Genomic DNA, 52,487 nt, shown 5'->3' with positions numbered 1-52,487 from the left:
CCGTATCCTACAAAAAATAGGAAGCATTACTGTTTTGAAGTCAGAGAATCAGACTGCTGTAACACAGACACACAGCTCACCTTTGACCTTTAACCTTTCAACTGAAAATCCACATCACCAACATTAGTTGTAAAATTCACAGATTCATGTGTGAAACAACTGTAGAGGAATCTTTGATTCTGAATTTTGAACATTTTACTATTTTATATTTTTTTTCTGTCTCGGTAAAAAAAACAAACGGTAAATTAGGGAAGCTCCGCAAGCGCGATTGTTGAGTTTATGGGGTTTTTCCTAGATGTGAAGGACATAATCGTGTATCACTTGTCATAATTAATGTTACACCACACAGGATCTGCCCCATGTTTTGGTGTGGATGGTTGAGTATTTGTCAAATTTTGGTAATAAAAATGTGCAATGAACACAATAAATCATATTCCAAGTTATACACACAGACCTGGCTTGAGGTAAAATTACAGAGACCTGCTGGCGCCAGTACAAGACCTCTTACATGTTTGCATGATTGCATGAGAAGAATAAGGGAAGGAAGATCTAACCGTCACTTTTAAATTCATCCAGCTAATTCCCACCTACAGGTCCAACAATAAAAAAAAACATATCTGTCTCAAAGACATGGACATGGATGCCTGGGAGACCTTTTCTTTCCATTAATGTGCATTTTCACTGAAATTATTACATTTTTCATGGACGTCTTTCAGAAAGTTGTGTTATTGCAGTTGACATGTGATATTTTTTTTTGACTGACTACATTAGAGCACATTTGAGTGCACAACTGAACTTTGTATAAAAAAAAAATCTAACAACATCTGCAATCCATATCTAGCCTCAAACTGTAGCTAGAAATTTGGACTGGTAGCAACTGTTTTATGCATTTAAAGAACCAGGGAGTTCTACTTTTATCAAGAATTCTGTTAATACTTCTGTTTTTTGTTAATTAGGTTGCAGCTAGCTGCTGTGCTTGTCACATTGTTCTTATGGCGCATGTGCTCAGTTACACTGCTAATGTTACAAGTGCAAAAAGCTAAAAACTTATTTCGCCATATTGCATTAACAAAAGAAATTGCTGTTGTAGAAAACAGGCAAATAATAAACTTTAACCATGTTTTGTGACATTTCTTTGCTATTAGGGCAATTTATGCTGAAACAGGTGTTAGAGTGGCTTATGTGTTATCTGTTGAATCCAGCAGAGGGCAGTGTCTGACTTTCTAATGATAAAACTGACGGTTCAGCTAGTATCTCTTCCCAGGTTAGACTGTATTATTTAGTATCATCTACAGTTTTTGGCTTATAATTACAATTTCGGTGTTTATGATAATATTAATGCCGAGATTTGTCGAGATATGCATTCTCTGGACCTACAGAGATATTTGAATATTCTACTTACACCTGTATGTATACAGCATATATGATGAATGTGCAGGAGGGAAAGTGTTCAGGACTACACTGACATGAACCTTTGTGTGTAATTAGACAGCATCACAGTGTGACAACATTCAAACCACTCCAGGAATAGTGGGGAGCAGCATAATCCACCATAACACTCAGTTTGAAAATATATGTGTTTCTGAAATGAAAGCCACCCTACCTATGAGTATCCAGGATGGTCAGAGGCCCAAAATAGCTTAACTGTGTGGTGGAGCTCTACACTGAGGCCCTCTGTTCCTGTTCAATTTACACTAATCTTTATTACAAATTCTGTCTGCTACAGTATACATCACTATGCTGCTTTAATCAATTTTAGGTAATAAGTCAAAACATTTTCATCATAAAACATCTTGACCAAACACAGTGGCTGTAATGGAGAAAACCACTCAGTTACAACTACAGCACATTTTTGCTTTCTGTCATGTTAGCAGTTTCAGCTGTGAACATGTGAGCTAATTTTAACTGACCGAGAGAGAATGTCAGCAGTGTGAGGAAACTCTGCAGTCTTTCAGAGTCGTATTTTAGCACATTTAAGTGAGAATGGGAAGTTGTCAGACGCTGTGTGTACAGTGATGCCACATATGTATATATGTGTATAAATATTTATAGACATCATCACAAAAGACAAACGTCCATGTACTGGAATAGAGACATATGTTTCTTAATTTGCAACAATTTATGCACTTCTGTAACAGAAGTTGTATCTTTTCATACATGGATGCATGAATATAAGATTACATGTGTGGGCTTCTACAATGTATATACTCAACTGTCAATACAGACTTTGTAAAAATAAAATTAATATTTAAGTATACTTTACATGCAACATCTGTATTGCATCTAACATGAAATGTCATTGTTCATACTTTACCAAGCTGATATATGTTTAATAATGCAGTCAGTGCAGTACGAGCAGTCTTTATTTTTCATAAACTGCTGAGTTAATGAGAATCGCTACATGACATCGATAATGGAATCAGAGTCTGACTGCTACAGCAGCATCATCAATGATCTCACCAAGTCAGACATTTGGCAGAATTTTCTGATACTTTTCCAACAAAGGACTAAAAATGACTAAAAATATCTGCTTATCGATTAATGATGAAAATGCTTTCCAGATGGTCTCAGTGTAGACACTGTTCAGCACAGCTTGTGCGTCATATCCACACGTTATCACACTTATCACCAACTTCTGAGCACTAGTTTTCTTACTTGAGATTATAACGATTTCTGGCTATGAACTGTATGTTTAATATTTCACAGACTGCAAGATTAAGACCTCCCATATCCAACAATTCAGTTTTCTTAATCCCAGTCTATAAGACTGTTCTGTCTATGAAACTTTATGAAAACTATTATAAAAAGAAGCTAGGACCTATTTAGTCACCCCAGACTTTGCTTAATTGCTTGATGATTTACACAGATATTATTTGATATTATTCTTTGAAACTAAGGCTACATGTTAACCCAAAACAGGCCCAGTATCTTTTTAAACTTGCCTCTATAATGAAAGCTGTAAGACATGATGGGATTTTACATGCAAAGCTGGATTACAGATGATGTTTTTTCTGCCATTTCTGTTTCCTTCTGAGACATAAACAGTTGGATGTCGACTCTTTAAATGATATCACTTGTTTCTATCAAGTATGACTCAGCAGGTTAAGGCCAATAATACTGCCTCAGCTATCAGTACTTGAGCTCCATTAGGCTCTTTCATCTTGTCTGTACTCAAGTTTTCACAGAATTATATATTTAAATGCTCAGACCACTCTGCTAAGTTAAGCTTACGCTTTAATGCAAGATTCAAATTCAGAAGAAAATCAGTTTGTTGACCTGCATGAGACCAAAAAGCTATTTTCAAATGCAAAAAAAAAAGACTGCGTTATTTTTAATCCACATAATGTTGGCGATCTGTGGATCCAGCTTTGTAGAGTCACCGTTAACAAACTGCTGCATGATTCATAGGTTAAAATCTTGCATGTTCTCTGTTTTCATAAATACAGAGAACTCAGACATGTCTTATTCAGTGTTAAAATAAGATAAGTTTGTCTGATAACAGAAGTGTTATCAGACAAACTGTTGAAATACTGAGACGACTTGTCTTTCGAGTTCTGTAAGCTCTTTAATGCATTTAATTTAAATGAAATTAAACTTAATGTAATCTTTGTCGAGTAAAGTATTAGTAATGTTGGAGTAATGTAAAAACAGCCTAAATGTCATATACATGTCAGGTTTTCACTCTAATATTCTGGTCATTAACTTGCTGTGTAAAGAGCACTATATAAATAAAACAGAGCGGAGTGTAAGAAACTTTATTTCGTACCACTACGGGGGTCTCATTTTCTTAAGATGGCAAGATTTTTGAGGAATCAAAATATCCACTGACTGACATTTTGTGATAAAAATATAAAACATACATTGTGTGATATAAGATAATAATTGTATCTGTTGTAGTGCTTATGGGGGTGGTGACAAACTTTCTGAAATGTTGTTGCAAGAAAAAGGAAGAAACAGAAAAGAGAGGAAGAGAAACTTCAGCTCCAAAAAGGCAGCAGATATCAGTGTGGAGAGAAGACTGACGAAGAACAAGACGAAACACGTAAACTGTTTAATATATTTCAAAATATCTTTTTAAAAATTTAAATCTGAATATAAAGGTTTTCATATTTATAGCAGTGCTGGCAAAATTAAGAGATCTTATGCATTCATTAAATATGGTTGACAATATACATATATTTATGATATGAGTGGTATTTGTACTCTGTAAGGATAATTTTTTTTCATTAATTAACCTCCTAGGACCTGGTGTCCACATATGTGGACATCACATTTTGGGTTATTTAGACCAAAATACTCAATTTTTCTCTACAAGGGCCTGATATCCACTTACGATGACATTATACTGCTACTGTTCTATCAACATTTTAAACGAATATCCTCATATGTGGATCTTATTTTTCTTAAAAACAAAAATAAGGTAAAAAAATCAGGTAATTCTTTGTTTTTATATTCATCGGGCCCCAATATGCCCAAATATCAAAGAGAAATTAAAAATGCATGCCGTGGAAGAGTTCGGGTCTTAGAAGGTTAATGTTTCAGAAATAGATATCACAAAGATTTTTACCATAAAGATCTTTATGGTTAATTTCTACATAACTAAGCATGTGACATCATTTACTAAGTTGTGAGAAGATGACTTTTCTTGTGTTTTAAATATTGTTTTAATTCCTTTATACTTCTTTAATTTGCTTTATCATCTTGATTAGTTATTCTGTGGAAGGAGAGACTGAACGTGTTGAGCATCGAATATCAAGGATGTTTGTCCTCATCTGGTCAACTCTGTTTTTCTCTGTAAGAGGCAGCAGTGCTGACAAAGGTTTGCATCTGCTAATTTGTAAACCTGTATTTCTGCAAATATGATTTTTAGTATATATCTCTATGTGAAACTATTTTCATGACATGAATCTAGATAATAAGCATTTATTCACACTCACACATAGTTTAACAGCGCCATTGCTATCTGTTGACTTGTATGTCATAAATAAATCTTTTGTTAACTGCACATATAATAGGATAAGAAATGTGAAACCTTTCATCTTTCCTTTTGCATTAACAGGTGCCTCAGTCTGGAGACGACAACACTGTAGAGGCAAAGGATACTGTGTGACTCTCAGTGAGCGAGAACTAACAGCAGAGGCTGGACTCTGTGTTGTGATCCCGTGTTCTTTCACTACTGCTGCTAACTTTACACCCAAACATACAGTTTGGTACAAATGCGAATCATCTAAAAAGTGTAGTGATGCTCACATAACATTTCACAGCAACAAAAACAACAAAAATGTTCAGTCTGGGTTTAAAGGACGAGTGTCACGTTTGGAGCCTGATGTGAGGCAGAAAAACTGCAGCATCATCATTAATGATCTCAAAGAGTCTGATTCTGGATTTTATCAGCTCAGAGTTAATGGTGAACTGAATGGAACACACGATGGAGTCACATTCAGTCAAAAAGTAACTGTTTCTGTTAAAGGTATGAAAAGTTATTCCAAGAACAATCATGTAGAAAAACGATATTAAGTCATGTACAACAACATATTTTGTATATTTTTTGGTCTTAATGAAGTATTCATTCATTTTAGGAAATTGTTAACCTCTAGCTGGTAGCTAGTAGGAACTGCAGCAGTTCCTGGTAAAACCTGTGTTTGCCATTAACCATTTTACCAAATATTTTATTATCTGAGCCCAAATCCAAGTAGTTAAACTTCAGACAGTTTATGTGATTTCATTAATGCCCAGTATTTCCATTAGGTATTGAACAGAAGCCCACAGTAATGATTCCCACACTGACAGAGGGACAGCAGGCCACACTGACCTGCACTGCTCCTGGTCTCTGCTCTGGATCTGTTCCTCAAATCACCTGGACATGGAGAGGAGCAGGAGGGACTGAATCTTACATTACAGGAAACAGCACTGCGTTTAAGACTGAGAGTCTGACTCCTTTCACACAAAGACATGTGTCAACTTTGACCTTTAACCCTTCAGCTGAACACCACAACACCAATGTCACCTGTAAAATCCTATTCACAGGTGACGCGACTGCACAAAAGACTTCAGGTTTGAATGTAAACTGTGAGTACTTTTACAACCTTAAGTTGACTTTTCCCCCCTAAAATCTATTTTATTTTACAGGATCATCTTTTCACTTGCAAGAATTTTGGAGTTATGGAAACTACATGATTGTGATTTATGTGTATTTGTTTCATAGATGTGAAGGAGGTTAACATCACTGGTGTTACAACTGTCAGGGACAGTGAGGCTCTGAATCTGACCTGCAATGTTCACAGTTTCCCTCCATCTCTGATTATTTGGTCTAAACTTGGTTCCAATGAAAAGCTTCACGCTGACACTGGATCAGCCAATCTTGTCATCACCAATGTAACAGCAGGAGATGCTGGACAGTACGTCTGCACAGCTAAATATATGAACAATACCCTGAAGGACAAAGTCAACGTCACAGTAATATGTGAGTACACAGCTTTATGCTTTTGGACAGAATATATTTCTAGCAGAAACACAAGCCTACATCTGGATTTTGTAAGTATACTAAAATATATCCATTACAAAAAAGTGAGCTGAATAAAAAGGTTGATTAGCGTTAATATCTACAGGTAGGATTAAAATTAGGAATGAAAAATGTAGGTGGAATGTTGGCAAAAAAGCTGTTTAAACATAACATTCAGACATTTTCATAGATGCTGATCTGAAAGTGTTGGCTAAGCCTGCAACTGATCAACTTGCCTGTTTTATGTTACTGGAAGTCGGCACAGCTGCCGTCCCCTCACCATCATCGTCACAGCTTTCATTTTTAATGTACTAAAGGAGTTATTAATGACTTTTCATACTGTTTCCTCTGCATCTAACATGTTGGGAAAGAGGAAGGTCATCTAGTACAGTGCTAAGCTTGTTTACTTACTGATTGTAGTGAAAGGTGAGTCAGTAGTAGCTTGCCTCACACAGTGGTCTCCCGGTTTACAGTGAAAGACCAGAGTTTTAGACCACAATACGTGTGTGAAAATCACCAGAATAAAGGCTTTTACATGCTGGATGTGCAAAATCTGGTTTCAATGGACTCAAATATTCTTAAAGCGGCCATGCACACCCACTGCATACTTATGTAGGATGAATTTGCACAACAATTTAGGATGAGGATAGCTGTGGAGCTTCAGTGCGACAATGGGTGGGTTGATTGCAGTGTTTTTAAACTTGTGCTAATGCTAATGCTGCTCCTTGTTGTTTATAATGTGACAAAAGATTATTCTGTACAGTTCGTCTGTATAGCAAAATATTTGAACACGACTCTTACATTATATCTGAATGTGTCTGTGTCTTGTAAGTACGTTAACCTTAATTCTGAGGTTTATATGCACAGTAAAGATTACGTCTGTATTTCTTTTGAAACAAAGTTTACTTATATCTAATCATTCTTTGAGTTATTTTCTAATTTCTTATCTTAAACAAAATATTGTCATTTCTTCAACAGATAAAAGGATACCTCAAATCATTGGAAACACAACTATCAAGGAGGGAGATGTCCTGAATCTGACCTGCAGTGTTGAAAGTTTCCCTCCATCTCTTATTATGTGGTCTAAATTAAGTTCCAAGGCAAACCATCATAACGACACTGGATCTGCTACACTAGTCATCCCAAATGCAACAGCAGAACATTCTGGACAGTACATCTGTACAGCAAAATACATGGACAGTGTCCTGAAGAAAGACACCAATGTAACCGTGATATGTAAGTACACAACATCGTGCTTTCCAGCAGAAAAAGTATTCTTGGCACAGTTTCCCCCATCTGACAACCGAAACTGCCAGTTTAGAGAAGCCCAGGTCTTTTGAATAACTTCTACAGTCTCACTCTTTCAAATATGTCATGTCATCTCAACATTGTGCATTGTGCAGTCAAATTTGTAGACATTTTTAGATTGTTGGCCTTCACTGCTAGCACTAAAAAGCAAACAAAAAAATACATATTGAATAAAATGCAGACAATGTAAAATATACAATAAAATGAACATTCCTGACAAACTACTTTAATAAAAAAAAATTACAAATGTGCATTTAAGAACCATTTGAATTTACTGATCACATTCTACAATAAACATTTTAAAAGCTGTTGATATTTGTGGCACTTGACAGTAGGTATATAGTGTTACAAACAAAGATGGGCAGTAACACGTTAAAAGTAACACATTACTGTAAAGCTATTATTTTTTCAAGTAACGAGTAAAGTAAGGGATTAATATTCCAAAAAAAGCTGAATTGGTTTACTGTATCTCATGACAATGACGTGCGAGCGTGCAACATCCATAGCAGCAACAGACGTGTGTAGATGAACAATGGATTATATGGAGGGTGGGAGAGAGTACGACCATGCAGCATTTAAAGCTTGGAAGTACTGAGATTACTTTGTTTAATTCTGTAAAAAGTGACAGAAACATTAGTGTCCACTCAGCGTGGGAAAAAAAACTTTCTACAGTGAAAAATTAAACTTCAAATCTGAGCAAGCACCCTGCCACAGTGTAACGTTGAATTGTGTTCACTGGTTGAGAGGAGGCAGTAGAAACCTTAGCAGGATAGTAGGAAAAATACGCAATCACACTGGTACTGGGAATTCCACAGCATATCCTTTAATGCACCTTTTCTTCATCAACCATACAAGGCCCGGTTGAACGGCTGTTGCCTACGAAACATGACACACAGTGTTCATACAACCCGTAACATTGCAAAAGTTCCTGAAGAGGTAAAATATATAAAGTCTGTCTCTTTCCATGCACTCGCGTGCAAACATGTTGTTCATGTCACTACCCGATCTGTACCAGAAACCCGGTCAGTACCACACATGCGCAAATCATACGTCACTTCCTCTCTTTGCCAACATTGCGACATTTAATATATTTGAATGACACGGTTAGCGCCCAGTTAGCTCCTAGCATTTCTCGACAGCTCTGCCTCTTTTTCGACTGCCTGGGATATTTAAACAATGGATACCTCCATATACAAAAAAATTTATGCATTTCTCCTCAACGGAAAGCGTCCCCCGATTGAACAGCGCCGTAAAATAAGAATGGTGCCTAATTACAGACTTAATAATACAGACTTAGTTATGTGTCATGTGAAGATTCATCAGCCAGATTAAGTGTTTACTGACAAATGACAGTGATAGGGGACATCATCATCACTATTCCAACAATCCTCTCCACACAGACAAGCAGAAACACACTCGACTATCACTAAATCAAATTTAACATGCATACATTAACATGATTTGTAATGATGCAAGTTCAGTTTACAATAGGGCTCATTTGCTCGGTCAGCAAGTGACAGTATCCTCGTACACTGGGGAGTAAACTGCCATTAAACGAAACAGAAGAAGAAGAGAACATCTGCACATGCGCGGTACGGATCGGGGAGCCCTGATCCGTAACTATCTTTTGATTTTTTGTTTTTGTCTACATTATATTGAAATGTTTCATTATTGCCGACATTTTCCCTTGTGGGACAATTAAAGGATTATTCTATTCTATTATTCTATTCTATTCTAACATTTTAAGAGATACGTATTATTGTTAACATCTTAACAGATACTCTGACCTGTAACTATCGTAAAATGCTTCGAGCGGAAGTAGACGCCTTTCGCACATGCGTGGTACTGATCGGGTTTCCGGTACGGATCGGGTAGTGACAGTTCACAGATAGGGCAGTGGCTCATACTAATGACATCATAAACCCCTGACTTAGGTTGCCTTAAAGAAACACCACACAATTGTGACTGTTACAACGGGAATGCAAAATTCACAGAGAAACCCCCGGATTATTTTGTGCTTCTTATTATTGTTCTAGCATCAACACACTACTTTTCTTACATGTTCATGTCTACACAGCTGTGCAGGGTATCATTACACATTTCCATAGTATTATGTTTGTATGACAGTGTTCTTTGAATGAACCACTTAAATGTGGTTTTTAGATACAAGGAACCTTCACATCATTGGAAATACAACTGTGAAGGAGGGAGATGTTCTGAGTCTGACCTGCACGTTTGAAAGTTTCACCCCAGCTCTTATTGTGTGGAAAAAAACGTAGTTCCAACACAGACATTCATAGTGGAACCTACATTGAATTGCACAGTGACACTGGATCTGCTACACTTGTTGTTTATAATTCTGTTTATAACATGTTTATAACATTCTGGACAGTACATCTGTACAGCAGAATATTTATACATGACTCTTACATCTTATCTCAATGTCACTGTGTCTTGTGAGTAGTTTAACCTTGAATCTGAAGTTTATATTTTGGGTTAACTTTCCCTTGTTTTATGATTCTGATCATGTGTTTACAGGGTTTTCAAAGATACAAAATGGCTCTGGATGTGTGCTTCAGTCAGAGGTTTTGACCTGTGTGTGTATCAGTGAAGGGTTTCCTTTACCTACTATCAATTGGCCGCTACTGAAGAACCACACTGAGTACTCTGTCATTACTACTGTGTCAAACCACACAGTCAACTGCACTATCAGTCTAACTGTAAAAAGCAATGGCAACAGCACTGTTGAATGTGTGAGTAACAATGGAAATGGAGAAGAAAGAGAAATCCTCCTTATCCATCAAAACTTGTCTGAAAAACATGGTATGTGCTTTTTCAAATTATCACCACTACCACTTTCAATTTCTATATCAAATAATATCAATATCTTTGTAATCAGACATTGATTAGTTAGTTTTTTCCATTTACTCTATGTAATATAAAGAAAATATATTAAGCTTTTTTTATGTTTCCTTTGGTTATAGAGCAATCATCTGCTGTCAGGCTGGCATACCTGAAAGTCACAATTGCCTTTTTGACTGGGGTACTTTTTTCAGCAGTCCGTTGCTGTTTGGCCAAACATTGCTACAGGTACATCATTTATTTTTATAACTATTATTAGGATGGATGGATGGATGGATGGATGGATAGATGGATAGGTAATTACTTTTTTACTATAAAATTACTCTTTTCTCCAGAAACAAACAAAAGACTTCCAGAAGTTTGGAGATGAGGACACATCAAGATGATAAACTGGTATTTATGTTCATTTGGCTTTTTTTTTTTTTTTTTTTTTTTTTTATATACTTGCTTTTTAGTTAGTTAATATGTATGCTCTCATTTGTCATCAGTCAAGATTTTATTTTGTAAAGACACTTCCTGTTATGTTGCTGAGAATAAGCGAGAGTTTATTAAAAGTTTCCTTCATGCTCTCCATTCATGCAGTTTCTGCTGGAAGACCTGTCTGCTAATGTAGACACTAAAATTCAACAGGAATAGATGAACAAAGTTTTAACAAAACAAATATTCTTTGTACACTAAAATATCACCCAGTCCCGCGATGCAACTGTCCCACAACCCAGGACCAATGTTCCTTATGTGTTTACAACCAGGAGAGAAATTGCCCTTCCACAGTGGGGACCACGTCCCAGGTGGATGAGGAGATCCCTCCTATCCTCATCTTGCCCCTCCACTAAGCTAGTCACACCACAGCTCAGCTCGCACTCTGCACTTGAGTCTGTCACTCGATTCCACTGCGGCTTCCCTCGTGGCATTGCTCTTAAAAACAGACAAATCAGAATGAAATCATGCAAATAAAAACCACACACAAATAAACAATAAAAATCAATTATAAAAGACAAATACAAATTTCCACTGTGTGACACTAACACCTGTTAAAATATGTTTTTCACATCCTGATCCAAGGTTCTACAATGTTACAGTAAAAGAATTGGGTCAGATTCATGCCACAATTATTTGGTTCCATTTATAAGATCAGCCTTCATTTTTTTTGTTGCATTTAATTCAATTGAGAGAGCGAGGTTTTGGATAATCTCGCTAAAAGACAAAATCTACTGAAAACTGTTGTTTTAGTAGGAGAATAAAAGTATGAGCATAAGTCCATGTATCTTACTTGATGTTTGAATTTTTTTTATACTTTAGTCAGTTTCAATATATACTATTGGAGAATGTTGCTGTGTTTTAGGTATGATGATATAGTTTTGTTTGTTTACCAATTCCATTGGAAGCTGGGAATTCACCACAATACAAAATGCAAATATAATTAACTGGCACAAAACGATCTGCTCTTTGGAGGGGCTTCCAGTGTCTGAGAAGGAATAACTCTGCTAAAGAATCATTCCCTTTTAAACACACCGCAGGCATATATAGACATTTAAGCTCTGTTTAATCAACAATACCAAAAAGACACAAAAAGAACAAAACAAGCAAACATAAAATGCTGAGTACACTGTGAAAGATTACAACCAGTAACTGTCAGTAACTAAAGGTTAAATTCTTACACCAAACTGATAAAGAAAAAGAAGAATTTTGTTCTGTATGTAGCAAAATGTAAAAATACCAGACAGACGCAAGTGACTGACTCTTTACTTTGTACCTAACAGGTCTATGACAGCCAAGCATTACAGGACAATCTGACTCTTAACTCAAACAGCGGGCCAAAAGAAGTGGAGTATGCTGACATTAATTTTTCCTTGTTGAAAAGAAATGGTGCCAGAGAGGCAGCAAGGAGGCAAGAGAGCACAAAGACAATATATGCTGAAATTAAGAAAGCAGTCGAAGAACGGGAAGATGATGCTGAAGAGGAAGGTGAAATGCTGGAGGCCAAAGAGGACGAAATGGTAGTGGAGATGGAGATGAAATGGGTTACATCTCTGTTTTGACATCAGAGAATCTGACTAGTGTAACTTAGATATACAACTCAGCTTTGACCTTTAACCTTTAAGCTGAAAACCACATCACCAACATTACCTGTACAATCAGCTTCACAGATGAACCATCTGGAGAGATATCTTCAAATTTCAATTTCTGAAAATCTTACTGATCTCATTTTTCTGTCCATGTGAAAAATCAGTTAGAGAAGATATTAGATTGGTGAATTTTTCAGTTTTTTTTCCGTAAAACTGCTGACGATACAAGTGTGAGCGACGGTGAGAATGGCTGCAGTTTCAAAGTTTCACTGCATTTCTGATTGTTCTAACACAAACCTGCACAATGAGACTGGGTCACGGACAGTTGTCATGATTAATGCTACATCAGCCATAATTAACACTTTGTTTGCCATGGCAGCACACGTATTCATCACAAAAGGCTGTTTTTAAAGATGGACAGTCTTCAATCTTAACAGTCAGTCTTAACTAATGACTAAAACTGATTAAAATGATTAAAATAATCATTTTATTACATAATGATAAAAATGCTTATTAATTGAAGGTCTCGTTTAGCACAGGTTGTTCAGTCAAAAAGTCAATCTTCACATTTATTACCAACTTCAGAGCACATCAAGAGTACTATTTTCCATACTTAAGATCTTTATCCTTTGCAATCTGTAACCGACTATTAGCAATATGTTAAAGGTTATTTTTGGTCACACATAATGTTTCTGATCACAGCCTTTCTCTCTCTCTCTCTCTCTCTCTCTCTCACACACGCACACACACACACACACACACACACACACACACACACACACACACACACACACACAGCGATATATCCTTACCGTTCTTAGGTTAAAATGTTGCACCTCATTTGCAAACACTTGGTTTGCACAATACAGAGAGAACAGATGTGCTTTACACAATGTTAAAATAATATTTCTCAACAATTGCTAATAACAGTGCAGATATTGCACAATATAAATAGAAACAAAACAGCTTAAATATGCAGAAGTATTTGTAGAGAGGCTGTATGCTGACGTGGGGAAATTCTGAGGGAAAAAGAAAATTTTGTTTTAATTTTAGAAATGTGCATTGGTTTAGTGCCCCTCGCTCATGTATATGTTGCGTACTTCATATCTATTGTGTTCACAGTGAACTGTCATATTATTTGTACTTTATCAACCTATTATATGTCTAACAATGCAAAAAATGCAGTCTGAGTAGTCTTACTTGATCAACAATCTTTTTACAAACTCAACATCATTTGTCCTTTTTTAGTTCTTTCCTTTTTCTAGTTTTAGGTGTGAAGATGAGTGATCCATTCTGTGCAAAGAACACATACAATATCACTCTAAATAAAAGACATATAACAGCTGAGTCTGGAGTATGTGTTTTTTTTACCATGTTATTTTACTACAGAAGCTAGTTTAATATCAAAAGTAAAAAAATGACCTTTAACCCACTGCTAGAGTCTGACCTGAAAATGAGGAATGGTATCATCATCCTCAATGACCTCATCAAGTCAGACTGGATCATATCAAATCAGAGTTTCTGTTACCAAGAAGAGGAACTAATAACTAAAGGACTTATGACAGCTGTTAACCTGTTAAAGCCTGGACCATGAAATAAATGGCAGAAAAATAAAAACAGTAAAATTATTCATATATATATAAAAAATATAAATATAAATAAAATTCCCGGCAGTCTATCCTTCAAGCTCGGGTTCGCTACCAGAGGCCTGGAGCTTGAGGGTCCTGTGCAGTATCTTAGCTGTTCCTAGGACTGCGCTCTTCTGGACAGAGATCTCTGATGTTGTTCCTGCACTGCACCGTGCTCCGATTACCCCTGGGACCACTGTTATCTTCACCCTCCACATTTTCTCGAGCTCTTCTCTGAGCCCTTGGTATTTCTCGGTAATGGTGGCTGTAGGTATCGTCCGTAGTGCTGCGTTAACATCATCTAGTTGACCTTCTGAGGGTACTTCACGTAGTCTTGATAACCGGCTATGGGAGATACAGGTTTCAAGCTTGGCCATGATCCTATCTTTAAGGTCAGTTTCTAATGCACTCAACGATCCTTCTATCGCACTTGGGGCTTGGTACCCAATCTCGGGTGGGAATGATATATGTATTTAATTTGACTTGACCTTTTCATGTTGGGTTCAGTTTTCCTCTCCTGAAATTGTTGCTTAATATCTGTTGCGCTTCTTCTTCCTATTGACCTCTCACTTCCTGAACGTGATGACCTCTCATCACGTTCAGGAAGTGAGATATCCTTCAGCATCGTTCAGTGAGATACATTTCCTGGTCCCTATTCCAGGAAGCATGTTCATCAAACTGAGTGTAAAAATAAACTATGAGTTTATTAACTCTGAGATCAGCAACTCAGAGTTTCAGAGTTTCGTTTCAGATTAGAGTTTTGTGTTCAAGAACAGTTCATCATCGTAAGTTCAATAAAGTTCAGTTCAGTTTAAAAAATAAAAATAAAAACAGTTTTTGTTACAGACTGGTTGAGACTGGTTCCTGGCCCAAGCCATGTGTTGAGGTGCACCTGACTTTATCTAGCGGTCATATCTTAAACCTCACACTCAAACATCAGCTCCTTCTCCACCAGAGAAGTGATGTTTCATATCCCAGTTGTCAGCCTTGATATTCAGAGATTAGTCCACCAAGGACTACGGCATTTGCTGGCCTTGATACACACTGCATCCAACCTCTATAGCATCTCCTTTGGGTGGTGACAGAGAGAGAAAATTTAATTTCGTTTTTTTCACTACTGGCTAAAAATGCTTCATGAGATTTGTAGAATGTAATCTAATCTCAGCCTTCACTGATAGATAATAGCAACCTTACAGCTATACCAGGAATGTTTTGCTGACTGATTGGTAATCCTTACACTGTGTTTCACAAGCCAGCTTTCCAAATTTATAATGACTCTGAAGTTTTATTGGTAACGGTAAACATTTTATAGGAAATGCCACAGCGTTTATAGATTTTAAAGATTTGAGTCTATTTTTTGGAGAATGAGTTACTTTAAATAAAGAATACAGGTTGTGCTTGGGAAAAAGTAAGGCGTTATGAATGAATCTGGACAGGATGAACTCCAACCTGGACCTGGGCATCTATGGACTAAATCTGTGATCCTGATCTATTTTGGATCCATCCAGTCAAAGAAAGAAAAAGAAAAGTATAATCCCCTGTTTGAGATTTTTTTTTTTAATGGCGGCCAGTATTCTATCATCACCGTCATTATTTTGTAGAATTTTGTAGAAGAGCACTTGTTTTCTCACTTGAGATTTTTCTGTAATCTGTAGCTGGCTATTAACAATATGTTAGATGTTTCACAAACTGCAAGATTAAAACCTGTATCTAATGATTCAGTTTTCTTCATCTCAATCTGTCTGAAGGACCGAAAAAAGGTATTTTTAAAAAATTATTATTTGTATGACACAAACAACTTTATTGTAAATGTACAAACGACTGAGGTTGCTGTTGATGCAAATAATGTTGCTGATCACGCGAAAATTATATTGCTGTATTATGACTCACTATGTATTATGAGTCACTTCCTCTATCTCTGTCTTTCTCTCTCTTTCTTTCTTGCAAAAAATTGTTACACAGTAAAAATTAACCAATGGTTAAATTAAGGATAGATTAAAATTATGCACCTCAAGTGAAGAGCTTTGCATGATACAGAGAGCACACCAGTGCCTTACACAATATTAAAGTAATATTGCAACACTTTCCAATAACAGTACAGATATTGCACAATATAAATAGAAACAAAAAACCCCTAATACTTCCTATGCAGAAGTATTTGCAGAGAATGGGAATAAAATGGAGAAATGCTAAGAGAGAAAGTTAATTTCTTTTAAATTATTTAAGTTCTTTAATGCACTTAACCTTTCTCAAGGAACTTTTTTTTCAAATATCATTGTTCACTCTTTTAATATATGCAGATATGAGGCAGTAGGAAAGCCCTTGAATGGCATTCCAATTATGCTGTACATGTTTTGGGGGTGTTGGAATGATGTAATGATGCTTAATGACATGCACAGCTCATATTTTCTCTTTAATATTGTACAGTCTCTACAGTGTAAAGACAACAAAATTTAAAAAATGAATGGAATGTCTGGAATGTCAATTTCCCAAGATAATAATAAGATTTTTCAGGGAATAAAAATTAGTCAGTGATTAACATTTTGTGTTAAAATATACAACATACACTGTGTGATATGAGATGAGAGATAACTTTATTGGGCAAAGAATAGTATTTGGTCACTTAAATGGACATCAAAACTGGCCTCCCTGTGACTCACTGTGAGGTTGTTGAACCACATGAATTTCTCCAAGCTAATCAGCAAAGATCAGATTATATGAAGGGTAAAGTGACATTATTGCGTCTGCCCGGTAATGACCCACAGGATGTCAAAATTCAGTATTCTTCCTGAATTCAAGAAATCTGGCTTTTCATACCCCCACACTTGTGGTCATAACATCAAAACTAACAGTGATAAGATGATGAAACCCACAGATTGTGTAGTTTAATAACTGTTTAATATTTTCTGAAAATATACACTAGTATGAATCTAGAACAACAATTAATACAATGTTGGATGCTGTCACAGCTTTTCATATCACTATGCAATGATCCAGCAAGAAAATAAAACTTTTATAGACATTTTCAAAGTAGAAATACTGAAATATATGATTTAATTATTTTTTTCTTTTGTCCTTGTGGCAGATTTTTATATAACTAAATTGCATATATTTGTTTAGATTTTTACTGTCTTTTTCTGGTAAAAATGAATTTAGTAATGCAATGTTGGTCATTACTTAATGTGATCAAATAACATATATATATATATATATATATATATATATATATATATATATATATATATATATAATATAATATAAGGGGTTAAAAAGTTGTTATAATGCTGTTTCTGTTTTCAGTAGATTTAAACTTTTCCTTCAAATTGGGCTACATGCTGACCAATGAGTGTACTCACTGTTTTTTTTTTTTCTGGATCAATCTATTTGGTGTCATGGTGAAAAACGCCGGTGTGTTTATGAAATGGACCCAAAACGCAGACACAGGAGAAATGAACTGGTGTTTAAACAAAAAGTGAACCTTTACTGCGGGTGATACAAAAAACGGAAAACAAGGGAGAAAGAAAACTGAAACCTAAACTGGGAAAAACTATGACTATCTATCAAACCTAAGACATGGGACATGAAGATGGAACTAAACAGGAACATGCAAACATAGCAAGAAAAAGTCTAAACATGAACATGAACCTGGTAACAGGTAACAGGCGACTTAAAGAAACAGAAGGGTAATGAGGGAAGTGGAAACACCTGGGGAAACACAGGTGACACAAATGAACATGTCGACACAGGGGGAATTAAAACAAAACACAGTGAACATGGAAACACTACAATCTTCAAAATAAAACAGAAAATATGGAGAGACGTAGACATGACACTCGAGCTTGACAACGTGGACACAACACAGACATGAAACACATGACAGACTGGACAGGAAACATGACACATAACCAAGGAGACATGGATTAAAAAACAAAATCCAGAATAAAGCTCAGCTAAATCCTAACTAATAATAAGACAAGAACTTATTATCACCAACTTAACATGAGAAAATCAAAAATACAAAATAATCTGAAAACACTGGGTCACAGACCCCGCCCCTGACATTTGGTTGCTTAATGGAAGACAGCCCATCAATTATCCTACCACAGGATAGCACAACACACAGTAGATTGTATACACATGCTAAATATGGTGAATTAACTTAAGTGAATTTATTCTGTGAAAAAAGTTTAAATGCTTTCTCACATTATCTTACTTACCATCATTAACAACTTACAGGAGCAAGTACTGCATTTGTGTAGTATTTGTGAAGTGTGTATCAAGAAAAATGTTCATAAAAATGTTCCTTTAAGTTTGTGTGTGCTTTTCCCATAGTTTTTATATACTGTACATACTATATGTAAAAATGTATACTTCAGTGACATTGATTGACATCCTAAAAATAAAACATTTTGAAATATCACACAAGTAAAAAAAAAAAGTCCTTTCACACACTCTAGTTAGTTTGAATGTCTGTGTTTTGCAATGATTGCCCTGTAAAAGGTTGGAAAGCCAGTCGGTAAAGTTCATTGGTGTGACGAGAAACTTCCTGAAATTGTGCTACAAAACGAGGGAAAAAAACAGAAAAGAGAGAGGCGAGAAACAGAAACTTACATTTAAGTAGTCAGCGGACATCAGTGAGGAGACAGAAGAAGGCAAAACCGGTAAGAAAAAATTTAATGTGTTTTAAAATATCTTTTTAAATACAAAAAAGAAAATCTATTTTTTTTTTTTACATCAATAGCAGTTCTGGTAAAATAAAAATACCATTATGCATAGATCATATGGATGATATAATGCTGCTCTGTTATATGGCAGGTATTTTACATTTATTGTATAAGTGTTGCTGAACCACTGTAAGAACATTTTTATTCATCAAGTAATGTTTCAGGATGGATGACACAAAGATTATTACTTTTTAAGGTAGTGGTGAGTGGTGTAATCACAGGTGTGGGTAACATATAGACAAACAGGAGCAAATAACTGATCACGTTTAATCGATCTGAATTGTTGAATTTGATTTTTGTTTTTATTCCTGCATATTTACGGCATCATCTATATTAGTTATTCTAAGAAGACAGAGACTGAATCTGTTGAGCATCGGGCATCAAGGATGTTTGTTCTCATCTGGGCAACTCTGCTTTTCAGCAGTGCTGAAACAGGTTTGTGTCTACTTTGTTATCAACCTGTAATTCAGCCAACATATATATTTCTTTCATAAATTTTCAAGTGAAACTGTTTTTCTAACATACAAATCATTATTTATTCTACCAAGACTTTATCATAAGTTAGTAGTGTTACTGTTATCTGTCTACCTTATCTGTCTACCTATCTACCTTTATGCCATTTTATATAAATCTTTGTAACAAAACTTACTACAGGCTAAGAAATATGTAAAATTCTGATTGTTGTATATACTACACACAAACAAGCAACATATGTAAAACAGGAAAGCTATTGAAGTATATTTATTAAAAATCGTATTTATTGCTATAAACAAAATATTCTCTGTCACTATGTGTATCTCCCTGTTTGTGCCTCAGCCTGGGGACGACAACACTGTGTTGGAAGATACTGTGTGACTCTCAGTGAGCAAGAACTAACAGCAGAGGCTGGACTCTGTGTTGTGATCCCATGTTCTTTCACTACTGCTGATGAGTTTACACCCAAACATACAGTTTGGTACAAATGTGAAGCATCTCAACACAGCTGCAGCGATGCTGACATAATATTTCACAGCAACAAAAACACAGACAAAAAAGCTCAGGCTGCGTTTGAAGGACGAGTCTCACGTTTGGAGCCTGATGTGACTCAAAAAAACTGCAGCATCATCATTAATGATCTCAAAGAGTCTGATTCAGGATCATATCAGCTCAGAGTTACTGGTGTACTGAATGGAAAACAAGATGGATTCACATTCATTCCTAGAGTAACTGTCTCTGTTAAAGGTATGAAAGCTATTCCAAGAAGAATAATGCTGATTTTAGATACTGTCTTGTGAAACCTCATATTTAGTATTTTTACAATCTTAAATGAAGTATTATTTAATTTCGGGAATTGGTTGATCCTCTGTGGAAATCTAATAGGAGCTGCAGTAGATCCAACTAGTGGCCAGCAAAATATTCCTTTCATCAAGGCTAAATTTGATTCCACTAATGCCCAATACTTCTATTAGGTCTTAATCAGAAGCCCACAGTAATGATTCCCACACTGACAGAGGGACAGCAGGCCACACTGACCTGCACTGCTCCTGGTCTCTGCTCTGGATCTGTTCCTCAAATCACCTGGACATGGAGAGGAGCAGGAGGGACTGAATCTTACATTAAAGGAAACAGCACTGCGTTTAAGACTGAGAGTCTGACTCCTTTCACACAAAGACATGTGTCAACTTTGACCTTTAACCCTTCATCTGAAAACCACAACACCAATGTGACCTGTAAAGTACACTTCATTGGCAAAATAATGAAAGAAGAGACTTCGAGTTTGAATGTGAACTGTAAGTACTTTTATAGTATTAAACTAGCTTTTTTTTTTCCTTTTTTCTGAAATCTGTTGAGTTTTGCAGTGTCAGCTGCATTCTTCTAGCAAGAAAGTCAGAAAGTTAGGGAAACTACATGATTGTGTAATTTATATTTTTTGTCTCATAGATATGAAAAAAGTTCAAATTACTGGCATCACAACTGTTAAAGAGGGAGACAATCTGAATCTGACCTGCAGTGCTGAAAGTTTCCCTCCATCTCTGATTTTATGGTCTAAACTTGGTTCTGTCACAAACCTGCACAATGACACTGGATCAGCCAAACTTGCCATCCAGAATGTGACAACAGAACATTCTGGACAGTACATCTGTACAGCAACACATCTGGACACAACTATGACTTCTTATGTCAATGTGACTGTGACTTGTAAGTAGGCATTGTCGTTTTTTATTAATGTCTTGATGCATGCTCAATCATGAATTGTTCACTGAAGGAACGATGGGCTGGGAGGTCAGTTCCTTGATCAAAAATGCAAATTCTCATTAATTATCAAGGAACTGACCTCCCAGCCCATTGTTCCTTCAGTGGTGCTAGTTTCAGTCATTATGCAAATGTACTGTTTATAAAATTGGGGAAACCTGAATCCAGCTGAGACTGAAGAAGTCACTTGGATGAGTGATGAAACGTTTCTCCCACTGAAAACGCTACATCCAAATGAACAAAATCAACTTTTGGGGAGTCTTTATTAATCTTGTATTTGACAGCCATTCTAAACTTCTTTTGACATTCTACAGAAACCAATTTGCTGAATTTTGGCACTTTGCTCAGGGAATATATATAATGTTACACATGTAACACATCAACCTACTTTAGCAGCTTTTACTGCAGAACTGCATATTGTGTGTCATCACCATGATCTATGCAGTGTTAATTTCTCCATATTTAAAAGATTTAAATACACTCCACAGATAAAAGGAAACCTCGGATCATTGGGAATACAACAATCAGGGAGGGAGATGTTCTGAATTTGACCTGCAGTGTTGAAAGTTTCCCTCCATCTCTGGTCATGTGGTCTAAACCTACTTCTAACCCAAGCCGACACAATGAAATCTACACTGACGCGCACAGTGACACTGGATCAGCTACAGTTGTCATCCCAAATGTGACAGTAGAACAGTCTGGACAGTACATCTGTACAGCAACACATCTGGACACAACTGTGACCTCTTATGTCAATGTGACTGTGACTTGTAAGTAGACATTACCAGTCTCATTAATCTCAAGATATATGAATATGATATAAAATGTCTTATTATGAGGCTGGATCACTACAGGCTACCATAACAGCTACATTCCATTTTAATATTGATTCTTAAAATGAATTAAACATCATGGAGATGAAACATCATTCTTCCTTCTCTGGTGATTTGATGATTAGAGTGGTGAGCACTGGTGGGGGAAATAAAAGCAAAACATGCCAACCAGTTAAATACCTGCACAACATGTAGAATCCCTGACTGTTCTGTGTGGACCAGGTTTCCTTTATTTTCTTATGGTTTTTTTGTGTTTGGTTCGTTCTTAATAATTCTTTGAGCTGTTTCCTCTCCTGAATAAAATGCTGGCATGCTCCACAGACACAAGAAAACCACAGATCATTGGAAACGCAACTGTGAAGGAGGCAGATATCCTGAATCTGACCTGCAGTGTTGAAAGTTTCCCTCCATCTGTGATTGTGTGGTCTAAACTTGGTTCCAACACAAACCTGCACAGTGACACTGGATCAGCCAAACTTGCCATCCTGAATGTGACAACAGAAGATTCTGGACAGTACATCTGTACAGCTAAATATATGAACACTACCCTTAAGGATAAATTCAACATAACAGTGATATGTAAGTACAAAACCTTGTGTTTTTGGACAGAATATTTATAGTACTGTTCATTTCTTTCTTCCTATCAGGTAACTTTGTGAATCACAAGGAGAACAACAAAGCAAACAATGCAGTCACTATGCAAATGTGCATCTTGTTTCTTTCAGTTTAATGAAGCACAACAATTGTTGCATGTGTATTTGAGAGACATTCTAAATTTCCTTTAACATTCTACAGTAACTAATTGTATTTCAAGTGCAGCTAAAGTTTGGCACTTTGCTCAGTGAATATACATAATGTTACACATGTCAAACATTAACCTATTTTAGCAGCTTTCACTGCAAAACTGCAGTAGCAGTTTCTCATCACCATGATCTATGGCAGTGTTAATTTCTCCCTCTTTAAAAGATTTAAATACACTTGACAGATAAAAGGAAACCTCAGATCATCGGGAATACAACAATCAGGGAGGGAGATGTTCTGAATTTGACCTGCAGTGTTGAAAGTTTCCCTCCATCTCTGGTCATGTGGTCTAAACCTACTTCTAACCCAAGCCGACACAATGCAACCTACACTGACGCGCACAATGACACTGGATCAGCTACACTTGTTATCGCAAATGTAACAACAGAACAGTCTGGACAGTACATCTGTACAGCAACACATCTGGACACAACTGTGACTTCTAATGTCAATGTGACTGTGACTTGTAAGTAGACATTGCCAGTTTTATTAATCTCAAGATGTATGTATATGATGTAAAAAGCTAATTGTGGAAAAAAAAATAAAATGTCTTATTATGAGGCTGGGTCACTACAGCTACAGTCCATTTTAATATTGATTCTTAAAAAAAACAACACAAACATGGCAGCCAGTTAAATGCCTGCACAGCATCACAGAATTATTATTATTGTTCTGTGTGATCAAAGAACATAAGGACTTTATTTTCTTATGTTTTTGTTTGTTTGGTTGGTTGGTTGGTTCATTCTTAATAATTCTTTTAGTTGTTTTCTCTCTCCTTATCCTGAATAAAATGCTGGTGTGCTCCACAGATACAAGAAAACCTCAGATCATTGGAAACACAACTGTGAAGGAGGGAGATGTCCTGAATCTGACCTGCAGTGTTGAAAGTGTCCCTCCATCCCTGGTTGTGTGGTCTAAACTTGGTTCCAACACAAACCTGCACAATGACACTGGATCAGCTACATTTATCATCTCAAATGCAACAGCAGAACATTCTGGACAGTACATCTGTACAACTAACTATATGGACTATGCCCTGAAGGACAAAGTCAATGTAACAGTGATTTGTAAGTACACAACTTTTTGCTATAAGACAGAACATTTATAATACAGCACAGTTATATTTCCCCCGATCTGGTAACTGAAATTGTGACTGCTAGCATAAAAAATACATAAAGAATAACATGCAGATGATGTGTACATGTGTTCTTTGTAGGTACAGAGTAACAAAAAACAAACAAATGAAAACACAATGCTATGAAATAACATGCAGAACACAAGGAATATTGTGGGGAAAACAACTTTGCAGAGTTTAGAAAACCACAGCAAATGTTGCACGTGTATTTGAGAGCCAGTTGAAACCGCAAATGACATCTGCAAAAATCAAGATGTATTTTCAATGCTGCTGAAATCTGTTTCACTTTGCACTGTCCATGTAATATTATACACGCAGTGTCAGATCAGTTTGTGAATAATATTATCAGTGCCAGTATCAAAAATCGTATTTCTTTTCTTTTCAAAATCTCATTACAAATTTTCACAGAAGGGTTATCTGCCAGTGTTCCTTTCATGGTGCTTATTTAAGTTACTGAAATGTGCTCTGCAGATAAAAGGAAACCTCAGATCATTGGGAATACAACAGTCAAGGAGGGAGATATTCTGAATTTGACCTGCAGTGTTCAAAGTTTCCCTCCATCACTTATTATGTGGAAAAAAATTAATTCCACCACAATTCTTCAGACCAGTGACACTGGATCAGCCAAACTTGCCATCCAGAATGTGACAACAGAAGATTCTGGACAGTACATCTGTACAGCAACACATCTGGACACAACTATGACTTCTTACGTCAATGTGGCTGTAACTTGTAAGTAAACTTTGCCAGTTTCCAGATGTCTGTAATGTATATAAATAATGCTTTTACATCATTGCTAGTCAGATATTTTGGTCTTTGCATTTTACTAGCCATTTTAAAGGATGCAGTATAAATGGTTATCAAATTTCATTACATGAAGATAAAAACTGCTGGTTAAAGTAAAGCAAAAATTAAAAACCAAAAAGTGTTGTATTCTCACAGTGGTCCAACACATGATGTGGTAATAGGCATTGATTCTGCAAGTCTCTTAAAATCTGCTTGAGGGATCAAATATCATTTTTCGTGTTATGATGATTTGGTGACTGTAGTGGGGAGCACTACAGCAGTGATGGGTAAAACCCTGGAATACTGTTGTCACCCTCCATATCTTAAATAAGCAACTGAGCTGTGCTCCACAGATACAAGAAAACCTCAGATCACTGGGAACACAATTATCAAGGAGGGAGACGATCTGAATCTGACCTGCAGTGTTGAAAGTTTCCCTCCATCTCTCATTATGTGGTCTAAATTGACTTCTGTCACAAACCTGCACAACGACACTGGATCAGCTACGCTTGTCATCCCTAATGCAACAGCAGAAGATTCTGGACAGTACATCTGTACAGCTAAATATATGAGTAACACTCTAAAAGAGGAAGTCCATGTAACAGTGATATGTATGTATGCAACTTTTTGCTTTTACTATATGTTTAAATCTGTGATGCCATCTAAACATCTTTGCATATTGACTATTTAGGCAGATTCTCTTGTTGGTGATCATAAAAAAAAAAAAATGTTGTCCCACAGATAAAAGAAAACCTCAGATTATCGGGACTACAACTGTTAAGAAGGGAGATGTTCTGAATTTGACCTGCAGTGCGGAGAGTTTCCCTCCAGCTCTCATCATGTGGAAAAAACGTAGCTCCAACACAAACCTTCTGAGTGGAAATTACACTGACCAGCACAATGGCACTGGATCATCTACACTTGTCATTCATAATGTGACAGCAGAGTATTCTGGACAATATGTCTGCACAGCTAAATATCTGGACACGGCCATTGCTATACATGCCAGTGTGACCGTGACTTGTAAGTGGAACACAATGATCTTGAATCTGAAGTTTATGTACACCTTCCTTTGTTTTATGATTCTAATCATGTGCTTACAGGGTTTTCAGAGACTCAGGATGGCTCTGGATGTGTGCTTCAGTCAGAGGTTTTGACCTGTGTGTGTATCAGTGAAGGGTTTCCTTTACCTACCATCAAATGGCCGCTCCTAAAGAACCACACTGAATATTCTGTCATTACTACGGTCTCTAAACACACAGTCAACAGCACTGTCAGTGTAACTGTAAACAAACATAGCAACAGCACTGTCGAATGTGTGAGTAACAATGGAAATGGAGAGAATAGAGAAAACCTACTGATCCACCTAAACTTGCCTGAAAAATATGGTATGTGTTTTCCATCTAAACACCTTTCACTGCCACTTTCACTTTTTATGTACCACATTTTCTTAATGCAACCTCATTTATAGTTTGTATTTGCTTTATCTAATTCAAAACAACCAGGACCATAATTTTTTATGTTGTTATTTTTTGGAGTGCAGAGCAATCGTCTAATTTAAGGGTGGGATACATGAAAGTCATCATTGGCATTTTGGCTGCAGTACTTCTTTCAGCAATCGTTTGCTGTTTTACCAAAAATTGGTACAGGTAAAGCACTTGCTTTTATAATTATTATTAATATTAGTTAGTTAGTTGTTGTTTTTTTTTCTGTAGATAAATTTGAACATAAATGTACTTCTCTAAAAACATCCCTTTCTATAGAAAAAATCAGAAGACCTCAAGAAATTCAGATGAAACTTTGGAGATGGAGAAACATCAAGATGATAAACTGGTATTTATGTTCATTTGACTTTTTTTTGGTATGATTTTCTACACAAATGCTCAGAATACTCAAGTGTCCATACTCTTACTATACATTCACATATAAAGGGGCCATCCTGCTCCAAGTTTGTACAATGATAAAGTAATTCGGTCTGAGTCAAAACACAATTAGTTGGATCTTTTTACATACACACCCTTTATTTTTAGCGCAATTCAGAGAAGTTGGTTTTGTATAATTGTCCTGAAACACAGACTAACTGCACAATGATGTGTTAGAAAAGGAGTAAGTTATCATGATGCAATTTTGGAGTAAATTTGACTCTTGCTGAGTCTGAGAAGAAATGACTCTGTTTAGGCATCAATGCCCTCTAAACACCAAACAGACAGAATACACAGACATTTAGTTGCTGTTCAATCAATGATACTAAAAAGACACAAAAAGAAGTAGGTTGGTATAAGAGTGACAAAAGTGACACAGCACTATACACAATAAACACAATGATATGAATGAACAACATAGGTTATTAGTTTTGCCATAAACAGTTGATGAACAGGTCACTGATGTTTAAGCATGAATGTAGCTTCTAAGTTGGTTAACTCAGTGCAAATACTTGCAACATGCTGACAGTTAATTTTTCCCTGTTGAAAAGCAGCAGTGCCAGGAAAGCAGCAAAGAGGCAAGAGAGGACAAAGACGGAGTTTGCTGAAATCAAAAAAGCAGTAAAAGCAGAACAGGTAGAAGATGCTCGAGAAGGAAAGTGAAATGTTGGAGGCCAAAGAAGAGAAGGAGATGGAGTTGGAGATGAAACATTGTCAACCAGAAAAAGAGGAAGGAGAAGATGAAGCTGTGTACTCCACTGTGAATGATCCCAGTTATTCTACTGTCACTGTGTCTTTTTTCTTTAAATAACCCAAATAAAGTTCTCTGCAGGTAGTTAGACACTTCATTAAGACACTGAAGTGTATATGTAAGATCCCAAGAACCACCTCAATGATCTGTGCCCTAAGATATAATGCGGTTTTCTTTTACATGTTTTATTTGACAAGAATAAATCTATACTTAAAATCTAGTCAGAAAAAAATAACTTTGTAGGGCTAATATGATTCCTTTTTAAAAATGTTATTTAAGACTTAGCCTACAGTAAACATTTAGATTTTTTTAATATTACAAAATCTTGACATATATGTTGGTGACAATACAGTGTCCAGACAAAGACCATATACTTAAGATTGTAAGTGTCTTTATCCAAAAAAAAAGAAAAAAAGAAAAATCAATTAAACATTCTAGAAAAGTGTGACCTATACTTTTGGTGGTTTGAGTTGATTTTTAATGGTCTCTGCTCATTTTCATTTATTATTCTTTGTTGTTTTGCTAACAAAATAAGACCTTTTTGCTTTCTTTGGCCATTCATTGTGCTCACCAGAAAGTGGCAGAGTAAACCCATTACCACTGTGAAATTCAAGTAGATGGTGTGGTCTGTTATCACTGGTGCTGCCTGGCTGCAGATTTTGTATTTTGCCTGGTCTTGTATGATGCATTAATAAAAGTGAGTATTTTATACATCTCTAATTCTGCCCAATGCTCTGAATGGTGCATCACAAGCAGGTTTCTATATCATAACATGAAATAGAGCTTTAATTTCAACCTTGAAAATTTCAGTATATTTTCATCATTGTTTAGACACTGGGTTAAAATAAAATTCCCACTCATGGTATCTACAATTGTGAAATGTTAACACAACAAAAAATTATCACACTGTAAAGCAAATCTTAGCATGATCTGGTCAGATACAGTGTTTCAGATTTGTAATTAAGTTATAGAAATTGAATCATAATCAATAGCAGTACACTCACACACCAAAAATTAGGGCATTAGAGTACCTTACATTTTTGGCGATACTGGCCCTCTACTTACTTGGTCACACAACATGACAATGAGCAGTTGTTAAAATTGAAAAAATGTGATGCAAAAAGGAAGCAGAGAAAAAATCACATTCAAAGCAAAAGTTGTGGCTTACAGCAAAAACCAAGATGTAATGAATGGTCACCATTTCACCCTCTTCACAGTTTCAACACCTCTCAGCAAGTAGAAAGTGTTCACCTATAATTTGGTGTCTTCCATACAAGCTATGGCTGAAGTTGTCAACCTCTGCTAGCAACCAAAGTAACCACAGTGAGGTTATCAGAGCAGCAATATCTGTGAACAGTTTCACTTAGTGATGGAAATATCAACCATATCAGACAACATGACCCAGAGTCATAAAACTACAGTAAAGCAGGGGGAAAAGCCCCAAGAAGGAAAAGTGATGTTGTGTTACAGTTTTAAGGCAGAGGAGGGTGGGAATGGTAAAATGCAATAAAAAGCTCGCTTCGGACTTCCCACTGCGAGCACTTACATGAAACCTTGTATTGGATGAATTTGCTCCCTTGCAAGAATAAACACTCCAGTTCTTGACTGTTGTTCATTTTTCTTAATTTGTATTCTGACATAGCACAATGTTGATAATTTGTTGAGCTGACCCTTTGAAATAAGATAATAGTGTAACTTATACGTTATTATGAAACTTTGCACTTTCCTTTCCTTTATTCATACTTTTCATTAGACAACACAGCAGTAGCTGAACATACAAAGATACACTGTCAATTTGAATTGGAATCTTATGGCAAATGGAGTGCTTCTCTTGACCACTGCTAATGTATTTATGTGTGTGAATGTCATCTTTATATATTCCATCAATATTTTGTGTTTTAAAGGTTCTATAGTGGCTCCTTTGAAGACCCAGGCTTTCTTTTTCCTGCTCAAGAAACCCAAGGCCAAAGAGGGAACACAAGCATCTGTTGTAGCTGAAACAGAGTTTTATACCAGTTTGGAAAACTGAAACTGAGTTTAATCAAATTCAAATTAAATCAGATTTCTTTTTGGATTTTGATTCATTTGATTTTCGATGACAAGAAAAACACGTTTGCTGTCAGATGTGCTTCAGAGATGAGAGCCAGTTCACCCCGAGCACATCTGACAGACATGAAAGGGTCTAGAAAGCCGTGAAGAATGTTATATTGTACCTGTAACATTTTTCAGCGTGTCCGGTTTGGCAGTGGTTTCATGCAGTTAGATTATGCAGGAGGATGAAGGAATTGATACGTGCCCACCAAGCTCTCCTAACTTAAATCCAACAGAACACCGTCGGGACATTACATTTTGGTCCATCCAATTCCACCAAATTGTACCTCACACTGTGCAGGAAATCAGAGATGCCCTGCTCCAGATTTGGGAGGACACCCCCCAGCGTCATCTCATTAGGAGCATGCCCTGACATGGTCAGGTAAGCATACAAACATGTGAAGTCCATACAAACTACTAAGTACCATTTGAAGTTGCTCTAATGAAATGTTGTCAGATTAGCCTGTTGCATAATTTTTTCACTTTGATTTTCAGGTGTCTGTGAATTCAACCCTCCGTAAGTTAAAAATTTTCATTTCCATCAACTGATGTGGCATCCTTTCATTCCTAACATATTACCCTAGGATTACTACAGAAACTCATACAGGACACTAGCCTGTAAAAAGAATTTTCTGTCTATGGTCTCGGCAGATTGAGGGAGCCTTGACACTTTCTAGAAGGTGTCATTCTACCCCCCCCCCCCTATGAAAGACATCAGATCATTTGTTAATTTGACAGACTGCCCAGTCTTAAGGAATCTGTCTCAACTTACTGAACTGGCCATAACCAGGAATCCGTAAATCCAGGTCTGAAGTTATTTGAATCATGCTTATAACACAGATGTGCTGAAGAATGTTTCCGTGCCAGAATGTTTTGGGTGTTAATGTCGCCTTCAGACATGAGCATCTCTGTCTGATCTGTGGTAAATTAGTCAACCTTGTATGAATTTGGTTTTTGATAGTTACATTCAGTTATTATTGTGTCTGGTTTACTTCCTAGTTAGCTTCCTGCCATTCCTCCCACACTGCCTTAGAAACCCATGATTCCTTCTGGAGTCTAAGTGCTGTAGTAGCACATCAACAGCAGTCAGGTTTTGGGATTCTCTTTGGAAAAAAAAAACTTATTGGAAACTCACCTGCCTGCCTACTGTTTTTTGATTCATACGGTTTATGAGACATTTGAGTTTGCTAGACCTGAAAAATAAAAGACACTAAAAAAGAGAAAAAAAAAAGAGAAAGACTGATGCAGAATATGGAGGTTTATAGAAGACCTGAAAATTTAAGTATTTGTTCACTGAAGTAAGAGTTAAAGCACCACACACCACACAATGTTGCAACTCAAGTAGACTGCAAACGAGAGGTTTCCATAGAGACAGAAGGCACAACAGTGCCTTAGTAAGAATAGTAAAGATACCACAGAATATAAATAGATAAAGAAAAAAATCTAAATATGCAGAAGTGTTGCAGAGAGGCTGTATGTGGCTGAAAAACGGAAATGCTGTGAGAGTTTATTTTAAATCCTTTAAGCTGTTTAATGTCTTCAATGTGCCTCAAGAATCCTTTCTAATGTGACTTTTTAATTTTAATACATGCAGCCATTAACAAAGCTTGTTTATTGCTGTACGTGTTGTACTATGTTGAAGTGACGTAAAAATGAGCGAAATGTCTCATGAAAAACTGAATTAAGTACTTCTGCTGGTGTGTCAAATTCTCAAGTTAAGATACGGGTTTTTACCAAAAATAAATAAATAAATAATAATAATGAATATATATATAAGATATTTAGTGTAACAGAAGATGCTATATTTATGAAAGCCAGTTTGTAAAAATCAATAGTGTCTGAGAAGAATTTAGTTGCAAAATGAGGAAGAAATAGAGATGAGGAAGTGAAACCTGAGATTAAAAAGTCAGCAGAGATCATTGTGCAGAGAAGACTGATGAACAGCAAATACACTGAGGTAAAAAATGTGTAAAATATATTCAAAATGTCTTTTAAAACTCTTAATGAACACTGTTTCCAAATGTCTTTCACTGTTGATAAAAGTAGGAGCCGACTCAGTGCTGGGAAATGAAAAAAAAGGCTGGATGATTAAAGATCGTTATGCATTCATTATGCACTGTGAAATAAGTGAGCATGTGACATCCTTTAGAGACATTTCTGGACATTTACTTCATATGCTGTATGTTTGTCTGTGGAGGGAGAAACTGAATGTGCCAAGGATCAAATTAAGATGTTGGTTCTGATCTGGTCAGCTGTGCTTTTCTCTGTGACGGGCAGTGATGTTGACACAGGTTTGTAACCTCTTTACAATTTTATAATTCTGCATATAATAAATAATCTTCCAACATTTGAATGTAACACTGTTTTTTTTTTGGACATACATCCAGGTTATAAATATTTCTTCTTATCTGTTGACTCGTGGTGTCATTTAAAAAAAATTGTGCACACACAGTAAATGCTAATGTAAAAAAGCAACAACTTGCAAACAGATTGCAAACAAAACATAAAAACAGCAAAGGCCAATGCAGTCTCAAGAAACAAATTCATCTTTGCTTGCCTAAAACTAAAGTCTGTTTATTTTATCTTCTCCTTTACATTTGCAGGTGATTCAGAAATGAGAAATCCACACTGTGACAGAGAATACTGCGTCACTCTTAATGTGAGAAAGCTGACAGCAGAGGCTGGACTCTGTGTTGTGATCCTGTGTTCTTTCAAGACTGCTGAAGGCTTTGAAACCCAACATATAGTGTGGTATAAATGTGAAGCATCAGAAGCAGGATGTGATCGTCCTGTCATGATATTTCACACCAACAAAAGCACTGATGTTCAACCTGAGTTTGAAGGACGAGTGTCACTTATCGAGCATGTCATTCAGAACAACTGCAGCATCATCATCAATGATCTCAAAAAGTCTGATTCTGGATCATATCAGCTCAGAGTTATTGGTGAACTGAATAGGAAGACAGATGCATTTACATTTATTCCTAAAGTTAATGTCTCTGTTAAAGGTATGAAAAGCTAGATCAAAAACAATCGTGTAGGAAATTGAAATGTAGTTCAACATACTTGTGTTTTATTGTATCTGTGAAACATTTTGCACATTTGCTGACTCTTGTATGCAGCTTATAGGAAGTGCAACAATTCCCGATAAACATCTACTTAAATTTCTGGAGTTTTTTTCCTCTTTTAATTCAAGTTCATTTGATTCCACTAATGTACTGTGTTCCCATTACGTCTTAAACAAAAACCCACAGTAATGATTCCCACACTGACAGAGGGAGGGACAGCAGGCCACTCTGACCTGCACTGCTCCTGGTCTCTGCTCTGGATCTGTTCCTCAAATCACCTGGACATGGAGAGGAGCAGGAGGGACTGAATCTTACATAGCAGGGAACAGTACTGATTATAAGACAGAGAATCTGACAGCTTTCACACAGAGTCATGTCTCAACTTTGACCTTTAATGCTTTGGCTAAACACCACAACTCTAATATCACCTGCAAGATCAGCTTTACAGATAAAACAACTACAGAGGGGAGTTCAACTTTGACTGTGAACTGTGAGTATTTCTAAATCTAAATATTTCTATCTAAAATATTCAGAATGCTATTGAATGTTATAGTGCTTTTGAAAAAAACTCAGGAAGTTATATGGAATTTGTCCTTTGTCACATAGACGTGAAGAAAATTAAAATCACTAAGGATACAAGTGTGAAGGAGGGTGAAGCTCTGAATCTGACCTGCAGTGTAGAAAGTTTTCCCCCATCTCTGATTATCTGGTCTAAACATAGTTCCAACACGAGCCTGCACAATGACACTGGATCAGCAACGCTCTCCATGCTGAATATGACAACGAAAGATAGTAAATAAATTACTAAAATGTGTTTTACACATAAAAGGAAGCCTCAAATCATTGGAAATACAACCGTTAAACTGGGAGATGTTCTGAATCTGACCTGCAGTGTTGAAAGCTTCCCTCCAGCTCTTATAGTCTGGAGAAGTACCAACACAAACCTTCTGACTAAAACTTACCCTGATCTGCACAATGACACTGGATCAGCTACACTTGTCATTCAGAATGTGACAGCAGAACATTCTGGACAGTACATCTGTGCAACCAAACATCTGCACACAACTGTGACTTCATATGTCAACGTGACCGTGACATGTAAGTAGACGGCACTGATCTTAAATCAGAATGTCATCCTTACACTAAAACCAATGCTTCACTTGTTTAATGATCCTAAACATGCGTTTACAGGGTTTTCAAAAATAGTGAATGGCTCTGGATGTGTGCTTCAGTCAGAGGTTTTGACCTGTGTGTGTATCAGTGAAGGGTTTCCTTTACCTACTGTCAAATGGCCATTTCTGAAGAACCGTACTGATTACTCTGTCTTTACCACTGTGTCAAACCACACAGTAAACAGCACAGTCAGTTTAACTGTGAAAAACAATGGCAGCACTACTTTAGAATGTGTCAGCAACAATGGAATGGGGGAAGCAAAAGAAAGTCTCACAATCCAAAAAAACTTGCCAGACAATAATAGTAAGTATTTCCAACCAAACATTTTTGAACACCAATTTAACCTCTTAGGACCACATTTGTTAATGCAATCTTTGTAAAAAGACAATCTTCAAACACACATTTGCAGTATGCATTTTAAGCAACATGGAACCAACTTTATTCCTTTTTAAATTCACTTCAATTCACAGGTTTTAGGCTGGAATACCTGAACGTCATCATTGTCTTTTTCACTGGGGCAGTTCTTGCAACAATCATTTGCTGTTTAGCCAAAAATTGCTACAGGTAAGGCTACAGGTGTGTAATTATTATTAGGTTTTCTCTGTAGAGGAATTTGAACATGAATTTGTCTCTCTGTCTTTTTCTTCAGAAAAAAACAGAACATTCAAAAATTGAGAAATTCAGATGAGATTTTGGAGATGGAGACACATCGAAATAAACTGGTATTAATTCATCAGACATTTTTTGATTTACTTGTCAAAATACGAGTTTCTGCACAAATTTTGATGTCTTTGAAGCATCCATAGTTTACTTGTTTACATTTTACTGAAAGTTCCCACATAAAGGTTCTGCAAGAAAGTGGTTCAGATTAAGATTAGCCTAAATAACAAGATTATTTTTGATTTTTTTTAATTAACTCCTTGTATACAGTGGTGTGAAAAAGTGGTTGCCCCAGTTTCCTATTTTATTTGTATGTTTGTCACAGTTAAATATTTCAGATTATAAAACAACTTTAGATATTAGACAAAGAAAAAAAGTCAACACAAAAGGCAGTTTAGTTAGGCCACTCCTAAGTCTTCAGTTTGTTTTTCCTAAGCCATTCAGAGGTGGACTTGCTGGTGTGTTTTGGATCACTGGCAAAACAGTTTTTTCCCCTTTATGCTCATTTACTCAACACTGGTTTTCACCTTGGAACTCTCTCATGGATGCCATTTTTGCCCAGTCTCTTGTTTATGGTTGCATCACTGAACTTAACTGAGGCAAGTGAGGCCTGCAGTTCTTTGGATATTGTTCTGGGGTCTTTAATGACCTCTTGGATGAGTTTTCACAATTTCGTTTTTAGGGCAATTTTGGTCAGCCGGCCACTCCAGATCACCACTATTCCATGTTTTTGCCATTTGTGGATAATGCCTCTCACTGAGGTTAGCATGGATTCCCACAGATTTAGAAATGTCTTTATAACCTTTTCCAGACTGACACATCTCAATTACATTGTTTCTTAACTGTTGCTGAATTTCCTTGTATTGCAATATGAGGTATACTCAACTTTGTCCGGCAGGTCCTATTTACAGTAAGTAATTTCTTGATTGAAAATAGGTGTGGTGGTAATCAGGCCTGGGTGTGGCGGTAGAAATTGAACTCAGCTTTCAAAAGATGAGATGCACCACCATAACTTTTTCATAAAGGGCCATGTAGCTTTGGATTTCTTCCCTCTTAATAATGTATACTGTCATTTAGAAAATACATTTTGTGTTCAGTTGTGTTATCTTTGTCTAATATTTAAATTTGTTTGATTATCTGAAACATTTAATTGTAACAAACACTTTTTCACACCACTGTGTGCACTTTAAAGTGGATATGAAACACCACATGTATAAAGGTTAATTTAAATCATGGAATCCTGCTCTCAAAAACTGACATAGATGGGATACTGTCTGCGAAGGTGGACTTTTTTAAAAGTTAAAGATAATAGAACTTGTTTAGCACAGTCTTGTGTCAGTAGAGAAAGTGATATGACTGGGCTAGTTGGTATGTTTTGGTCAGTAGCCTTACATTAGTTTATGTTAACTAACTAATAACAAAAAAAATAACATTGTGGTAAGTAATGACTCTAAAACTAAAAATCTGTTTAAGGGGGTCATCTTTATACTGTCCCTGGCTGCAACAATGAATTTTATCATAAGAAACCAAGGATCTAATGTCCACTTTCACTGTCTCTCTTTAGCAGTAATTGGAATTGAAGTGTAAATCTATGCAATATTAATTTCATGCATAAAGGGACACCATGAGTTTTAGCTGAGAGTATGTAGTGTTTCAAATCGTTGTCATGGATGTTTTGTTTTTTTTAAGTACATTGTAAGCGATTGCAATAAATTAAGCTTCAGTTCTTTCATCAAGCTGATTGTCGGGGCATAAAAAGAAAAATAACCCAGCATGAAAAAATGTAAATGTACAAGACAAGATGAGTCTCTTTTCCTTTGTCTTTAACAGGTCTATAATGGTCAAGCATTACAAGACAATCAGACCCTGAGCTCAAACAGTGGGCCAAAGGAAGTGGAGTATGCCAATATTAATTTTTCCCTGCTGAAAAGACACAGTGGCAGGGAGGCAGCAAGGAAGCAAAAGAGCACAAAGACAGACTATGCTGAAATTAAGAAAGTGGTCGAAGAACAATGGGGAGATGATGCTGGGGAGGAAGGAGACATATTGGAGGGACAAGAGAAGAATGTGATAATGGAGCTGAAACAATGTGAACCAGAAAGGGTAGAAGGGCGAGATGAGGCAGTGAATGAAATGTGAAGGATATAACCAATGGAATTTGAGTAATGTTTTGTTATGGAGTTAATTAAAACCATTATTAAGGTATCAGAGTGTCCATTTAGGAGCCCAAGATGGAACTACCTCAGTGATTAATGCTCTCAGATTGGTTTTTGATGCTTTGATTGAGAAGGATAAATATATTGGCATATTGGTCATCCAAAAATATAGTTCTTAAAGCCAATTATAATCCCATTTTGAGCAAATATTAATCAACTGAATTTTTAAGGAAAAGGACAGGTCAGCCTCTCGCTCTCTCAGCTGTTTATCACATTCTAATAATATTAACTATTTGAATTGAGCAAAAAAGAGACAGCATAAATTAAAAGGCATTTAGAATAATGAGTGGGAAGACAAAGACAATATGTTAAAGCTAATATATATTAAAGCTAAGCTTAAATGTCTTTCTTGAAACAATCAAAACTTACCAGAAAAATATAAGCTACCTATTGCATTTTTAATGATATATGCTCAACTTCATTGTTTTTACTCTTTGATTTATTATAAATTCTTTTTTCCCCCCTGGCCATTTTTTACACTCACCAGTTGCAGGCGGAGTAAGCCACATGGCCACCAAGTCAACATCAAACATCCTGGGCATAATATTTGTTAGGCCCCAGGTAACTTTTTATCATGGTCTGATTTTTTTTTTCTTTCTTTGATAATTAGGTGTATCATACAGAAATATGCAAATTATATACATTTATATAGAATTGTTGTATCTAGAGAACACTTTACCTTACTGAAACAATGAAAGGTAATATTTACAATACATAGTTTCACTAAGATCTTTAAAGTGTCTGATATGAAATTAGAAAAAATGAAACAAGTGTCTGTTGATAGCACATCTGTTTTTCTTTGATTCATTTGTTAAACTCATTTCTTTCCAGGATATTTTTGTGGTTGTCTTTTGTTTGATTGATATAGGAACATAGTCATCTTTTTCAGTTAAATCATTTTGTAATAAAGCTGAATTAAATTAACAAATCTTCTCTGTTTGGTTTCTTCCTTTCTTCTGGACTTATTACCCCCCTCATCTATTAGCCATTTTCAAAACTAAGAACCAGACAGGCACTTATTGCCAAATGTTGCAACCATAATAATTAACTCTGCAAATCTCCAGAGATCAATCTGGCTGTTTAGTATTCGCTGGGACTGCTGAGTCAGAGACTAAAATTAAAAACTAAAAAATAGGTGTAGATACATAAAAATCTGAGCTTTCCAATGACTGAACAATGGATCTGGCCAGCCAACTAATAAAGCAGTAAAATTTTTGTTAGGGCTTCCTCACCCACCCTGTTGAGCCATGACTTATACAGCAGCAGCAAGGGCACATCCAGGTAACCTTATTAATTTCCATTTTCATGTGTGACCTAGCACAGCTAATATGGAGGCACAATTAGCAGCGCTTAGCTGGGAACTGGATCGGCCCAAGGCTAGCCTGGATTCTTGCTTCTCCAGCACTTCTGTGTAGCTGCCAACAACAACCCACATCCATCGGTCCCTAGAGCAATGTCTTCTGGTGACCTCACATTGTTGGATGATGTTATTGCACATTTCATGGATACTGAAGCGTTTTTCAGAGCAATGTGTGTCCAGCAGAAGGCAGTGTTTAACTAATGACATAAATATTTAGCTATTTATTTTCAAGTCAGATTGCATTATCTGCTGGTATCCACATTTTTTTTTGTTTTTATAATTCTAACTGTAGTATTTTTGTGATTTTCTAAAGTGTGCAGTAACAGAGAGAAATTGTACTACAGTGTCTCTTACTTCTAACTGGACAGTATTTTATTCAGGCAGCATCACACCACTTTTAACACACGCTGGGCAACAGCATAATTCACTAACACTTATATTTGAGATTTTCCTCACTTATAATGCAACATGCAGATCAGTCAGATATGCATGTTTCTTGGCTTTTTAAGGTTGTGAAGTGATTTCTCAACCATTCTGCTGTGCTGAAACTGATTCACAGCTTAACAAATTAATTTAATCTACTTTGCCTTAAAGTTTAAGTTCAGTTTAGTTTCAGTGGTGTTGGATTTTCAGTGGCTCTTTCTGTGTCTTTTAAAACACATCCTGCATTTCTGAAATGAAATGAATGTATAACTCAAATAGAGTATAGCACGAGTGTAGAGTGTAGAAATTTCACTTCACCTGGTAATATTGCAAATGCTGAAAGCCAAAGCAAACCTTAACCTGATGTTTGGAGTGAATTGTTTCTTTCAGTTTGAACCCAAATATTGCCTCTAAATGACAAATTAAGGTGAACAGTGTACTGTGTACATTACAGTGTACAACAGTGGGAATTGTTGACATGCAAATATTTAAGTCAGTGACCGGTTACAACATGGTTTTGCTCTCTGTTGCGTCATTAGTAAACATACAGGTTGGCAGTGATAGTCTGACCTTTATGTTAGAAGAGGAAGTACTTGGTGAGTACAGTGATGCCATATAAGGTTATGTTTAAGTGATCACAGTGATAGAGGGAACAAGTATTTAAAGCACGTTCATATTTATAAAAGGCGACATGTTTTCTCTCTGTGGTATGTTTTCTCCTATTGAATTACCATAAAAACATTTGTTTATATATATACATATACAGTGCCAAATCACAACAACGGTTTTCTCAAGGCACTTTATATTGTAAGGTAAAACCCTACACTATTACATAAAAAGCCCCAATGATCAGATGACCTCCTGTGAGGAAGTACTTGGTGACAGTGGGACGGAAAAAAATCCTGTTTAACACCAAGAAATTCTCAGAATCTCATCATCATCATCATTATCACCTTTATTTATAAAACACTTTAAAACAACCAAACAGGCCAGCACAGAGGTTATATGGTCTCTTTTACAAGTTCCTGTTAGCAGTTGTGCAGCGGTATTTTGAACCAGAAACTGAATGACCCCCACATAAAGTTACAGTAGTCCAGATGGGAAGAAATAAAAGCATGGATCACTATTTTGAGGTACTGCCCAGAAAGAAAAGATTTCACTCTTGCCAGTCGCCTTAAATGATAAAAACTGGACTTCACCACAGCTCTAATTTGGCTGTCCAATTTAAAACAGTAATAACAGGTTTAAAATAAACTTCCAAGGGTCCCATATCAATAAAGGAGGACTCACAGGGACCACTGAGTCCAAACACTAACACCTCTGTTTTTGTTTCATTAAAACTGAAAAGGTTTAAAGCCAGCCATGCTTTAATGTCATCTAGAGGTTTTATGGTGATGACATCCTTCTGCTTTAGTGACAAATAAATTTGGCAGTCATTGGCATAACAATGAAAAGTGATCCCATGCCTTCTAAGGATGGAACCCAGGGGCAATAAATATAATAAAAACAGCAGTGGCCCTAAAATTGAGCCCTGTGGGACAACACATGGCAGAGAAGCAGAAGATGATTCAGAACCAAGAAGGCATCAGATGTTCAGCTAACTTAGAAGCAACTTCCTGGTAGCACAATAAATAGCAATAAACAATTAAATATGTGTGTGTGTGTGTGTGTGTGTGTGTGTGTGTGTGTGTGTGTGTGTGTGTGTGTGTGTGTGTGTGTGTGTGTGTTGTGTCTATGCATTGTATGTGTGTGAGAGGTGCTGACGTGCTGGGGTAGGGTGCGTGTGTGTGTGTTCTGTAGTGTGGTCACGAAACAGTTCATGAGTCTGCTAGTCCTGGTTTGGATGCACCTGTCATGTCTATCTGAGGGCAGCAAGTACAACAGGTGGGCTGCAGGATGGGTGGAGTCTCTTGTGATCTCCTCAGCTCTGAGGCAGTGGGATGTATAGATGTGAAAGAGGGGAGGGGGCAGTCGATCTTCTACGCTGTGTTGACCACTGTGGAGTCTCTGTTGAGTCTGGGTACAGCGTGTTTGTGAACCATGCCTAAGTAAATTAATCAATGGTATTTAAATACTTTATCAGCTCCCTTTTATCTCAGGGCACACTAAAGCAGATTGATCAGTATATTTGGTGCAGCCTCCTCCATATATATGAGCTCAGAACAGGCTGTGCAGGTGATCTGGGAAACTTTTGCATACAAAGATGCATTAATAAGTTTTCCTGAAAAGGCTTGGTATAAAATGTTTACATTTACATTTTTGAAGTATATGCTTCTGAACAGCAGTTGAGCAATGTGATAAAACTACTTGAAACTGACCACAAAGACAGAGGAAGTACATTAGAGGTACTTAAGAAAGAGGAAGTGTTAGTTGAAAGCAGAGACACTCTATAACAAGACACAAGGATGCCCACACAAACACGCATCAACACTGAGAGGGAAGCAGAGGACAGAGACACTAGGGAACCTAATAAACAAGAATCTAAACAGGGAATAGAAGAAACTCAAAACTGACTAACTTTGAACTACTAATGAACCTAAAACTTTAACCATTATACAAAATATCACTAAAACTCAAAAAGCTGGGACAAAAGGATCCAGAACCATGACACATATATCATCACCCATGAACTAACTTCATAGCTGGTCAGAGGTTTCTGTGCTGATATGCTTTTTGAGTCAGAGTAAGTTGTTTGGCCTTGGTGGAGAAGATTTGGCAAGTTTTTCATAGATACAATCTATACACTCAACTCTACTGCTCAGCATACAAATGTGTGGGGAACTAAACAAAACAGGCTTTCTGACTATATAAAATTTCCTGCCAAAAAGGATTGTTACAACAAAGAAATAACCAACCAAACACAAATATTCTCATTTTTTGTACCCAAATTTACGTGGCTGATAAACACAAATACACAGCTCACTTAACGGTTATCATAATACCATAACCCAGTACAACTTGTAAAAGGTGCTAAATAATACCTAAGAAACATGAAATACAAAAGCCAAAACCATAATAAAGAATCAAAACCAAGAGTAAACAAAACCTAACCACAGAGGCACCTGACACACACACAAAAAACTGTTACACTGATCTTTGTTTAAATGGTTAAAAATAATTTTCACAAATACAAAGTACCCACCAATGCATTAATATAGCAATGTTAAAATACGATTGCATAGCAATTACTAAGAAAAGCAGAAATGCTGAACAATATAAATGGATACAAATGAAGCTTTAAAGAGCTCTTGCCCTTTAAAGCATTCAATCTGTCTCAAGGAACATTTTTTTTACACTGACTACATAAGAAACACTTATAAAGATATAATGATTTTAGATCGGTTGTATGATGTTGAATGTGATGTAAAGACAAGCTAAATGCAATATACAGATCAAGTTTTCACTCTAATATTGTGGGGTCTTTACTTGACAGTGGAAAGGGCCATGAGGTGAATGATGATGATTTGATGCTATATGAATGGTAAATAGCCTGCATTTGTATAGCGCTTTACTCAGTCCCTAAGGACCCCAAAGCGCTTTACACCACATTCAGTCATTCAGCCATTCACACACACGTTCACACATGTGAATATATGAATATATAAAACTTATTGGAGCACCATTACTTGAATATCAAAATCTCAAGATAACAGTATGTTTTAAAAGGGTAAATTATTTAATAAATAATGAACATATAGCGTACAGAAGAACTTGAATGTCAGTCTGTAAAGTTGAGTGGTTTCCTGAGAAACTTCCTGAAATGTTGTTGCAAGAAGGAGGAAGAAGACAAAGAAAAGAGAGACAAGGTGAGAATGACAAACTTCAGTTTAGAGAGTGAGCAGACATCAATGAGAAGACAAGTTTGAAGAATAAAGTAAAACACAGAAAAATGTGTTAAATGTGCTTAAAAATATCTTTTTAAAAGAATAAATATAAAGACTTCACATCTGTAACAGTGATGGTGAATAAGACCTAATCTGGTCGGCTCTGTTTGTCTCTGTAAAAGGCAGCATTGCTGACACAGGTTTGTATCTTCTCCTTTCCTGTAATTCTGCTATATTTTTATTTGTATTTATTTTAATATTTGCATGTGAGATAGATGAATTCATCATAAATGTGTGTCTTCACTATCATCAGTTGGCTTGTGTGCCATTTTAAATTAATCTTTTGTTATATTGTTAATCATTATCCAGGAATATTTCATAGCCTGGACCATAGTAATTGTGTAGACTACAGCACAAACAAGCAGCTTGTGTAAAACACAAAAGTTACTCTAACATCTTTAATTAGATATCATGTTTATTGTTGAAAACTAAATAGTTTTTCTCACTATATTTATCTTTCCCTTTGCATTCACAGGTGCCTCAGCCTTGGGACAACAACTCTGTAGAGACAGAGGTACTGTGTTACTCTCAGTGAGCGAGAACTAACAGCAGAGGCTGGACTCTGTGTATATGTCTCTGTTAAAGGTGTGAAAAGCTATTCCAAGGACAATCATGTAGAAAAAAAGATATTCAGTCATGTACAATAACACATTTAGTATTTTTATGGTCTTAATGGAGTATTCATTCTATAAGGGGATTGTTGACTGCTAGAAGTTGGCCATCTTGGATACAACTTTTGTTTTTTCATTAGGAAGAGGGCCATGTGACACATCAAACTTATTGGTAATGTCACAAGAAAAACAATGGTGTGCTTGAAGAAAAAGACTGAATTTTTTATGACATATATAATGTTGGTTATAACAATCCTCTGGGTCCAGCTATGTAGACTCACACATACAACAAACTGCTGCACTGATCTTATTTTAAATGGTTAAAAATAATTTTCACAAATACAAGTGCAGAGCAGTGCATTGCTATAACAATATTAAAATAAGTTACATGGCAATACTAAGAGCAGCAGAGATGGTGCAGAATATAAATAAATACATAAGAAGCCTAAATATGCAGAAGTGTTTGCAGAGAAGCAGCAAACACTTCTGCATATTTGTACATTAATTATGACTAAATATGCCGAAATAGGGGGAATGAGAGAGGGGAAGTTTATTTTAAATTCTTAAGTTCTTTAATGCACTCAATCTGTCTCAAGAAACTTTTTTTTAACTGAGTACATAAGAAAACACTTATATAGCAATAAAATGATGTTGTATCGGTGGTATGATGTTGAAGTAATGTAAATGCTGCCAAAATCTTGATCTTGGACTCCATCCACAAACATCTGGAGCTCCCTGACTCCTCCGCCAGACTTCTGTTTGCTGATTTCTCATCAGCGTTCAACACTCTGCAGCCTCATATCCTGGCCACTAAACTTTCCACCCGATTTCACCTGGATGATCAGCTAATCCTGTGGATACTGGACTTTTTGACCAACAGGACTCAGAAAGTTGGGGTCAACAAGTCTCTTTCCGGTCTCTTTTCCACCTCCACTGGCTCCCCCCAGGGCTGTGTGCTCTCCCCCCTGCTCTTCATCCTCTACACCGATGACTGCAGATCCACACAGCCCAACTGTCACCTGGTTGAATATGCTGACAAAACATTTCTCCTGTCACTGCTGTCAGGCCCCTCACAACACCACAGGCCCACTCTTCAGGAGTTTGTAGAGTGGTGTGACAGCTCCAGACTTGAATTGAACATAGGCAAAACCAAAGAGATGGTGGTGACCTTCTCCAGTAGGCCGAGGGATCTGGCTGTTTCAGTCACCACCACCATCCACGGGAAGCCAGTGGAGGTATTGAGGAGTACAAATACCTGGGAACCATCTTCAACAACCTCCTGAAATTCTCTGCCAACAGGCTATACCTCCTTAGGAAACTCAACTCCTTTGGAGTCAGCACACCCATCATGATGACTTTTTACTATGCCTTCCTGGAAAGCATCATGACCTTCTCCATCACCTGCTGGTTCCACTCCTTCAGCCTTCAGAACAGGAACAGACTGCAGCACACTCCATCAGTGTGCTCTAAAATCATTGGACTGCCTGTCAGAACTCTGGCACAGGTTTTCAGCCAACAGGCCCTTAGACAGGCAGCCAAAATCATCAACGACCCCTCTCACATTCTTCACCCAGCATCTCAGTGGCTCCCCTCTGCAGGAAATGCGGCTGCATTTCCTGCAGGACTGAGAGAGGGAGAGCCACCTTTGTCCTCAAAGCCACTCTGCTTTTTAACTCCAGCCGATAAAAACATTTCCCACACCAGAAACATAAACTACATTCTTCTTACACTACTGACACTTTATTCACTTTTAGTCACTTGCGGTTATTTATTCACCTTCAGTCACTTTAATTTTAAAACTGTGGAATTTTAAAACTGTATATTCTGTATATTCTGTGTATTTATTATTTCACTTCTATTGCCTGTTCTTATTGTCCTTATCTTCCACGTATGCTGCTCGGTTGTTTGTTAATTGCCCCTTGGAGATAAATAAAGTCTTCTGATCCCGATTCTGATTCTGATATGAATATATAAAACTTGTTGGAGCATCATTATTGGAATGTTAAAATAAGATAACATTATGTTTTAAAAAGGTAATTATCTAATAAACAATGTTATAATTATATATAGCATACAGAGGAACTTGAATGTCAGTCTGTAAAGTTGAGTGGTTTACTGAGAAACTTCCTGAAATCATTTTGCAAGGAGGAAGAAAAAGAAAAGAGCGATGAGGATGAAAAACTTCAGTTTAGAGAGTCACCAGTCATCAGTGAGAAGAGAAGTTTTGAAGAACAAACCAAAACAGGTAAAAATAAAATTGAATGTGGCTCAAAAAAATCTTTTTAAAAGAAGAAATGTAAAGACTTTTTCACATCCGTAGCAGTGATGGTGAGTAAGACCATTATTTATTAATCAAATATTATAAGGCTGTCCTCTTATTTGGCATTTAATATACATTTATATTCTATTATATATATATTATACATCTTTTATTGAGCTGTGTGATGTGAACTGTTGGCTTTTTCTTTATTGTATTTTTTGTTTTGATTTCTTTTTGCTTCATCTGCTGGATAAGTTATTCTGTGGAGGGAGAGACTGAACGTCTCGAGCAACAAACATGTTTGTTCTCATCTGGTCGGTTCTGTTTGTCTCTGTAAAAGGCAGCATTGCTGACACAGGTTTGTATCTTCTCCTTTACTCTAATTCTGCTATATTTGTATTTTAATTTTTTTATATTTGTATGTAACACTCTTTTTCTGAAATTTGTCCAGATAATAAGAATTTATTATTACCCACAGTTCATCGTAAATTTGTGCCTTTGCTATCATCTTTTGGCTTGTGTGCCATTTTAATTTAATCTTTTGTTAAACATGTCTTGAGATATTGCCTGGATATAATAGCCTATTAAATGTGAAAAAGTAGTTGTGTAGGCTACAGCACAAACAAGAAGATTGTGAAAACACAAAAGTTCCTGTGGTATCTTTAATTAGACATCATGTTTATTGTTATAAACTAAATATTCTTTATCACTATATTTATCTTTTCCTTTGCATTAACAGGTGCTTCAGCCTGGGGACGACAACACTGTTATGATAAAGGATACTGTGTTACTTTGAGTGAGCGAGAACTAACAGCAGAGGCTGGACTCTGTGTTGTGATCCCGTGTTCTTTTACTACTGCTGTTGGCTTTACACCCAAACATATAGTTTGGTACAAATGTGAATCTCAACACATTTGCAGTAAAGCTGACATAATATTTCACAGCAACAAAAACACAGACAAAAAAGCTCAGGCTGAGTTTGAAGGACGAGTCTCACGTTTGGAGCCTGACGTGACTCAAAAAAACTGCAGCATCATCATTAATGATCTGAAAGAGTCTGATTCTGGATCATATCAGCTCAGAGTTACTGGTGAACTGAATGGACAACAAGATGGATTCACATTCATTCCAAGAGTAACTGTCTCTGTTAAAGGTGAAAAAAGCTATTTCAAGGACAATCATGTTGAAAAAGAAGATATTTGTTCATGTACAATAACATATTTAGTATTTTTAAGGCCTTAATGAAGTATTCATTATTTTGGGGAATTGTTGACCTCTATGGTAGCTGGTAGGAACTGCAGCAGTTCCTGTTAAAACTTATGATTGCCATTAACCATTTTCATTAAATATCTTATTTGAAAAAACAGATTGATTTACTAGACGAACTTCAGATAGTTGATGTGTTTCTATAAATGCATTTTTTTTTCCATTAGGTCTTAATCTGAAGCCCAGAGTAATGATTCCCACACTGACAGAGGGACAGCAGGCCACACTGACCTGCACTGCTCCTGGTCTCTGCTCTCGATCTGTTCCTGAAATCACCTGGACATGGAGAGGAGCAGGAGGGACTGAATCTTACATTACAGGAAACAGCACTAATTTCAAGACTGAGAATCTGGTGGATTTCACACAAAGACACATCTCAACTTTGACCTTTAACGCTTCATCTGAACACCACAACACCAGTATCACTTGCAAGATCAACTTCACATGTGGAAAAACTACAGAGGAGACTTTGACAGTAAATGTGAACTGTGGGTACTTCGTAACCTATTGTTATTGTTTATATCTATTTATTTATTTGAAATCTATTGGATGATCAGTAGAGTCTGAAAAGGAAACAACATGATTGTAAAATGTATATTTTTATCTAACAGATAAGAAAGAAATTACAATCAGTGGTGTTACAATTGTTAAGGAGGGATATGTTCTGAATCTGACCTGCAGTGTTGAAAGTTTCCCTCCATCCGTGATTGTGTGGTCTAAACTTAGTTCTAACACAAACCTGCACAATGACACTGGATCAGCTACACTTGTCGTCCATAATGTGACATCAGAACATTCAGGACAGTACATCTGTACAGTAAAACATCTGGACACAACTCTGAATTCATATGTTGATGTAACTGTGACTTGTAAGTAGATGGCATGTATTTTTAACCTGAAGTTCATTAACATTATAGCTTGCAGCGTGTCCTGTTTTATGATTCTGACTACATGTTTACAGGGCATACAAAGATACAGAATGGCTCAGGATGTGTGCTTCAGTCCGAGGGTTTGACCTGTGTGTGCATCAGTGAAGGGTTTCCTTTACCTAACATCACATGGCCTCTGTTGAATCACCACACTGAGTACTCTGTCATTACTAGTGTATCAAACCACACAGTCAACAGCACTGTCAGTCTCACTGTAAAAAACCATGGCAACAGCACTGTTGAATGTGTCAGCAACAATGCAAATGGAGAAGTAAGAGAAAACCTGCTAGTCCATAAAAACCTGTCTAAAAAACATGGTTTGTGCTTTTCATCTAAACACTTTCCACTTTAACATTTTCAGATTTTTTAGTCCTGTATTTTTAACACAACCTCTGTATCTGCATGTACTACTTATAATTCAGAAACCACGGATATTAACTTTTTTATTTTTCCTTTCCATTTTATTTCCCTCGAGTGCAGAGCAACTGTCTAGTTTTAGGCTGGAATTCCTGAAAGTCATTAAAAGTCATCATTGTTCAGAAATTGCTATAGGTGCAGCATTAACTTTAGTAATTATTATCAGGTTTTCTCCGTAGATAAATTTTAATATATATTTGTAAACATGTTCTGTAAAAATTACCTTTTCTCCAGAAAAAAAAGAGCTGCAGAAATTTGAATTAGAGTTTGGAAATAGATTTTTGTTAGTTTGCATTTCTTGTTGATTTGGGTGAATAATAACCACAATCTTTTTTTTTTCAATAGAATTGATAGTTTTTAATATCGATTTTTACCAAATGGTTTAAATATAACTTAATGGTTTACTTGTATGTTATGTAAATAGAACTACAGTAGATAATACAGCTGCAATTAAAAAAAAAAAAAACAGATTTTTATTCCAGCAAAGGAAAATATTGTATCAAACAACAAAAAAAGTGCATTTCAGATTTTTTTTTATCTTGACTGCATCTGCACTTTAACTGCAGCAGCAGAAATCAAAAAACAAAAAAACAAAAAATAGCCCAAACAAAGGAAATATTTGCAATAAACATTTCTGAATCAGCATTTCTCAACAACATTCTACAGACTATGTATCAGTCAACGTGACGAAATATGTGCAGTATGTTCACAACTGTATAGATGTAGAGCAACCAGCAGCTCACTGGACACGTGGCTGTTTAGCCTCTCAGCTGTGGCTCCTGGAAGCGCTAAAATTACAAAAAAAGCTAGTTACATCTGTCATCTGTCTGTGCCCCCACAGCATTTTAGCCCCCACGTGTGTGTGTGTGTGTGTGTACATATATAAGATACATAAAATATGTGTGTGCATGTGCTCTCTTCTGTCTTACAGCAGCTCGTATGAAACATTGTGGTTCTTACAGTACAGTTCTATACAGATTTACTGGACTATAACTTTAAAGTTGCACTGGACAAAGCAAAATTAGATATGGAAAGGTGGGCATCGCTCCCCTTATCATTAGCAGGGAAGGTAAATTCTGTTAAAATGAATATAATGCCACGGCTCCTCTATTTATTTCAGACGATACCGATTTTCATTTATTTCCAGGTTCGGGACTTTGTGAAAAAGTCATTCAGCCCCTCCCTCGAGCTTCCACAAAGCGGATGGATAGACGAGCTGATGGACACAGATCCGACTGCTAAGGGGACAATCTCCACGCTATATGCAAATATTCAGAATGTGGCTTCCCCCTCCCTGGACAATGTAAGAAGGAAATGGGAGGAAGAATTGGGGCTGGACATTTCAGAGGTTGACTGGGGAGGGGCTGTAGATCTAGTACACTCTGCTTCTGTATGTGTAAGACACGGATTGATACAGTTCAAGGTGTTACACAGACTCCACTTGTCAAGGGAGAAACTGGCAAGAATGTACCAGGGGCCGATCCGACCTGCCCCAGATGTAAACAGGTGCCAGCCAACTTATGCCACATGTTCTGGTCTTGTTCCAGGCTGAAAGACTTTTGGGCTAACATCTTTAGAACATTCTCATTCATTTATAATAAAGATATGGAACCAATGCCTCTGACAGCCATCTTTGGTGTGGCACCGAGGGAAACTCAACTAACAGCCTCTCAGAGGAAGGCAATAGCATTCACCTCATTGTTGGCTAGGAGATTGATTCTATTCAACTGGATAAAGGCAACACCGCCATCCCATAAACGCTGGGTGGAGGAGGTGATGGCACACCTCAAATTAGAACATCTCAGATTTACTATACAGGGCAACACCAAGAAATTCTTTAAGGTCTGGCAGCCTTTCATTTCCTATTTTGAAGATGAGTTTCCGTCTACTCCATAACTGGCAACTCCCCCCCCCCCTTTTTTTCCTTTTTTTTTTTTTTTCCCTCTGTCTGGGTATAGTTTTTCTGTATGAATGATATGCTTTCTGAAAACTCAATAAAAACACTTTGATTATTATTACTTACAGTACAGTTCTTCCCTGGATTGTTGCTGGTGTATCTCTCACTTTGAATGCCTTGTGTGTGTGTGTGTTTACATATATAAAATATGTGTGTGCATGTGCTCTCTTCTGTCTTACAGCAGCTCGTGTGAAACATTGTGGTTCTTACAGTACAGTTCTTCCCTGGATTGTTGCTGGTGTATCTCTCACTTTCAATGCCTTCTGCATAATCTACATATGGTTCCTTTGGTATGTTTCTCCACATGTATTTTTATGTTTTTTTGACTCTTTGAATGCAGTCAAGACTTTTAGACAATAATGGGCTTCTGTTTCTTCTCATCAAAGGAATTCAAGAAAAAAGGTGAACCTACATCAGGAGGAGAGAACCTACATGTCACTGCAAAAAGCAGATGTATCATCAGATTATGATGTCATTGCACACCATATAAACTAAAAAGTCAGGTTTCAGATAGCTGTGTGATTGTAATGGCAGCCTGTAGTCAATACTTTGGTGATGTACTTAATTTAGTTTCATTGTCTTTATTAAAGCAGATACTATGGTATTACAAATTTTAATTTAAATTAGCTATTAAATTAAAGCTTAATATTTGTTAATTGTTTACATTGCATTGTAAATAAATGAGATTGTTTTATATGTAACAAATTACACTTTCTATTTCAATTTATACATAGAGTTTAATAAAATTATTCACCTGTCTACAGCTGCAAATTGAGCTTTTTTTGTTCTTTTCTTTTATCTTTGTAAGTTCAGCAGGTTGTAGCTAACAAGGCTACAATTATTCTACCTCTTTATGGATCAGATCAGTTCACTAGCTCAGTTCACTAGCTCTCTGGGGTCAGTCACATAGCACAGTTTTTCTACTGTTCCTCTTTGCCATTGTTGTGGAGGAAGTGTTAGTTGAAAGCAGAGACACTCTATAACAAGACACAAGGATGCCCACACAAACACGCATCAACACGGACACACTGAGAGTGAAGCAGAGGACAGAGACACAAGGACACATAATAAACAAGAAACTAAACAAGGAATAGAAGAAACTCAAAACGGACTAACTTTAAACTAATTAATAACCTAAAACCTAAACCATTATACAAAATATCACTAAAACACATGAAACTCAAAAAGCTGGATCAAAAGGATCCAGAGCCACAGCACATATCATCACCCATGAACTAACTTCACAGCTGGTCAGAGGTTTCTGTGCTGATTTTTGAGTCAGAATAAGTTGTTTGGCCTTGGTAGAGAAGATTTGGCAAGTTATTCATAGACGCAATCTATACACTCAACTCTGCTGCTTAGCCTACAAATGTTTGGGGAAATATAGTCAGAAAGCCTGTTTATAACATTTACTGCCAAGGATTGTTACAACAAAGAAAACATCAACCAAACACAAATTTCCTCATTTTTTGTGCAACGTACCCAAATTTATGTGGCTGATAAACACAAATACACAGCTCAGTTAACAGTTATCATAATACCATAACCCAGTACCACCTGTAAAATTATCTTAACTTGTGAAACAAATGAAGAAAAAATGTATGTGAACTGTGACTGCTTTTACTATTTAATATTTTTTTCTATCTTGATGAAAAAATGAGAAAGTTATGGAAGTTATGTGATTGTCAGTTTGTCCCTTTTTTCTCTCATAGGTCTGCTCATAGATATAAAGCTCACTGGCATTATAAGTCTGAGGAAGGGTGAGACTCTGAATCTGACCTGCTCTGTTAAAAGTTTTCCTCCATCTCAGATTGTGTGGTCTAAACTTAGTTATAACCAAGGGTGTAGATTTGGCATGCACGGAAGGGACATGTCCCCACCAATATCCTGTGATTATTGAATTGTCCCCACCAATAATTTGATAACTTATAGTGAAGAAAAACAAAACCGATTGAAAGAAAAAAAACGATCTGTCAAAATTTTATTCACCTAACGGTGCAGAAAGAGTTAAATTACGTTCTCTACTGCAGTCCTACCTCATGTGACAAATATGGCCAATGTGATTGGCTGTGCCTTTCGGGGGGCTCTGTTTAGTTTTAGTAGCGGCAAGCCTGCGCTGCGAGGACCCGCAAGGAGGAGAGGACGATGGCAGCAAAAAGGAAGAACCTGGAAGAAACCTGTAAGTCACTTAAAGTCAAGTTCACTCATAAAATGTGTCCGTCATAATAACATTACAGGCTATGCTAGGCCATACGTGCCAACCCTCCTGATTTTTCCGGGATAATCCCTAATTTCAGTGCCCCTCCCAAACATCTTCCAGAGCTACGATTCTCCCCAATTTCTCCCGATTTTCCACCTGGACAACAAAATTGAAAAACCATATCCAAGATTGGCCCAGCCAATTCCAGTTTCCAACAATGGCTACTACTACTGCAGCTACTTAGTTTTAATATTTCTCTTATCGCTCTTTCTGGGTCGCAAAATAAACTTTTAACATATTTTCAGGCGAGAATGTAGCTGTGTAAACTTCAAATATCTGAGGCGATGAGAACAGCAAACTCCGGGCACATCGTTTTCAAACCCTCGCGGTCTTTCGCTACTCGGGTTAAACATGACATATAA

General features: G+C 36.6%; 3 protein-coding genes and 1 pseudogene across 3 annotated transcripts; all 4 read left to right on the top strand.

Moving 5' to 3' along the window:
• Positions 1-4,715: 4,715 nt before the first annotated feature.
• LOC146378133 (sialic acid-binding Ig-like lectin 16) lies at positions 4,716-14,085 on the top strand. The gene is made up of 9 exons (XM_084945120.1): positions 4,716-4,819; positions 5,060-5,470; positions 5,749-6,069; positions 6,206-6,463; positions 7,481-7,738; positions 10,349-10,633; positions 10,795-10,900; positions 11,008-11,065; positions 12,433-14,085. The coding sequence occupies exons 1-9, from the start codon at positions 4,759-4,761 to the stop codon at positions 12,709-12,711; spliced, it is 2,037 nt and encodes a 678-aa protein (XP_084801246.1). The 5' UTR covers positions 4,716-4,758; the 3' UTR covers positions 12,712-14,085.
• A 5,347-nt stretch (positions 14,086-19,432) lies between these two features.
• On the top strand, positions 19,433-28,430 carry LOC146378132 (basement membrane-specific heparan sulfate proteoglycan core protein-like). Its single transcript, XM_084943889.1, has 15 exons — positions 19,433-19,525; positions 19,907-20,311; positions 20,539-20,859; positions 21,011-21,268; positions 21,811-22,092; positions 22,477-22,734; positions 23,141-23,422; positions 23,766-24,023; positions 24,563-24,823; positions 25,231-25,488; positions 25,619-25,900; positions 25,981-26,265; positions 26,421-26,526; positions 26,641-26,710; positions 27,354-28,430. The coding sequence occupies exons 1-15, from the start codon at positions 19,477-19,479 to the stop codon at positions 27,405-27,407; spliced, it is 3,429 nt and encodes a 1,142-aa protein (XP_084800015.1). The 5' UTR covers positions 19,433-19,476; the 3' UTR covers positions 27,408-28,430.
• Positions 27,443-36,681, top strand: LOC146378131 (sialic acid-binding Ig-like lectin 10; annotated as a pseudogene).
• An 8,805-nt stretch (positions 36,682-45,486) lies between these two features.
• Positions 45,487-50,360, top strand: LOC146378130 (sialic acid-binding Ig-like lectin 14). The gene is made up of 7 exons (XM_084943891.1): positions 45,487-45,654; positions 46,036-46,449; positions 46,730-47,050; positions 47,174-47,431; positions 47,524-47,808; positions 50,047-50,155; positions 50,252-50,360. The coding sequence occupies exons 1-7, from the start codon at positions 45,594-45,596 to the stop codon at positions 50,358-50,360; spliced, it is 1,557 nt and encodes a 518-aa protein (XP_084800017.1). The 5' UTR covers positions 45,487-45,593.
• The last annotated feature ends 2,127 nt before the right edge of the window (positions 50,361-52,487 follow it).

Source organism: Perissodus microlepis, chromosome 11 (genome assembly GCF_051167445.1).
Source record: "Perissodus microlepis isolate ML-2025 ecotype Zambia chromosome 11, ASM5116744v1, whole genome shotgun sequence".
In the NCBI taxonomy this organism is placed as follows: Eukaryota; Metazoa; Chordata; class Actinopteri; order Cichliformes; family Cichlidae; genus Perissodus; species Perissodus microlepis.
The sequence above is the reverse complement of the archived record's forward strand: the minus strand, read 5'-3'. Positions and strand labels throughout refer to the sequence as shown.

Coding starts and splice junctions, on each gene's coding strand:
- LOC146378133 (XM_084945120.1), top strand. CDS start 4,759: ATGTTTGTCCTCATCTGGTCAACTCTGTTTTTCTCTGTAAGAGGCAGC. Junction 5,471..5,748: donor AGTAACTGTTTCTGTTAAAG/GTATGAAAAGTT, acceptor TATTTCCATTAG/GTATTGAACAGAAGCCCACA. Junction 6,070..6,205: donor TTCAGGTTTGAATGTAAACT/GTGAGTACTTTT, acceptor TTTGTTTCATAG/ATGTGAAGGAGGTTAACATC.
- LOC146378132 (XM_084943889.1), top strand. CDS start 19,477: ATGTTTGTTCTCATCTGGGCAACTCTGCTTTTCAGCAGTGCTGAAACA. Junction 23,423..23,765: donor TGTCAATGTGACTGTGACTT/GTAAGTAGACAT, acceptor TGTGCTCCACAG/ATACAAGAAAACCTCAGATC. Junction 24,024..24,562: donor AGTCAATGTAACAGTGATTT/GTAAGTACACAA, acceptor TGTGCTCTGCAG/ATAAAAGGAAACCTCAGATC.
- LOC146378130 (XM_084943891.1), top strand. CDS start 45,594: ATGTTTGTTCTCATCTGGTCGGTTCTGTTTGTCTCTGTAAAAGGCAGC. Junction 47,051..47,173: donor TTTGACAGTAAATGTGAACT/GTGGGTACTTCG, acceptor TTTATCTAACAG/ATAAGAAAGAAATTACAATC. Junction 50,156..50,251: donor ATCTACATATGGTTCCTTTG/GTATGTTTCTCC, acceptor TTCTCATCAAAG/GAATTCAAGAAAAAAGGTGA.